The sequence below is a fragment of the Carettochelys insculpta genome, chromosome 6 (assembly GCF_033958435.1).
Source record: "Carettochelys insculpta isolate YL-2023 chromosome 6, ASM3395843v1, whole genome shotgun sequence".
In the NCBI taxonomy this organism is placed as follows: domain Eukaryota; kingdom Metazoa; phylum Chordata; order Testudines; family Carettochelyidae; genus Carettochelys; species Carettochelys insculpta.
The window spans coordinates 119524391-119587706 of NC_134142.1; the positions used below are offsets into that span (position 1 = coordinate 119524391).

General features: G+C 55.6%; 3 protein-coding genes across 4 annotated transcripts; 1 reads left to right on the forward strand and 2 right to left on the reverse strand.

Annotated features, from left to right (window-relative positions):
- Positions 1-14582: 14582 nt before the first annotated feature.
- Positions 14583-33844, reverse strand: TBC1D10C (TBC1 domain family member 10C). The gene is made up of 10 exons (XM_074998065.1): positions 33682-33844; positions 31944-32158; positions 25269-25368; positions 24788-24895; positions 23468-23574; positions 22699-22813; positions 19282-19347; positions 18214-18403; positions 16781-16935; positions 14583-15699 (listed from the first exon to the last, which is right to left on the reverse strand). The coding sequence occupies exons 2-10, from the start codon at positions 32138-32140 to the stop codon at positions 15196-15198; spliced, it is 1542 nt and encodes a 513-aa protein (XP_074854166.1). The 5' UTR covers positions 32141-32158; positions 33682-33844; the 3' UTR covers positions 14583-15195.
- Positions 33845-36162: 2318 nt separating this feature from the next.
- PPP1CA (protein phosphatase 1 catalytic subunit alpha) lies at positions 36163-42072 on the forward strand. Its single transcript, XM_074998068.1, has 7 exons — positions 36163-36402; positions 38516-38647; positions 38868-39098; positions 39499-39603; positions 40927-41150; positions 41387-41521; positions 41936-42072. The coding sequence occupies exons 1-7, from the start codon at positions 36348-36350 to the stop codon at positions 42044-42046; spliced, it is 993 nt and encodes a 330-aa protein (XP_074854169.1). The 5' UTR covers positions 36163-36347; the 3' UTR covers positions 42047-42072.
- Positions 42073-43210: 1138 nt separating this feature from the next.
- RAD9A (RAD9 checkpoint clamp component A) lies at positions 43211-50499 on the reverse strand. Of its 2 annotated transcripts, none has more exons than XM_074998066.1 (12): positions 50424-50499; positions 48224-48427; positions 47845-47915; positions 47437-47571; positions 46041-46155; positions 45540-45639; positions 44936-45045; positions 44339-44445; positions 44199-44263; positions 43880-44002; positions 43485-43704; positions 43211-43348 (listed from the first exon to the last, which is right to left on the reverse strand). In XM_074998066.1, exons 2-12 carry the CDS (start codon positions 48255-48257, stop codon positions 43244-43246), a joined length of 1185 nt encoding a protein of 394 aa, XP_074854167.1. In that variant the 5' UTR covers positions 48258-48427; positions 50424-50499; the 3' UTR covers positions 43211-43243. The 2 variants fall into 2 exon arrangements, with proteins under 2 accessions (XP_074854167.1, XP_074854168.1); XM_074998067.1 differs by lacking the exon at positions 50424-50499 and adding an exon at positions 48514-48830.
- Between the last annotated feature and the right edge of the window lie 12817 nt (positions 50500-63316).

A 63316-nucleotide genomic window follows, 5' to 3' on the forward strand; every position in this document is an offset into this window, starting at 1 on the left:
ATTTTGAGATTTGGTTATTTCTATATTGTCCAACTTTACGTTACCCCTTTGATATGTGCACCACTTTGCTAGCCATGTAGGCTACTAGTGACGATGATGATGAAGTTTGTCGGTCCCATTCTTTTGGCCACATTGGGGCACGTTTACCTTAAACAAGTTATTTTCTTGCCAGTGTACTGATGCCCTTTCTTAGGGCACCAGGCCCTTAGCGGAATTTTCCATGTTAGGTGATACACGGCCAGAAGAGGTACATTAATAAATTCATGGAACACGTTGCTTTCCAGGGGATCTACTGAGTGGCTAGCTGCCACGTGGCTGAATACATCTGTATCTGGGTGGAACCCAGCCAAGGAGATGCCGTCATGCAATTTTAAAGGAGAGTTTTAATTAGGGTGTAGTGTTACAGACCAGACAGGTGACTTCTTTGCTGAGAGCCTTGGCCCCTTTTTCAATAAGAGTTGGAAAAAGTGGCTCCTTCTTGATTTAAAGCAGTGGTGACAATACCATTTTTGCAACTAATTTTTGGCTAAATGGAGCGCTTTTTATTGTGCTGTATGTGCACGGAGGATGCAGCAACTGATAAATGGCACAGATTATTTCTTATTCTTTCGTGCAAGTGCAGCCACCTTTTGCCCTGAAGGTACTGAAGTGAGGATAGGTCATTTTTCAGGTTATGGAGGGAGGCCTTCCTGGTTCCAGGTATTAGCTTAGAGCCAAGGGTTGCACTTTTACCTGGTATGCCCTTTACCGTATGTTCACTTTAGGTGCAGACCATGTTTTAATACATACAGACATGACCTGTACATTGAGACCACTAGTTTAACCCGGGATGGCCAACCTGCATGTGGCTCTTTGACCAATGAAACGCAGCTTCTGCTTGGAGCCATGCCCCTGGACTGCTCACCACCGCTCTGTGCACACACCCCAGTGCCTGGAGGGCAAAGCGTGTGGCTGTGGCAGTGGTTCCAGCAAGACCCAGGCATTGGGTTAGAGCAGAGGGGGGCTGGCAGTGCCTGGCTGTGGGGGAGTGGGGGGGCATTGAGTTAGAGCAGAGGGGTATGGGGGTGCCTGGCTGTGGGGGAGGGGGAGGGGGAGGGCATCAAGCCACATATTATGTATTTATTTTTATTTATCTATCCATATATCGATCAATCAATAGATAAAAATAAATTTATAGCATGTGCTCTTTGCACTCTATTCACCCCTGTTTTGGCTCTTTCTCTCTAACTGGCTGGCCAGCCCTTGCTTAAGCAATTCAATTTAATACTGTTCATTTTTTGGTTATTAGTTTTCCCCCAAGTCTGGTATGCTGCCTTCTGGGGACAAAATTGTATGGCTTGAAAGAAGGCAACAATGCGCCAAAATTTGGCTACACCAGTGTGCCAACCCGTGTCCATTGCCTTCAAACTACAGTTACTGCAGCATCAGCATTTATTAGTGGACTTTTATCACCATGTTTTTCTTCCATCATGCGGTACAAACTGTGGAGTTGCTGAGTTTGCCTTTCCGAACAAACTGTGAGAACATTAAACCAGGGGCAGAGAAGGAACAATTGGTGTTAACTTCATGCTTCTGTGAGCTGGGTTCACATCCTTTTGTTTTTCTGAGAGCCTTGTTTTATGGCTGAGTATTGTAAAGATCTGTTCCTTTCCTGGTACAACATTAAGTGACTTAATGTTCTCTCATTTACCAACTGTCCATTTGGCATTTTAATTTATGTCTTTATTTTTCACCCAAACACCAGAATGTTACACATTTTGCAAGGGCAAATTTACAAATTAAGACCTCCTTTCACTGTTGACAGATGCACACACACCCTTCTTGGGGTGATAATTATTATTACTTGAATACCATATGACTTGAGCTGGAACTTGATTTTATATTTACATTTATGTTGCTTATAAGAACCAGACAAAACATATTGTAGAAGATAGTCTCAGAGACGTAAGCGTGTTAGTCCGTATCTTTGCAAAACAAAGCAAGCAGTCCTGTAGCATCTTAAAGACCAACAATAGTATTTTGTGGGAAAGACCCACCTGATGAAGTGAGTCTTGCCCATGAAAGCTCATTGCCTAATGGATAAAATTGTTAGTCTTTAAGGTGATCGTGGACTTATATTGTAGAAGATATTGTAGCTATAATACTGTAATGTATAATATATAAGGATGCATCTGACAAAGCGGGTCTTTGCCCATGAAAGCTTATGCTCCAAAATATTGGTTAGTCTATAAGATGACAGGATTTCTGTTGCTTTTATAACGTATAATGTAGCAATAATACTATAATGTAACTGGCAACAATTGCTACGACCGGGCGCACCATCCTTCGGTCGTATATGTACAAGGCAAGCAAAAGAATTTCGCCGTAGAAGGAAAAGCTCTCAGACTCCAGAATTCGGAAATAGACTGACACGTGGTTATTGCAGTCGACTGTGCAAATCCAATATTGGATGGATAAGCCATGAGAGAAGCTGCACACTCAAATACTGCCCACAGATCCTCACCACCGCTGCTAATCACCGTCTCTCGAGACAAAAAGTGGCCATATATCTTTTAATAGAATTCTTAATTCTATATTAATATGATGGCAGGTTGCTCAACAAACTTTTGAATTTCAACCTGGGTTTTGCCAAACAATGGGGCCCAATGAGTGACAAACTTTAAATCACACTTGTGTGTATAAAGTGTTATATATAAAAGATAGTGTACTCCCAGCTGTTTTGCAGTGACACCACCCCCATGGTAGTTAACTCTAATTTTGAGACCAGTATAGTGTGGTACCAGAAAGAAAAATGCTTTACTACAGGTTGAGCCTGTAATCCAGCACGCTCGGAACCTGACCAATGCCAAACCAGAGAATATGCCAGACCATGGGAGGTCAATATTGGCTAGCAGCATTACCAACACTTCCACTGCTTACTGGGCTCTTAAATGTCCTCTAAGGGTAAATTACAGCTAAATAACAGACAGCACACCGTGAGCCAAGACCAGTGGCTGTAAACAAACTTTAAGGGACCATGGGAAACTTGGCCTCACCCATAAGTGGCTGTTTGGCTAACCAAAATCATGCTGGATTGCAGATGTTGCTGGACAAGAGTGTGCCAGACTAGAGGGGTTCAACCTGTATTAATAAGTTTAATAGTTACACTTTTGTGTGCAGAAAAAGATCATTGGATTGCTGTTGCAAGAAAACGTCTCCAAAACTATGAAAAATTTTAACCTAGTTACATGGCACACAAATATAAAAATAAATGTAAACTATTTCAACATACCACAGATCATGCCAGCAATGGATTAACCATTATAATTTAGAGCAAGTTAAGGAATTCTAAGGGTTGAAGTCATTAATTGTTCTGGGTTTAGAACCTTGATTGGCCTAGAAAACAAGTGCATTTCTTTCATTAGAATTTTGCTTTTTTTTTGAATTTTCAGATTTTATATTGAAACAGAAATGAGTGACAGACACAAATATTAACTTGCTTCATTAATTTAGGAAGTATGAAGCCAAAATTGCAATAAGATACATTTAGTTTATGTTGATAAATTAGGACCTGTAATAATAAGCGCAACTTATACTGTGGGCAGCAAAGTTTGTTACGTGTTGCTTGAGAGAGCCTTTGTTACTTCCTTAAAAGAATTATTTTTATATAAAGCAGAAAGATTCTATGCTGCCAGCTTTTATACAGTGTTAGAGGAATCTGGAAGTGTACAGCTAACTTAATATCTATTTGAAATATAAGGAATGTGCCAGCAGGTGTTCAATACTGCTGAAGAATTTTGGGAATGTGTCCTTTAGAGATTATTTGCATGAAAATGCAAAGGTGTGCATATGTAATGCCTTGTAAACAAAGCCTGATGGGAGCAGGTGAAACAATGAGTTTTTGTCTATTGAAAACAACATGTTGCTGTAAAGTCACAATTTACGCCATCCCCCGGTGTAAGAACTGTGGAGTCTCACCAACGCTTGAAGCTGTTGTGGGGCTACAGGGCAGCCATCACTGCTGCGTCAGATATGGATTGCACAGGGCTCCTTCCAGCTAGGCAATGTGAGGTGAAGAGGGGAGGGATTGTGGTTGAACCAGCTGGATGGAAGCCTTTTGGTGATACAGCTGTAAGACTGGTTTGACTAGTTCTTCCCCTGACCCCTGTTTAAAGGTAGATCTAAGGAAGGGCCTATAGTTATGCTGTGAGAATACACCTTGGTGACTGATGGGCAGCTGACTGGTGGGTGGCTCGTAGAAGAAGTAGCAGGTGGCCAGTGGGAGAAGCAGTGGGTGGCTGGCAGGAACACCTAGTGGGTGGCCAGTGGGGCAGCTGGCAGGGGCAAGTGGAATGCTGGACCAGTACAAAGGTGGCTCTTTGAACAGTTTCAATGAAGAGCAACAAGGCAGTGTGTGCGTGTGTGTGTAATCTATCATATGCATATGATAAATATTGGTTGCTACATGTGTATTACCAATAAATGTAGCATGTTGCCTTTTCCCCCAAAAAGATCCCACGTGCTACTCTGAAGAAATGAGTCTGCACCATGAAAACCTATCACCTAATAAATAATTTTTTATTCTTTAAAGTGCTACAGGACTGCTTTTTTCCTTGGGGAAAACCAGTGCTCACTCAAAGCCTTTCTCACAGAGTCCAAATTTGTGCTGACCATCTCATTGTCAACATGTCAAGAAGGGAAACAGGCCAATGCTGCCTCAGAATGTCCCACTTTTAAGGACTGCTGCTGGTAAGGTTGTATAATTGCTGGGTTATTCCAAAGTAAGTGATTGCACTGAACCATGGAAGGAAACAATCAACACCAACAAGATTTATCTGGACATATACCTATGTCATAGAGCAGGAAGGGACCTTGAGAGGTCATCAGGTCCAGTCCCCTGCAGTCACAGCAGGAGCTATCAGCATCCCTGACAGATTTTGTTAATTTATATGCCCCAGATCCCTAAATAGCCTCCTCGAGGACTGGGCTCACAAACCCGGATTTAGCGGGCCGATTCTCAAACCACTGAGCGAGCCCTCCCCTTTTCCACTCTCTTGTGATTCATGAGAATGCTTAATATGGCCTGATAAAAGTGGGTCATAATTGCTAAGAAGCTCAAGTATACTGTGATGAGATGGAGCAAGCCCACAGGAGGCCAGAGGCCTTGCGGCACCCCGTCTCAGTGGGAAGAGCAGAAAAGAGCTCTTCCAGGCAGGATAGAGGGTCTGTCTCAGTAGGAGCCAATCAGGACCGAGCAGGCCTGTATAAAAGAAGCTGCTGGGTTAGGGCCTGCCAGTTCTTCACGGGAGCTTAATCCAGGTAACTTGACATACTGACTGGGAGACCAGCAGTAATATAGAAAGCTCTGAATGTGAACAGAACTTAGACTTGGGTATGGCCCAGGCCCAGGGGCCAAAGGCTGGCTACAAACCTAATACAAGAACCTATAGCACGGTGGACAGAGCTAGTCAGATCCTAGACTCAGAACTCTGAAGATAATCAGACAAGCCAGCATCCAAGGGCAGTGACCCAAGGACACATCAGACAACCAGGCTTTCATGGTACCACTTTCCCACAGAGGGGTACTCACAAGCGGGTGGACCTCATTACATATACCAAGAAAGTTTCATTTGTAGGGTCACTGGTATGTTGATTGGGACCAAACGAAGCCAGTCCGTGTTCAGGTTCAATATACACTCAGGGAGTTTTTTTCTAGTTATCAGTTTATATTTATTTCACTCAGGAGTAAGTTTTCAGTTGAACTGTCGGCTAGTGCTGCTCTACTAGCTGATTTCCACGTACCTGTAGTGGTCAAATGCGGAAGAACTTTGTATGTGAAAGCCTAGGGGTGATGTGGCACACACAGCCCCCACCCCATGTCTAATGAGCCAGGAACAAGCCTCATGGAAAAACTACCAAACAAGATAAGCAGTGGCATGATAGCAGAGCAATTGATAGGTAGAGATAAGAGAACGGGCACAAACATGCAACAATCTTGTATGACGAGATGTGGTAAACATGTCCTCAGGGTTAAAGAAGAAGAAGTAATAGAACCAGTAACAGATCAATAACTGACAGCTAAGGAAATACCATAAATGGTAATGAGTGACCTAATGGAACCATATAATGAGGCAGAAACGCTGTAGCACTCAGGATCTTTTTAGAGGGACAAGGCAAGAACACCGCGTTTACTGAGAATACAACACCATTATATTATATGCAAATAATATATATATATATAGTTTACTCATAGGCACGTGCATGCACACACACACACACACACACACACACACAGATGGATCAGACCGTACGGTTGCATTTGAAGTGTTACCGTTAAAAAAGAGACAGGGTACACAGTGCAGAGCCTATTTTTCCATGCTCCAGCTGAACCCGTTTTCTTCTCTCTCTCTCCATGTGGAAGGGTTTTGTCAGCAGATGAGTGGGAAAAGCCTGATTTCCAGCAGCTTTAGGTATATTACTTGAAATCTGAAAAACAACTAACTTTGAAAAATGACTGCATTTCAACAACATTGTTCTTATCAGCATGTGCCGGGGTCACTCAATGGACATACTAGGTAACAGAGTTAAACACAAACTAGAAGATGTACTGCTTCACACGGTGCAGTCAGCCTGCGGAACTCATTGCCACCAGATGTTGTGATGGCCTTAAGTATAACAGGGCTCAAAAGGGATTTGGAGGAGTTCGGGAAGGATAGGTCCACCAGCAGTGGTGCTGACAGCCGGTGTGGGCCTGGGGGCAAGTTGGGAGGGGAGCCTGGCTCCCCACCCCGAGAAAGGCCAGGGGCAGAAGGGGCGGGGCATAGGCATTTGTCTCTGCTCCTCACCCACACCACCATGCGCAGAGCACTGGCACAGAGCTCCACAGTATTTCAAAGAGGCTCAGAGCTTTGTTTGCTGCCACTGCTACAGCTGGAGCACGGGGCCTCTGAAATTCTGGGCCTGGGGCAACTTCCCCCTTTGCCTGTCCATGGTTTTATCACTCCCCCGCATGCTTCCGGCCACCCCATCCTTCTCCATACACGCTCATCCATCCAGTCCAGTGCCCTTCACCCTGGGATCAGGGTGAGAAACTGGCCGGTGGGATGCTTTAGAGTTTTGCTGATGTTTCTGCCTTTGAGTTGCCCTCGCGCTGTCTGGGCGGCAGGTGGCATAGCTGAGCGTTTCTCTAGCCCAGGGTGAAGTTATGCCATGGGGCTGTGCCCTCACTGTTGCATTTCCTGCCTTCTGAGAATGTGTGTTGCAAAGAGGAAAGCCAAGGTCTGTTTAGAAAGTGACGAGTGGCAGGCCAAGCACAGCCGGGTGTCCGGGAAACAGAGATGAACTGATTGCAGGAGGCCTCGGCAGTGGAGCATCAGAAACACTGCAGGCCCTGTGCTCCTGGGTTGGTGTCCAGCTTGGCTTAGCTAGGTCGGTTACTCCTAATGCAACAGGCCCAAGGGGTGGGAGGGTGGCTTCAAACAGGGGCTAGGGCTGATGGTGAAGTTCAACTGTGGATTGGGCTGTCCCCAAAGCTCAAGAGTGATTGCAAGCAGGGGTCTGGATCTGCAGCTTTTGTGCTGTGTGTCATAGGCCCTATATTCCTGGTGGGGATTCTCTGTCTGCTCAGGCGGCAGGGCCCTGAGTACCTGGAGAGGGCTTAGCTGGGTGCAGCAGGCCCAACAGGAGGGTGGCCACTGAGGCTACGTCTACACGTGAAGCCTACATCGAAATAGCTTATTTCGATGTAGCAACATCGAAATAGGCTATTTCAATGAGTAACGTCTACACGTCCTCCAGGGCTGGCAACGTCGATGTTCAACTTCGACGTTGCGCAGCACCACATCGAAATAGGCGCAGCGTGGGAACGTCTACATGCCAAAGTAGCACACATCGAAATAAGGGTGCCAGACACAGCTGCAGACAGGGTCACAGGGCGGACTCAACAGCAAGCCGCTCCCTTAAAGGGCCCCTCCCAGACACAGTTGCACTAAACAACACAAGATACACAGAGCTGACAACTGGTTGCAGACCCTGTGCCTGCAGCATGGATCCCCAGCTGCCGCAGCAGCAGCCAGAAGCCCTGGGCTAAGGGCTGCTGCCCATGGTGACCATAGAGCCCCGCAGGGGCTGGAGAGAGAGCGTCTCTCAACCCCTCAGCTGATGGCCGCCATGGCGGACCCCACTATTTTGAAGTTGCGGGACGTGCAACGACTACACGGTCCCTACTTCGACGTTGAACGTCGAAGTAGAGCGCTATTCCTATCCCCTCATGGGGTTAGCGACTTCGACGTCTCGCTGCCTAACGTCGAAGTTAACTTCGAAATAGCGCCCGGCGCGTGTAGCCGTGACGGGCACTATTTCGAAGTTAGTGCCGCTACTTCGAAGTAGCGTGCACGTGTAGACACGGCTTGAGACAGAACTATTTTGTTCTGTGCAGATCACCGGTTAGGGGATGGTGTGTGGGTCACTCTGTCTGGATCAGTTTGACTCTAGTAGCCGGGAGCCAGCCCTGCTCTAAGCACTGCTTATTTGTGAATACTCTGTGGCTCTGGGGAGCTGGGTTTATTAAGATAATTAGCACCTTGCTTCTTCCAGGCTCTGCACAAACATTACCTAATAAGTCATCACTAGGTCCAAGGCAACAAGACCTGAATTGCCACTGGGGAAACTAAGGCACCATGAGTGGCTCCAGACTACACAGCAAGGCGACAACAACATGGGGGAATCCTGGTGTCTGTTTGTCGTCTGCCTTTCTCCCCCCAGCTCTAACCACTGGACCCCACTCCCCTGGTGGCGCTAGGCTCGACTCAAGGAGTCCTGGCCCTCCCATCCTATTAGGCCTGGCAGTATTACACAGTACAGGTGGGTCCCCAGAGGAATATGGGGTTGGTTGTTGGGTGACTTTAATGTGGTTTTTTTTTTTTCTACCCCAAAACATTGTCCTGGGGCCGCTGGACAGATGGGTCTGGGGGCGAAGCACAGCCAGACAGAGCGTGGCCCAGTCTCTCAGGAAGAACAAACCACCCCGGGTTTGGCCCCCCCGCTAGGCGCTGCTAGAGCAGGAAGAGGGAAGGGGCTCCAGAGCCTTGGGGGCCTGGATGATGGGCTTGTCCTGCATCCCCCGCTTGGTCCCCACTGCGGGAGTCAGAGTCACTTGGCAGCTCAGGTGACTTGTGGGCAGTGGGCAGACCTGAGCCAGGCCGGGGCTGCCATACATACTTAGGGGCTCATGGCTGCAGGGGTGCCCCCTGGTCAGGGTTCAGGCACACTGGTAGGGACAAGCAGGGGGAGAAACCAGCCAGGCCTGTCCTACCCAGAGAGGCCCTTGAGTTCATCCCTTGGCCCAGGCGGGTGAAGCCCATACATAGTGGGCGGGGCAGGGGCAGGAGCCTGTTGGCGCTGTACAACCAATATGCCCAGAGTACCAGCAGCTGCTCTCTCCCTCTCAGCAGCCAAAGAGGCGTTGCTCTGCTACTGGCTCCTCCACAGCCCCCAGCTAAGGTCCTGATGGGAGCTATTAGCCCAGCCCTGCAACGGGGCTGGCAGTCGGGGCACAGACAAAGGGCCCCTGTTTCATTGGTGTCCAGTCTGTTCCTGCTTCACCACCCACTCCCTGACATCCACTCCTTCCCAGAGCAGAGCCCGGGAGTCCTGGCATCCCGCCTCCCTGCTGCTCTAACCAATAGACCCCACTCCCCTCCCAGAGCTACCATAGACCCCGACTGCCAGCTGCCCCTGCTCGAACCACTAGTCCCAACTCCCACGCTCCTCCCAGAGCCCAGCACAGGACCCAGGAGCACTGGCTCCCACCTATCTGGTCTAATCACTCGACTGCTCCCTAGTACGCCAGTGCCTGGAAGTTTATGAGACGGCACAGGGGACGCTGCAGGGGAGGCTCTCAGGCAGTGAAAATGCTGCCTCTCGGCTGCAGGAAAGGAGCTGGGCTGCCCCCATGCCACATTCCTCCCACCCCCACCCTATTGAAGGATGGAGATCTGGAGAGGGGCGTGAGGATCTGGGTGGCCCGGGTAGGGGAGGGTCAAACCAACTAAGGCGAGGGGCAGAGAAGGGGGCAGGGTAGAGGTGCCCAGGGGCAGGGCCCCATAACTGCTGAAGGGGCTGTGCTGGCAATAGAGCAGGAGCCTCCCCTCCCCCAGGGATAGAAATTCCTTTGGGATGTCATAGGCAGCGTCATGACAACCATGGTCGCCAGGAGCAACAGCATCCAGAGCTGACAGTGTAATGAGCTCCCCTGGTACAGCAGAGGTGGGGGTTGGGGGAGGTCGGGGCGGCCACCCATGGAGCTGCTGCTGCTAGGTAAATGAGCCCTTGGGTGGGTCCCTGTATCTCTCCCCCGCCCCCCGGGGCAGTAGGCCTGGCCTGTCCAGTCCAGGTCCCCAGGGGCATCACCCCACTGACAGTAGGGGTGAGAGTGGCCTGGGCACTAGCAGGGGAGCAGTCCCCACACTCAGACTGCCCTGCAGGACCCCGGGGAGCCATAGGGAGTCATCCGGTCGGCTCAAGGCAGCACTGGGACTTTGCTGAGGCTGCCTGTATGTGGGGCTGACAATACCCGCCCCGGTGCCCCAGTCACATGCTGGGAGGGCCCCCTCTGCCTGAGCCCACCTAGCACCTGTCAAGACCCCCTCTGCCCCTCCCCGCAGACCCTGCACCCCAGGACCTGTCCTGGCTCTGCCGGGGGTCGGTGGGACACGGTCTCTGCGCCTCACTTGATTTTACATTGGCCATCTTCCATCCCATTCCCGGGCAATTGTTCTCTCTGCTTGGGAACCAGCCTCCCAGGGACTGACTTCTGTGTCCCTGTTTGCCCCGTAGGGCAGCTGGGGTCACCTCAGTCCCTTACAGGGAGCCTCCCCCATAGCCTCTCTCAGCTCCATGGGGCCCTGCTCTGCTCCCACCACAGCCAGGTCTGGGCGTGATGGCCAGCCTGAGCGGGGCAGGGCCTGGTGGGGAATAGCCATCCTGCTACCCGCTGGAGGGCCACATGGGACCCACTGGCAGGAACCCCGCCCAAGTGGCAGACCCCCCAAAGGCCATGCGTGCCAGGCAGGGCCATGTGGCAGCTGGGTATGGCCACGGTGGGGGGGACGATGTTACCCTTCTGAGTGATCGCTGCTCTCCCCAACGCCCCCCTGCTCCGCGCTTCTCGGACCTGGCTCCCAGCAAGCAGTGCGGGGTGGGGGCACCTGAGGCCTGGCACACAAAGGCCCCTCTGTCAGCCCGGAGCCCTGTGCTTCCTTTATCCTTTGTTCCTGGGAGACACTCACAGTTTGTTCTGGCAGGTCCTGGGTGCCAGCACCACAGTCGGGCTGAGTGTTTGTAAACAAGGGAGCAGAGAGAAGCCAAACCCCCGGGCACAGAACCCACCCCCCCGGCCCCAGTGATCGCCCCACTGGGCAGCAAGTGAACGGGCCCGCTCTGGCTTGCCTCCCGCCCCCTTGCTCAGAACCCACCCCACAGGTGGGGGCTTTCTGTCCCCCAGGCCCTCAGCTCAGCCCACGCTTCACACGGGCTGGGGGCCAAGCCCCAAACCTTGGGCCACTGCCTTGGCTGGTATGAATCAACATGGCCCCCTGGAGCCAAGGGGCCTGATCCCGGCAGGGGTGGACTGGCCTTTGGTCCACTGGAGTCTCCGAATCCATGTTGGGGAAACAACTGAAGTGGCTGATTCCAGGTAAGTCGAGTCTGGCACGCTGGAGTCCCCCCCCGCCGCAGCCCAGCAGCACAAAGGGGAGCCTGGCCTGGGCTGTACGTCGGGGTGAGCATCGTACCATCATGGCACCAGGCTCCCCACTTTATCCAGCAGCTAACCCCCCGGCACTGTAGCGATGCCAAGGGCATGGGGCTGAGGGTTGCCAGCCCTCCAGGGCTGTCCTGGAGGCTCCAGGAATCTTCAATTAAAGATTAAGTGAAGTCTTTAATTCAAGGTTGAGTCAACCCCAAACCTCCACAGGTTTCGCCCCCTTCAAACTCCGCTAGGGGCGACACAAAGGGTTGTATACCCCGACCCTCACACCTACCGCTGCCCTGGCCTGCCCCGGTGGCTGGCACACACATTACTCCTGCGTCTTCCTTCCCCCAGCCTGGTGTCTCCATGGGGCCTGGCAGTGAGGGGAGGCTAGTTCCACCTCTGGCCCAAGCGAGGTATTATGGGGCGGTAAATAACAGGTTGGCTCCCCATGGTATGTCCATGTCCCTCTGCCCCTGTTGGGCCTCCGGTTCTGTCGCTGGGATGGAGCCATACTCCAGGGCCACAGATGCGGGATGGGGACCCCTCCCTTTCCGCTGAGCCAGGGCAAACGAAGCTGCAACTGGCCAGAGGAGGTGCTGCCCTGCCACAGTCAGAGCAGGGCTGGAAATGAAGCTGAGTTCCCTGAATCAGGCCCCCCAGAGGTGGCTGCTGTTCTAGAAGAGCTAGTCCCTCCCTGGCCCCAGCTGAGGCAAAAGAGAGACAGCCCAGAGCCCGACTCAGCAGACCTCGCGCCCACCCACTCCTCAGGATTTCTGGGCTATAGGACCTTGACACGACAACTGGCTCTGCAGCCCTCAAGGCTAATCAAAGGCAGCGTGTGAGGTCAGGGCTCATCTACACTGTCCACACTGCAGTGATGCGGTTGGGCTGATCCATGATGCTACCGCCACTGCCAGGGGAGCATCTCCTGTTGGCATAGTTCGTCCATCTCTGTGAGAGCCAGAGAAACCCTCCAGCCACGTTTCGCTGCCTCCACCAGAGCTTCCATCCTGGTGACCATCACTTGGGACCTGCTCCTGAGAGACCAGCTGCACTGACCTGCCTTTCAGATGTACCAAGGCTTGCTGTGTGTGTCTCAGCAGTGCTTGGCACAAAGGGACCCTGATCTCAGCCCGGCCAGGCTGTGCCTCTCGCTGTGTGTCTGTGCAGCCGCAGAGCCAACGCAGCCCTGATTTCAGCTCTCGCTGTGTGTCTGGGCAGTGCCTGTGCCCACAGAGCCCTGATCACAGCTGGGGCAGGTCTCTCCATGTACGGCAGTGGACAACAGGGGTCTCAGCCCTGGCTACCATTGTGAGGCTGCCGGCAGGGAGTTCACCTTTAATGGGACTCCCTCCTTTCTCCTAATGAAGCCAGATTGATCAGGGATTTCCGGATCATTCAGGGGAAAATAAGCACAGCCACACTGGGTCAGACCAAAGGTCCATCATACCAGTAGCCTGTCTTCCAACAGAGGGCAGTGCCTGATGTCCCAGAGGGAGTGAACAGAGCAGGTAATCACCCAGGCGATCCCTCTCCTGATGCCCATTTCCAGCCTCTGACAAATGGCGGCCAGGGACACCATTCCCGCCCATCCTGGCTCATATCTACTGGTGGACGCAACCTCCGTCAATTTATCTTTTTCTTTTTTGAACCCTGATAAAGTCTTGCTCTTTGCAACCTCCCCGGCGAGGAGTTCCACAGGCCAACTCTAAGAGAAACTTCCTTTTGCTAGTTTTAGACCTGCTGCCTATTAATTTCATGGGGTGACCCCTAGTTCTTGTGTTATGGGCACAAGTAAATAACATTTCCTTAGCCACTCTGTCCACCCCAGGCATGGTTTTATACACCTCTGCCATATCCCAGCCCCATGGACAGTGCAGAGAGGGGCGACAGCACCCAAAACTCCCACTGCCCCATTGCTGTGGGTTGTGGCCTCTCCCCAGAGCTGGTGTAGCGACCCGTACACCCATTCCCCGTGCCCCATGGGACCCTGGATCACGGGTGACTTGTCTACATGAAGTGGTATGGCCTCACTTCCCAGTGCCTCCACCCTAGATGGGCACAGCAGGGAGGACAAGGTTTGCTCTGGCTGGTGGGGAGGGACGTGGCAAGTTACACACAGGATGTGTGTTGGGGGGGGGAGTGCCAAGGAGCAATCAAAGTTCCCACAGCCTGGGCAAAGCCCTTGGAGAACAGGGCCCATGGGGCAGCCCCTGCAGGCCAGCGGGGGTGGGGAATGGGCCATGAGGCCTCGCTCCTCTAAGATGTGCCAACTCCAATCCAGGCCCAGGCTCGGCAAGGAGGCAGGGACCCCGGCTGGACTCGCCCGGGGCTCTCTCTGCCCCAGCGCAGGACCTAGGTGCGGCAGTGGACAGCTGCTCCCAGGAAGAGCCTCCTGCACCTTGCAGGGTCAGGGCCCAATCCGGGTGGAGCGCTGCTGCCATCTGGGAGCGCAGGCGGTGACGGCTGGCCCACAGGCCCAGATTAGCAAGGGGGAGGGCCCGGCAGGTGTGTGGCTGCCTGTCTATATATGGCAGGGTCATCTGCCCTCAGGGCTAAGCTGGTTACTGGCTGTGCACTGTGGAAAAATTACCAGTCCTGCAGGGATCGCAGAATGCAGCCTTGGGCTACTACCCATGAGAGGCCGCCCCAGGTGGGGGAGATCCATTACCCACCCCCACCTGACCAGCACCTTCAGCTGGGGCACCTTCGCTGCTGGCTGTGGGATCACGGGGGCTACCCGGTGGGATGCCCATTGTCCCCCACACCAGCCATACCTGTCCTTTGCCAGTGAGCTATTTCCCACCGCCCACCACATGTCATCTCCTGAACAAACCAGCTCCTGTTTCAACACCTCCCATTGGCCTTTAATGAACCTTTAATACCATCTACATGGACAAGCTGCCCAGCAGTGGCTTGTGGGCCTGCTCTGTCGGCCTGCTCGTGGCTCGGGAGGCTGGGGGAGGGACCCCAGTGGGCCGTTCCATTTCTCTTTAAGTTTCAGATTTGCTCCCATCACAGGCTGGGGCATTCATGGGGCAGCTGTCGCAGTACCCAGGGGCCTGGCTCTTCAGCAACGAGCTGCAGGTCTCTGGGCACTGGCTGCTCAGTCAGGTCTCCAATGGAGGGGCGGGATGTGTGCAGGGGTGAGGCAGGCCCAGGCTGGGGCCAGACTGTCCATGCCACTGGCACCAGGGGCCAGATCACTGTGGGCAGGTTCTCCAGGTCCCAGTGCTGATGGGGGTGGGGAGAAGAATCAGGCCTCACTGACTGGTGCTGAGATGCAAGCCGGGAGCCCAGGACACCCCCTCCTTCAACATCACACCCTGCACTGTCTCCTTTCTGTCTCTTCAGCAGCTGGGGCGGAGTGTCTCTTGGGGGGACAGGCTCTGCCCCTGCCATTACAATAGGCCTCCAGCTAGGGGCGGAGTCTCTCTTGGTGGCACAGGCTCCGCCCCTGCCATTCAGAAATAGGTATCCAGGTAGGGGGCAGAGTTCCTCTTAGCGGAGCCAGGCTCCGCCTCTTCCCCACCTCCTTGCGCTTGGCTGAGCATGGGGCGCTGAGCCACATGGAAAGTCTTGCCACGTGTGTCTGGCTTCTTCCTGCCTGGTGGCTTCTTTTTCCGTGCTGCCTCCTCCTGCTTCCGCCGTTCCTGCTCCTGCTTCCGCCGCTCCTGCTCCTGCCGGCGCTGCTCCTTAAGCCGTTCCCTCTCCAGCCGGCGCTGCTCCTTGGGGGCTGATGGTGGGGGATCCACCACAATCTCAGGGATGAGGAAGGCGGCAGCTGGGTGCCTGCCCTTCCCAGGCTCCTGTGCTTCCTCCAGCTGCTGGGCATCGAAGATGGCTTTGGCGTTGGGCAGGCGCTGCTCCAGGCTGTAACTGAAGTCGGGCCGGGCCTTGCGCAGCTTGGCTAGCTGCCCCCGGCATTCACGCTCCACATCACGGTCCGAGACAGCCATGTCGTGAACCTGTAGGAGACAGGGATGGGGGAACGTCACAGGATCTGCCTCATGGGGGGAGAACCAAGTGCAAAGGGACCCCACGTGCACAGTTGGGTGTCTGCAGGGAAAAGAAACACCAGCGGGTGCTATAGCACTGCAGAAAGGAGCCTGCAGGTGCCCCACCCTTCCCAGTCAGGAGCACTGTGCGGCGAGGGGGGCATAAGCCCCTCGGGGAGCAGGAGCAGGACGGAGTGAGGTTAGAGCTGGGGAGTCAGAGGTGTGGAAGCAGCAGAGGATGAGAACGGCCATGCTGGGTCAGACCAAAGGTCCCTCTGGCCCAGCATCCTGTGTTCCAGCAGCGGCCAGTGCCACAGGCCCCAGAGGAAATGAACAGAACAGATAATCCTCAAGTGATCCATGCCCCTCACCACTCCCAGCCCTGACAAACAGAGGCGAGGGACACCAATGCTTCCTGGCCTGGCCTAATGGCCATTCATGGACCTAACCTCCAGGAACCGATCTAGCTCTTTTCTGAAGTCCCGGCCTTCACAACACCCTGTGGCAAGGAGTTCCACAGGTCCCCTGTGCAGTGTGAGAAAATACTTCCTTGTAGTTGCTTTAAACCTGGTGCCCGCTGATTTCATTTAGGGCCCCCTAGTTTGTGGGTTACAGGAACAAGTAAACAGTGTTCTCTGATTTACTCTCTCCACATCACTCATGATTTTATACACCTCTATCATAGCCCCCCCTCCCCTCCAGCGAGTTGTCTCTTTCTAAGCTGAAAAGCCCCAGTCTTTTTAATCTCTCCTCTTACAGCAGCCGTTCCAGCCCCTCGTCATTTTACTGCCCTTTGCTCAACTTTTCCTAAAGCCCAGGGGTCTCTTTTGAGACGAGGCGACCACTTCTGCATGCACAATTCCAGAGGCGGGTGTGACCTTGGGTTCATTACGAGGCAATAAGATATACTCTGGCCTATTTGCTATTCCTTTCTTAACCATTCCTACCACTCTGGTTGCAGCCGGCAAGGTCTCGCCTGGCGGGGCTCACTGGAGGCTGCTGAGTGTCCTATCCCTGCAGCAGAAGCCCAGCCCTGTGCGCTGCCGCTCACCTCTGCCATGAACGTGTCCTCCTGCAGCAGGTGGGCTGGGATGCTGCGCAGCTTCTCCAGCGTCTCCACCACTCCGGTGCAGTCCCGCAGCTTCTCCGAGGAGCCCAGCGCAAGGCGAACCAGTACCAGCCCCACCCGGAACAGTACCTTCACACCTGCAGGGAGACAGCAGCTATCAAGCCCCTAGCCAGCAGCAGTGGGCTCTGGCACAGCCCTAAAGCAGCCAGGAGAGTGCGCACGTGCGTGTGCATGTGTGCGTGTGGGGGGGGCCTGAAACAGCCAGGGAGAATCCAAGGGGGAGGCATGAAACAGCCAAAGACATCTGGGGGGGCCATGAAACAGTCAGGGGAGCTCAGGGGTGGAGAGAACACATGAAACAGCCAGGGGACCTATACGGGGAGGCATGAAACAACCAGGCGCACTGAAAGGAGCCTTGAAACAATCAAAGGCCCAGAGGATGGGGAACCAAGAGGCAGCCCAGTGAGTCACGAGAACTGAGCTGTCCTGTCTGTAGGACGGGCCCCACACTTAGGGATCCTCCACAGCAGTCTCCTCAACTGTCCTATAGACAGGACCCCAGGGGCAAGGGAGGCCTGGGGGGCCTGGCACAGGGCAGTGCAGGAGTCAGATCCCCCCACCTCCCTCAGCCCTGTGACAAGAGACAGAGTGCCCCAACCCCAGCCCGCTCTGCTCCCCCAAACAATGCAAATTCACGGTCCCTGCATCGTTCAGGGGAGCAGAGCAGGCTGGGGTTGGGGCACTCTGCCTCTTGTCACAGGGCTGAGGGAGGTGGGGGGATCTGACTCCTGCACTGCCCTGTGCCAGGCCCCCCAGGCCTCCCTGGGCCCTTAGGGTCCTGTCTTCACACCACCGTGTGAAGCAGAGAAGCCCAGTTAGGAGATGGCAGCAGAATGGGGCAAGCTGCTGGGTCGTTCCAACCCCCACCACTGCAGTGACTGAGTGCTGCTGCCCTGCGCTAGGCCTTCTGGTAATCTCCCGGGTCCTGTAGCTTAGGGGAGGAGGTTTTGAGGAAGGGGTGGGAGTGGAGGTGGGGTAAGGGCAGAACAGGGGCAGGGAGAGATGGGCCAAGGCCCGGCCTACAGACAGCCCTGCATGAAACAGCAAGGGGACCTAGGAGGGAAGCCATGAAATAGTCCAAGTGTGTGATGGAGTCATGAAACAGACAGGAGAGCTATGAAGGAACCAAGAAGCAGCCAGGGGACAATGAAGCAGCCGGCAGAGCTGGGGAAGGTGGAGCTATGAAACAGTCACCAGGCTTCTGGGGAGCTGCAAAATGACCAATGACTTCTGGCCCAGGGGAAGCAGGATGTCTTAGCCCTGGGGAAGCCATAAATTGTTCATGCCCCCAGCACAGCTCTGGCTGGGTGGCTGGCAGCCGATGGAGCTCTGGGCTGAGGCAGGGCCTCACACACCCTCGCTGAGGAAGGCATCCCAGATGCGCAGCACTGTGGGGAAGGGCAAGGTGCGGCTGTAGAGGCACAGGAACCACTCGGTGACATAGAGCAGGGGTCCCACGCTGTGGTTCTTCAGGTGCTTGTAGGCCTTGGGGCAGACGCGATGTAGCAGTGCCACAAAGACCTCGCTGTCCAGCAGCACTGCCTCCTGTGGGGGCAACCAAAAGCTGTCAGATCTTCCTGCTGCCAGGGACACCAGCTCTCACCCCACAGCTCTCTCCTACTTCCTGCCTGGGGAGGGCGGGGCTAGGCAGTGCAGGCTCCTCCCCTTCCCTGGTGTTCCAGCGCCCCCTGCTGGGGAGGATGAGGCAGTGCAGTGCTGGCTCCTCCCCCATTCTTTGCTGACTCCATGGTGCATCTAATAAGTGGAGCCCCACCAAAGCCAGAGCCATGAAAAATGCATCATGGACCATGAAATCTGGTCTTTTGTGCGCTTTGACCCTTACTATTCAGATTTCTCAGGGAAAAACCAGCATTTATCAGACTGATGCTCCGGCCCATGAGGGAGTTCCACAGGGATCTATTTTAGGGGTGTTCCGGTACTGCCACCCTTCCATCTGTGCCGCCCTCAGAGCTGGAGGGCTGGTGAGCGGGGGACAGTTGGCTGGGCACCCAGCTCTGAAGGCAAGTCCCTCCCAGCAGCAGTGCAGACTTGCGGGGGGCAATGCCATACCATACCACCCATACGTCTGTGCTGCTGCTGGCCGTGGCTCTGCCTTCAGAGCTGGGCCCTTGGCCAGCAGCCGCTGCTCTCCAGCCACCCAGCTCAGAAGTCAGCACTGCTGCCACCAGCGACACAGAAGTAAGGGTAGCAGTAACACAGCCCCCTCCTATAATCACCTTTGCGACCCCCCCAATCCCTTATGGATCAGGGCCCCTCCAAGGACATCCCCCTGAAATTATGGCAGGTGCTATTGCTAAGAGCCAGTGACTGCAACTGAGCGAAAGGGACCGCGAATTTGGTCGGACCCCACAACCTGGTGGAATTCCCAGCCTGGGGGAAGGGCGGGGTGGGGAGTCTCTCACCATCTCAGGGCTGTAGTAGCCGGGCAGGTAGCGCTCACTGATCTGCACCAGGCACCAGAAGGCTTGCTGCAGAGGAGGGGGAGACGTTAGTCAGAGGAGCTGTGGGGGCCCCAGAGAACATGGAGAGAGCGCAAATGAGAGAGCAGGGCAGTGAGGAGCGATGCCTGGGGGAGTACAGGGCAGGGAGCAGCGGTGCCTGGGGGAGTTCTGGGCAGGGAGAAGCGGTGCCTGGGGGAGTTCTGGGCAGGGAGGGGCGGTGCCTGGGGGAGTTCTGGGCAGGGAGGAGCGGTGCCTGGGGGAGTACCGGGCAGGGAGGAGCGGTGCCTGGGGGAGTTCTGGGCAGGGAGGGGCGGTGCCTGGGGGAGTTCTGGGCAGGGAGGGGCGGTGCCTGGGGGAGTTCTGGGCAGGGAGGAGCGGTGCCTGGGGGGGGCAGGGCAGGGAGGAGCGGTGCCTGGGGGAGTACCGGGCAGGGAGGGGCGGTGCCTGGGGGAGTACCGGGCAGGGAGGAGCGGTGCCTGGGGGAGTACAGGGCAGGGAGGAGCGGTGCCTGGGGGAGTTCTGGGCAGGGAGGGGCGGTGCCTGGGGGAGTACCGGGCAGGGAGGGGCGGTGCCTGGGGGAGTACCGGGCAGGGAGGAGCTGTGCCTGGGGGAGTTCTGGGCAGGGAGGAGCGGTGGCTGGGGGAGTTCTGGGCAGGGAGGGGCGGTGCCTGGGGGAGTACCGGGCAGGGAGGAGCTGTGCCTGGGGGAGTACCGGGCAGGGAGGGGCGGTGGCTGGGGGAGTTCTGGGCAGGGAGGAGCGGTGCCTGGGGGAGTACCGGGCAGGGAGGAGCGGTGCCTGGGGGAGTTCTGGGCAGGGAGGAGCGGTGCCTGGGGGAGTTCTGGGCAGGGAGGGGCGGTGCCTGGGGGAGTTCTGGGCAGGGAGGAGCGGTGCCTGGGGGAGTACCGGGCAGGGAGGAGCTGTGCCTGGGGGAGTACCGGGCAGGGAGGAGCGGTGCCTGGGGGAGTTCTGGGCAGGGAGGGGCGGTGCCTGGGGGAGTTCTGGGCAGGGAGGAGCGGTGCCTGGGGGGGGCAGGGCAGGGAGGAGCGGTGCCTGGGGGAGTACCGGGCAGGGAGGGGCGGTGCCTGGGGGAGTACCGGGCAGGGAGGAGCGGTGCCTGGGGGAGTACAGGGCAGGGAGGAGCGGTGCCTGGGGGAGTTCTGGGCAGGGAGGGGCGGTGCCTGGGGGAGTACCGGGCAGGGAGGGGCGGTGCCTGGGGGAGTACCGGGCAGGGAGGAGCGGTGCCTGGGGGAGTTCTGGGCAGGGAGGAGCGGTGGCTGGGGGAGTTCTGGGCAGGGAGGGGCGGTGCCTGGGGGAGTACCGGGCAGGGAGGAGCTGTGCCTGGGGGAGTACCGGGCAGGGAGGGGCGGTGGCTGGGGGAGTTCTGGGCAGGGAGGAGCGGTGCCTGGGGGAGTACCGGGCAGGGAGGAGCTGTGCCTGGGGGAGTACCGGGCAGGGAGGGGCGGTGGCTGGGGGAGTTCTGGGCAGGGAGGAGCGGTGCCTGGGGGAGTACCGGGCAGGGAGGGGCGGTGCCTGGGGGAGTTCTGGGCAGGGAGGAGCGGTGCCTGGGGGGGCAGGGCAGGGAGGGGCGGTGGCTGGGGGAGTACCGGGCAGGGAGGGGCGGTGCCTGGGGGAGTTCTGGGCAGGGAGGAGCGGTGCCTGGGGGGGGGCAGGGCAGGGAGGGGCGGTGCCTGGGGGAGTTCTGGGCAGGGAGGGGCGGTGCCTGGGGGAGTTCTGGACAGGGAGGAGCGGTGCCTGGGGGGGGCAGGGCAGGGAGGAGCGGTGCCTGGGGGAGTACAGGGCAGGGAGGGGCGGTGCCTGGGGGAGTACACGGCAGGGAGGAGCGGTGCCTGGGGGAGTACAGGGCAGGGAGGAGCGGTGCCTGGGGGAGTACCGGGCAGGGAGGGGCGGTGCCTGGGGGAGTTTTGGGCAGGGAGGAGCGGTGCCTGGGGGGGGCAGGGCAGGGAGGAGCGGTGCCTGGGGGAGTTCTGGGCAGGGAGGAGCGGTGCCTGGGGGGGGCAGGGCAGGGAGGAGCGGTGCCTGGGGGAGTACCGGGCAGGGAGGAGCGGTGCCTGGGGGAGTTCTGGGCAGGGAGGGGCGGTGCCTGGGGGAGTTCTGGGCAGGGAGGAGCGGTGCCTGGGGGAGTACCGGGCAGGGAGGGGCGGTGCCTGGGGGAGTACCGGGCAGGGAGGGGCGGTGCCTGGGGGAGTACCGGGCAGGGAGGAGCGGTGCCTGGGGGAGTTCTGGGCAGGGAGGGGCGGTGCCTGGGGGAGTACAGGGCAGGGAGGAGCGGTGCCTGGGGGAGTACCGGGCAGGGAGGGGCGGTGCCTGGGGGAGTACCGGGCAGGGAGGGGCGGTGCCTGGGGGAGTACCGGGCAGGGAGGGGCGGTGCCTGGGGGAGTTCTGGGCAGGGAGGGGCGGTGCCTGGGGGAGTACAGGGCAGGGAGGAGCGGTGCCTGGGGTGTACCGGGCAGGGAGGGGCGGTGCCTGGGGGGGGCAGGGCAGGGAGGGGCGGTGGCTGGGGGAGTACCGGGCAGGGAGGAGCGGTGCCTGGGGGAGTTCTGGGCAGGGAGGAGCTGTGCCTGGGGGAGTTCTGGGCAGGGAGGGGCGGTGCCTGGGGGAGTTCTGGGCAGGGAGGAGCTGTGCCTGGGGGAGTACCGGGCAGGGAGGAGCGGTGCCTGGGGGAGTACCGGGCAGGGAGGGGCGGTGCCTGGGGGAGTACCGGGCAGGGAGGAGCGGTGCCTGGGGGAGTTCTGGGCAGGGAGGGGCGGTGCCTGGGGGAGTTCTGGGCAGGGAGGGGCGGTGCCTGGGGGAGTTCTGGGCAGGGAGGGGCGGTGCCTGGGGGAGTACCGGGCAGGGAGGAGCGGTGCCTGGGGGAGTACAGGGCAGGGAGGGGCGGTGCCTGGGGGAGTACCGGGCAGGGAGGAGCGGTGCCTGGGGGAGTACTGGGCAGGGAGGGGCGGTGCCTGGGGGAGTACCGGGCAGGGAGGAGCGGTGCCTGGGGGGGGGCAGGGCAGGGAGGGGCGGTGCCTGGGGGAGTTCTGGGCAGGGAGGGGCGGTGGCTTGGGGTGTACCGGGCAGGGAGGGGCGGTGCCTGGGGGAGTTCTGGGCAGGGAGGATCGGTGCCTGGGGGGGGGCAAGGCAGGGAGGGGCGGTGGCTTGGGGTTTACCGGGCAGGGAGGAGCGGTGCCTGGGGGAGTTCTGGGCAGGGAGGAGCGGTGCCTGGGGGAGTTCTGGGCAGGGAGGAGCGGTGCCTGGGGGAGTTCTGGGCAGGGAGGAGCGGTGCCTGGGTAGTACTGGGGAGTGAGGAGCGGTGCCATAGCAGTGCCCTGGAGGAGGTGCCCCACGCAGGCTCCCAGCAGCTGTGGGGCAGGACTCACCTCTGGAGGCATGTGCATGAGCAGCAGCGCAGCCACGGGGCCCTGAGCCTGGCAGTAGCCTTCGCGGGGCCGGTACACGGTGTAGGCCTTCAGGAGCTGCAGGAGACCTCGCTGCCTGCACAGATGGGGCCGGGCGTTAGGGTGGGGCTGGGATACGGGGCATCCAGTGTCCCTCACCTGCTGGGCCTGACCACCAGGCCCACCTAATCCAGGATCACCCCATGCCAGGAAGAGAACCCAGGCGTCCGGGCCGCGTGGGACTGGCTAGCTGGAGACAGAGGGCAGCCTGTGATGGGTGGCTGGGTGGGCGGAGCATCGAGGGAGGGAGGCAGAGGAGCACGAATGGGACTGGTAGATGGACCACCCCCACAACCCCAAGTTTGGGGTTAACTCTGCAGCCCAGCCGGGTGCTCCCCAGGGGTGCGTCAGCTGCAGGCTGCCCCAGTGTGTGTGTGTGTGGGGTGACTGGCACACATGCCCAGTGGTGCCAAGGCCAGCGCGCCCCCCTCCTGTCTCCCCTGCTCCTTGGGCAGCCTCTGCTCTCTAACTGGAGCCGTGGGACGTCTGTCTCAGTGGTGGGACAGCGCCACCCAGTGGTCAGTGCCAGCAGCACGAGCCAGAGCCCCATTAGGGCAGTGCTGCCCAGACCGGGGTGGGTCATCCTGGGCTGGGGGCCAGGACACAGCACGTCCTCCTGCTGCAGGGGCAGACCGGGGCTCCCCCTTTGCCCTTGCAGGACACGGGGGCACCCCGCTACCTCACCCCTTACCCGTGCCCCTCAGGCGACAGGAACATCTCATGGAAGGGGAACTGGCGATGGATGTCCTTCTCAATGGTCTCCAGCCACTGCGGGTCACCAGGTGACTGCTCCAGTTCCTATGGCGACATGGCGACAGGTGACCATGGTGACTGGATGCAGGCCACAGGCCTCCACCTCCAGGGCAGAGGTGAAGGGTTAGCGAGAGGAGATTGGGGTCTTGGGTGGGTGTTAATGTCTCCCTGGATTTGTGTGCAGGGTCGTAGGCCAGGAGGAGGAGTGGCTCAGAGAAGGCCAGACCCAGCTCTACCAGGAGTGAGTCCTTCAGCTCTGGCTGGGACCAACCCAGCACAACGGAAACCCCAATGAGTGAACTGCCACCTATCTGCCAGAGCTCCCGGCCGGCAGAACACAGGAACTTAGCAACAGCTCCTCACCTCTGGCTGAGGGACAAAGGGATGGACAAAGGTTCTCACAGGAGGAGCCTGGCTCCCAGAGCCCTGGTACTAGCCAGGATGGATGATGTCTTACGATTTGTCGCTCTGTTCCTCCCCTCGGGACTCCCCATGCTGTGTGCCTGCAGGTCAATGAACCTGAGGCTACTTGGAAAAGCTGCCCAGTGTCCCTGCAAACACGGGCTGGGGGACCCAGGCCTGCAGAGGGTAAAATCTCTGACCAGGCCTCTGGCTCAGCTGGGCAGCGCTTCCAGCACAAACAGGAGGGCTGGAGATTAGCAGCAATGCCTCGGAGGCGCTGAGGCCATGTGGCTGGCCCTGGAGGAAGAGTTGGACCACTCAGGGATTGGCACACTAAAGGGGTAACCCCTTGGCACTCTTTATAAACTGGGTGTAGCACCAGTCCTGCGGATCTGTGACCCTTCCCCAGCCCCCTATTACCCTGGAGTTCTCTTCTCCTGCCATGGGGGACTCATCCCTGGGCCATATCCTGTTCTCCTGCTAGTCACCCCAGCAGTCAGCAGTAAGGGAGAAAGGGACTGGGCCCTTTCGCCCTGTATATTAACCCCTTCCCCTGGGCCCTGGGGAGCTGAGTGTTCCTCTTCTGCTGCTGCAGTCACGCAGGTGCCTGCTGCAGGAGCTAAAGGAGTGCTCCCCCAGGAGCAGAGGTAGGTGGGCTGCCATCCTCTCTGCAAGCTCGTCATTATGGGGCCCCCTTTGTGCACAGCCAGAGCCTAGGGGCAGGGGTGTGAACGGGCAGGAGGCAGCTGGCTCAGAGCATGGGGCTGCGGGGGGCAGAGTGGGCAGGTGGGGGCAGAGGGGAGAGGACGGGGGGCAGGAGCTGGGAGGGAGGTGGGGAGCTGGAGAAGTGGGTTACCTCGTATTTGCCTTTGTTGCGGTCCATGAGGGCCTGCCCTCCACACAGCAGGGGCCAGCAGCGGGCGCGCATGGATGAAGGGATCCCTTTCCGGCACAGCACCTTCACCTGGAGCCAAAGAAGTGCATCAACCACAGGGCGTCCCCCTGGAGCAGGGCCAGGGAAAGGGGACGTGGTGTGGCCGATGGATGGAGCTGGGGCCCTGGGACCCAGGCTTTGGGGTGGGAGGTCCCAGCTCCAGGAGCTGAGCTGTGCAGCATGATGCTGCCAGGAGAGTTACTGGGGGAAACCCTGGTAGCAGCCAATCCCCAAGGAGAGTGGAGGCATGGTTAGTGGGACACATTGGGGTGCCCCATGTGAGGATTGGTTTCTACATGGGGGGACTAGCGAGATTCTTTGGGGAGCCCCATGGGAGAATGAGTGCCCCACAGGCAACTGGGGCGCCCCACAGAGGGGTTGGGATTTCTCTGTGGCTCCTCACCTTCTTGTACCTCCTGGCCATGGCCTTCTCCCAGTGCGAGGTCATCTCCAGCCATTTGGCCTCCCGGCGCCGGATGAGCTCTACTGGAGGCTGGCCCAGGCTGGATGAAGGGAGAAAAATGGGTGACAACCAAAGACCATTTCCCCCTTGCCCTGAACCCCCATTTCTCCAACCACTTTGTCCCTTGGCGCACTCCTCCTACCTCCTTTTCATTCCCTCTTTTGTCCTCATTTGTGCCCCCCTCTCCACCCGCATTCAGTAGCTGCACTAAGCTCCCTTTTGGGGCACTGCTCCAGGAGGGGAGCACAGCTTCCTCTGTGCCCATCCCTATCCACTGCCTTTTTCCTCTCCAGGTGCTGCTGCCTCAGTTCCCTGTAGCCCTGCCCCACCCTGGGTCTGAGCGGGGGGAGTGGCATCCTAGAATGTGAAAACAAAACACTGGGCAAATCAGATTGTTCCAATATCACCTTAACTCTGACCCTTCTCCTGCCTAACCCCAGCTATAGGCTGGTGACACCATCACCTTGCCAACTCCACCCTCATATCAGCCACAGGACTTCCCTTCTCGGCATCACCCCCCACCAGACATTGTCCTAATCCTCTGTCTTTATCTAGAGACTCAGACTTGCCAAGTGCCCCAGAGACACTCCCCAACCCCAGCTCTCCCACCGGGAGCACAGATCTTTTGTTTATTGCTTTTTTAAAGTCATGGGGCACATTCTGACCTTCCTGATCCAAAGGTATTCCTCTCCCATGGAGATCAGCAGTTTGAGTAACCAGCAAAGAATACTAATTAATAACTAAGCAGTGAGTAGTGACTGAGTAAATACTGAGTAATCATCAAGTAAAGCCTGAGTAACAGTTAAATAAACTGAGAGCACTTTGCAAGTAATCACTGAATAACAGCTGAGTGAATATCAAGTAATGCATGGGTAATGTAAGGTAAGGTAATGCATGTTGGAAAAAATAACCCAAATTACACGTACTACATGATGGGGTCAAATTTAGCTACGACAGATCAGGAAAGGGATCTTGGAGTTATAGTGGATAGTTCTCTGAAGACATCCACGCAGTGTGCAGCGGCAGTTAGTAAGGCAAATAGGATGTTAGGAATTATTAAAAAAGGGATCGATAATAAGACAAAAGATATCATACTTCCCCTATGTAAAACTATGGTACGCCCACATCTTGAGTACTGCGTGCAGATGTGGGCTCCTCACCTCAAAAAAGATATATTGGCATTAGAAAAGGTTCAGAAAAGGGCAACTAAGATGATTAGGGGCTTGGAACGGGTCCCATATGGGGAGAGGCTAGAGAGACTTGGACTTTTCAGTTTGGAAAAGAGGCGATTGAGGGGCGATATGATAGAGGTATATAAAATCATGAATGGTGTGGAGAAAGTGAATATAGAAAAATTATTTACCTTTTCCCATAATACAAGAACTAGGGGACACCAAATGAAATTGATGGGTAGTAGGTTCAAAACTAATAAAAGGAAATTTTTCTTCACACAGCGCACAGTCAACCTGTGGAACTCCTTGCCCGAGGAGGCTGTGAAGGCCAGGACTCTATTAGGGTTTAAAAAAGAGCTTGATAAATTTTTGCAGGTTAGGTCCATAAATGGCTATTAGCCAGGGATAAAGTATGGTGCCCCTAGCCTTCAGAACAGGGGCAAGAGATGGATGGCAGGAGATAAATCACTTGATCATTGTCTTCTGTTCTCCTTCTCTGGGGCACCTGGCATTGGCCACCATCGGCAGATGGGATGCTGGGCTGGATGGACCTTTGGTCTGACCCAGTATGGCCATTCTTATGTTCTTATGTTCTTATGGGTAATGACTACATGAACCCCTGAGTAGTGACCAAGTAACAATTGAGTAAGTCATGAGTAATGACTAGGTAAATACCAAATAATGATTCAATAAACAACAAGTAAACCCTGACTCACTGAGTAATGACCAAACGAACACCCCACAATGCCCTCAAAACCACTGAGTAAACCCTGAGCAATGACTGAGTAAATACTGAGTAATGACTCAGCAAATACCTCAATTCCTTGTTGCCCTAGGGTGCTTTTGCATGAGGGATGATGCATGGGGGCCACCAGGGGTCTCATGCCCCAAATGCGATGGGTAGGAGGGGCAAGGGGCTGGCTAGAAGCCAGCTGGGGACCTAGCAGGGGGAGCTGGTGCTTGCAGCAGGCATCCAGCCCCTGCCCCCACTCACCAGCTGTGAAGGGGCAAGTGGAGCAATATGGCTGCAGCTTGCTCTGCTCCTCCAGCTGCGTTGCTCAGGGGAGAAGGTGGGACCACACCTGCACTCCCCAGCAGGACGCGGAGCAACACAGCCAGGGGAACACATTGCTCTGCTTCCCCCACACAGCCGGTGAGTACAGGGGGCTGGACCCCTGCTGCTGGTACCAGCCCCATGGCCCCACTAGTCCCCAGACAGCCTCAGCTGGGGGAAGAGGCAGGGTGAGGGTGGAGCAAGGGCAGGGAGAGTAAGGTAGGGGCTTGGGGCAGAGGGGCTTGTTCTGGCCCTTCCCTGGGCTGGGGGTGTCAGAGGGCTGGCGGCCCAGTGGGTGTCCCCTCACCAGCTGCCCCTGCTTTGGACAGAGACCCCCTAAGCTCACCTGCAAAGTGAGCTCTGCCAGTTCATATCACCAATTGGAAAGGATGCTGTGACAGCACGGGGTGTGGGGTACACTGTGGGGGGAGGTGCTACACTCTGTTCTGTACAATGCCCCATCAGGCCACCGCAAGAGAGGCACTAGCTGGGAGGGGCTTGTGAGAAAGGTTGAATTGGCGGTTGCCACCGACTGCTCTCCATCTGGGTCTATGTAAAGAGTGAGTAAACACAGAGTAATTAGTGAGTAAACATGGGTAATTAGTGAGTAAATGCTGAGTAATTAGTGAGTAAATGCTGAGGCCAGGTCTGCATCTAAAGCTTAGGTCAACTCAGTTACATCACTCAAGACTTTGACAAAGCAACACCATGTGCAACATAGTTATGTCAACCTAACCCTCACTGTAGACACAGGTTGATAGAAGAATTTTTCTGTTGGCCAAGTTACCTGCCCCAGAGGGAGTTGGGTTTACTATAGCAACAGTAAAACACTTTTCCTCCCCATAGCAAGCGTCTACCCTACTGTGCTGCTGCTGCAACTGTGCTGCTCTAGATCTCCTGGTGTAGATATACCCTGACTAACAAGTGAGTGAACATTGAGGAATGAACAAGAAAACAGAGGAAGGAGGCACCGAAACATTGAGAAACAAGTAAATGCTGAGTAATGAGCATGCAACAGCAATGTAAGCAGTAAACAACATGTAGTAATGAGTAAGTAAACACTAAGAACACAAGGAATGCCATGGGAACACATGTGAGGGGAAGGGAATGGGTGGAGCCGGGGACGAAGAAGCATGGGGAGGGCAGGTGTGGAAAGGGGTGGGGTGTGGTAGGGCAGAGGTGGGACGGGGTACATGGCTGGTGCCCCTCCCGGAATCCCTGCACTGGCTGCTTCTGCCCATGACCCTGAGTGCCACGGTCTGACCACGTGTTGTGTGAATTACTTCCTTTTGTTTGTTTTAAACCTGCTGCCTGCTAATTTCCTTGGGTGACCCCAGGTTCTTTTGTTATGTGAAGAGGTTAATAACACTTCCCTATTCACTTTCTCCCCACCAAGCATAAATGTATACACCTCCATCACATCACATTTTAGTTGTCTCTTTTCAAGGTGAACGGGCCCAGTCTTTTTAATCTCTCCACATGTGAAAGCTGTTCTATACTCCTAAACATTTTTGCCCTTCTGAGTAATGAATGTGTGAACACCGAGTAACACGAGTGTAAACACTGAGTAATGGGTGTGTAAACACTGAGTAACAGATGTGTGAACACCGAGTAACAGGAGTGTAAACACTGAGTAATGTCTGTGTAAACACTGAGTAACAGATGTGTAAACACCAAGTAACAGGAGCGTAAACACAGAGTAATGGGTGTGTGAACACCAAGTAACAGGAGTGTAAACACCAAGTAATGGGTGTGTAAACACTGAGTAACAGATGTGTAAACACCATGTAACAGGAGCGTAAACACTGAGTAATGGGTGTGTAAGCACTGAGTAATGGGTGTGTAAACACCAAGTAACATGAGTGTAAACACCAAGTAATGGGTGTGTAAACACTGAGTAACAGGCATGTAAACACTGAGTAACAGGCATGTAAACACTGAGTAAAGAGTGAACAAATACTGAGTAAATATTGAGCAAGCAGGGGTAAGGCTATCTGTGCTTTCAGCTACAGAGCTTCCCTCTCATATGCTGTTATCAGTAGATGGGAGTGGGCATTGAGGGGCTTGTTGCCCTGGGGAATTGCCTTAGGGGGCAGGTTGGCAGCCCCTTCACGCCCAGCAGGGCAGAGCAGATTTCCAGAGCAAGGTTTTAGAAAAGGATCTTGGGGATCACAGGCGGTTCTTTCTCCTCTCCTGGGCCTGTTTATACCCCGAACTGCTCGGTGGGGTGAGGTGGGGGTGGGGATGGCTGGTGTGCTGATGTCACTGACCACACACCCTTGCAAGCACGGTGTGTTCATCACCATGGAGACCGGGACAGGATGTGGCTGAGCTCTGAGCAACGGAGGAAGTGTTAGTTCATGCAGGTGGAGGGGTGCAGGATACTGTCCCAGCACCCAGCGTGCTCAGAGCCCATCCCAGAGCAGTGAGGGGCTCTGTTTTTTCTCTGGGGCATCCCTCATTAGCACATGCTGCCCCCTTGAACCTCAGTAAAGATTAAGGCCATGGATGGGTCTGAGCAGCCAGGAAGGAAACACAACTTCTGAGCTCATATTCCCTGCAAGAACACAGTGTGGGAACACAGCAGAGTTTCCCAACTACCCCCAGGGCCAGGGCACTCTCCAGGCCTGGGTGTCTAAAGACAGCTCTGGCTCACTTACAAGTTCTGAGCTCAATGCAGGAGTCACCCCTGGGCTATGCAGGAGGCCAGACTAGACCAGTAGTTTTCACCCTTTGGTCCACGAACCCCTGGGAGTTTGCAGATCACGTCTAAGCTTTCCAGGGGGGCCTGCACCCCGTTTGAAATGTGTAGGGGGCTGCAAATGACAAGAGTTTGAAACCCACTGCACTAGACAATCAGAACAGCCCCTTCTGGATCCAGGAGCCTAACCGCACCTCTGCACTTTGAACTGACATGGTTTGCATTTCGTTTTTTCAGTGGTTTCTGTAACGAACAGCAAGGAAGGGGAGAGAAAATTCCGGCCAAAGGCAGAGCTTCAGTCTCTGGCATTCCAAGCTCTGCTCCTTTGAAGACGCGCCTTGCAGCTTTCAGAACTGGGAGCAGGTTGGTTAGATTTTACCTAACTGCTGCCCCGTCCCCACCTAACGGAGGACCTTGGAACCCTGACTGAGCCCACCGCTGTCATCTGCTTCAACACCCTGGCCATTTAAACAAGCACCAAACTGATCTTAGATGCTCCATGGTGGATAAATCAGCACTAAACTCCCTGGCTCCAGCTAAACTTAGCGCTCACATTTGTTATCACCATCAGACTAGCCCAGTATCCAGGGGAACACTCCCCCACCACCCAGATGAGCCAGCTCCTAGGGAAGTGGGAGAGGATGTTATAGTAACATTGCTCCTTTCAGTCTTCTGCAGCAATTTGCAGTCGATGCAGGCTGCGTGAGATGGGACCGGTCACCTCCCTGGTGTGTGCCTCAGTTTCCCCATCTCTACAGCAGGGATCAGGACATGACCACCTCACCTCTCCTCATTGCACTCTCAGCAGGAGATGGGCTGGCAGGTGCTCTGGGACAGCACGGTGTTACAATCAGAGCTGTAACCAGCTATGGGGCTGCAGCTGCCTCTAGGGAGGAAGGCAGACAGGTGGCTGGGCTACATCCTGGCACACTGGCACCAGGATGGTGTGGGCTCTTCTTAACCCCACCTGGAAAGCTCCAGCAACCTCAGCTTAGCTGAGCCATCCTTGCCTGAATCCAGCCTTGGGGATCCGCGCCCACTCGCCATTCCCCAGCCGGGGGGAAGGTACAGAGAGTGAGCCAAGGCACCCCAGGGCTGTTGTGCCTTCCTGACCCATAGTCTGCCCTCACTAGCCCCCAGGGAGGCCACTGACATGTGCCCCAGGCTTGGGGCTCCCTGCCATCAGGCTGTTAGGGAGAAGGGCTGGTGCACAGGCCTCTGACGAAAGAATTCCAAACTGCCCCCTTCCCCAGCGCCTGAGAGACCTTTGTTCTCCAAGCTCTGCCCCTTCCCTGCTTGTACCCCATCCCCGGGGAGCAGCAGGACTAGGGGAGAGGGCCACAACCACAAAGTATTTCTCTTGACTTAGGCTATGGGTGATTCCCCCATCCCCAGGCCAGAGGCTCAGCATGTCCATGTACATCTGTTCTTTGGGCTTGAGCTTCCCATAGCTTCAGCTCACAGAATGGGGAGATGCTGGATTCAGGCACAGAGTCCCAAGGATTACCCAGTGGGGCTGGGAATGTGGGTGTCAGGGAGCAAGAAATGGGAACCAGGCGTCCAGATCTGTGACGCAAGGTGCTCACCCCAGGGGACACAGCAACATTTACAGGATGCCCCGACCCCCGGCATCTGCTCCCTGCAGTGCCCCCTTTGAACACTTCCATGCTCGGGCCTGTCCCACTCACCTCTCCTGGGCACCGCTGCCCCCAAGGAAGCCATAGCGGTCAGTCTGGCGATAGGGGGCAGCCCCGTTCAGCTCAGAGTCGGAGCCCAGCGAGCTGGAGTCATCATGGTGCCCCAGGGCCGAGTCGAAGGCGTCAGACAGCTCCTCCAGGGTGCTCAGGCTGGAGGAGTCAGCGGAGGACATGGGGCCGGACGCCATGCCTGCCGTCCCAGCACCCTGCAGGGGAAGGAGGGGCAAGGGAGGGGCTCACAGTGAGCGCCAAGCATGGCCAGCCCAGAACTGAACACCCTAGGAGAGAACCCCAGGGTTTGACCTGCCCAGGGCCCCCAACCCCATCCCCACCCAGCAGTTCCCCTACCTCCCCAGGGTCTGCACAGCCAGAGCCCTGGATCTCCTCCCCACAGGGTTTGCCCAGCCAGGACCCCTCACCCCATCCCCTCGGGTCTGCCAGGCCAGGGCCCCACACTCTCAGGTCCCTAGGGTCAGCCCTGCCCAGGCTCCTCATCCATCTCCCCCAGGAACTGCCCAGCTCAGGCCCCCTCATTCCAGCCCCACCTGGCATCTTCCCCCTTTCTGCCCAGGGTCTGCTCCCCAAGCCCCCCAGGGTGTGCTTGGCCAGGACTCCTCACCCTCATCACCCCAAGGTCTGCTCAGTTCAGGACCCCTACCCCCATGGTCTGCCTCACCCAGGATCCATCACCCCTTCCTCTCCAGAGTCTGCCCAGCCCAGCATCCCATCCCACCAGGGCCTACCCAGCCCAGGTCCACTCACCCCATCTTCCCTAGGGTCTGTCCCACCCTAATCCCTGCTCCCCCATTCTCCCACCGTCTGCCCCACTTGGGCCCTATACCCATCCCCTAACAGTGTGTCCAACCCAGGATCTCTCACCCTAGCCCCCTCAGGGTCTGCCTCGCACACCCCAGGATCTGCACCACCCAGGGTCCCACGTCCCTATCCCCCCAGATTCTGCCCCACCCAGGCCCTACACCTCCCAACCCTCTCAGGGTTTGCCCAGCTGAAGGCTCCTCACTCCATCCCCTCCAGGGCCCACCCCACCCAGGTCCCACACTCCCACTCCCCCCAGGGTCTGCTCCACAGCCACATTCCCTCCAGGGTCTGTGCAGCCTGGGCCCTGCACTCACCTCTCCCACATGGTCTGCTTCACCTGAAGCCTCATATCCCCATCCTTTCAGGATCTGCATGGTCCATGGTCCCACATGCCCAACCTCCCAGGGTCTGCCACTCCTACAAGATCCTCACCCTTACTCCCATCCTTGGCTACAGCTGAGGGCCCTGCACCCCCATCTCACCCACCCAACGCCCTGTGCGCCCATCACCTCAGGATTTGCACTGTGCAGGACCTCTCACCCACGCCCTGACCTTTGGTTCCAGCCCAGGCCCCTACACGCCCCCATCCACTGTTCCTTAGGTTTCAGCCCTGGGACGCACACCTCCATTCCCTCATCCTGAAGCACAGCTTCTCCAGCCTCGTGCATCGGTGGCTGAAATCCAAACGGGTCTCCGTTCTGGGCAGGGGCATGTGTAATACCCCTCCCTTGCACTCACACAGAGCTCATCTCTCCCTCCCCAATATTTTGTGCCTATCCCTAGGGTGACTCTGTGCAGCCCCTGTCTCCAAGCCTGGTCCCTGGTACAGCTCATGGGGGGTCCTAGGGAATCTCCCCATTTTGCCTCCTCAGGAACCTCCTCCTTGCGCGGTTCTCTCGTCCCCACTCACCTTGCCTGTGCCCAGTCCCCTCAGCTCCTGCCCTGCGCTGGGGCCATTCTCATCGGAACCATGCCCAGGCGGTGTGGCCCTGCCTCGGTCCCTTGCCAACACCTCAGACTGGCGTGCTCCCCGCGGGCTCTGCGAGCTTATTTCCTCCTCACTGTCATTTCCTTTTGCACTTCACAGGGCTGAGGAGGCAGGCAGCATGGGGGGAGGGGGGCAGGGGAGCCTGAGGCCGCAGGAGCACGTGTGGAGGGCAGCGCTGACACCCCGCTGCCTGCAGCACCCCCTGCTGGGAAAGACCAGGACTGGAGTACCAGGGGACGCCCCAGCAGCCAGCACATCTGCTCCCTGCAGCGCCTCTGCTGGGAAAGGCCAGGATGGGAGTACCAGGGAACTCCCCAGCAGCCAGCGCACCTGCTCCCTGCAGCGCCTCTGCTGGGAAAGGCCAGGATGGGAGTTCCAGAGAACTCCCCAGCAGCCACCACACCTGCGCCCTGCAGCTGCTGCTACCTGGACAGGCTGGGACTGGAGCTCTCCCCCGGACATTACCCCACTGCCCCCTGCAGCGCCCCCTGCTGGGAAAGGCCCGGACTGGAGTACCAGGAAGCTCCCCCACAGCCAGGGACTCCCCCCGCCCGCCGCAGATCCCCCTACTGGGACAGGCTGGGACTGAAGTTCTCCCCGCCCCCAGCCGGTGCCCCCACGCTGCTCCCTGCAGCGCCCCCTGCTGGCAGAGGCTGGGACCAGAGTAACAGAGAGCCCCACAGCCACTGCCCCACGCTGCTCCCTGCAGCGCCCCCTGCTGGCAGAGGCCAGGACTTGAGCAGCTGGGCGCTTCCCGGAGTCTAGGAAGGAGTACTGCGGAAAGGGATCCAGCGGTCATAGGGGACCACAAGCTAAATCTGAGTCTACAGGGTGATGCTGTTGCAAAAAAAAAAAAAAAGCAAACATGACTGTGGGCTGCAGTAACAGGAGTGTGGTGAGCAAGACTCAAAAAGTCGTACGTCTGTTCTACTCTGCGCTGATGAGGCCTCTGTTGGAGAGTATAGTGTCCAGTTTGGGCACCACATTTTAAGAGGGATGTGGTGAAACTGGAGAAGGTCCAGAGAAGAGCAACAAGAATGATTAACGGTCTGGAGAACGTGAGCGATGGGGGGGAAGACTGAGGGAACCGGGCTTGTGTAGCTTAGAAAAGAGAAGACTGAGAGGGGACACGGTGGTTTGCAAGTACCTCAAACAGGGTTACAAGGACGTGGGAGAAAAACTATTTTTGTTGGCCTATGAGGGCAGGACAAGAAGCAATGGGCTTAACCTGCAGCAAGGGAGGTTTAGGCTGGACATTAGGAAAAACGTCCTCACTCTCAGGGTGGTTAAACAGGGGAATGAATTGCCTGGGGCCGTGGTGGAATCTCCATCGCTGGAGATATTTAAGAGCAGGCTGGGCAGACACCTGTCAGGGATGGTCTGGACCCATGGTGTCCAGCGTGCTGTCTGTTCACCGCATGTGGCCAACCGGAGAGCGCCCTGTGGCAAAGAGGTTCATTGGAGCCGCACAGGTGGGGTGCCCCTCCAGCCACTTCGCACACACGCCCCACCTCATGGTGGGACAAGCACGTGGCAGGAGTGGCAGAGGTGGCTCCTCCTGCGGCTCAGTTGGGGCCACGGGGCGGCTCAGGGCAGCTTGTGCGGTGCTGCGACTCCGGTGAGTCACTGGGATGGGGTGGGGGGTGCCAGCCTGGGGGAGGACCTGACCCAGCGTGGCTGGCTGGCAGGGAGGGGGGCTGTGGATTGTTACACTTCGTTCTGGACACCACTGGTCTAGACGGTGCCTGGTCCTGCTGTGTGGGCAGGGACCGGACTCGCTGACCTCTCTGGGTCCCCTCCAGTTCTAGCATTCTAGGGTCCCCCCTCCGCCCACAGCCAGCGCCCCCACCCCGTGCCCTGAAGCACCCCCTGTCCCCGCCGAGGTGGGACTGGAGTAGCCAGGAGCTTCCCACCCCCACGCAGCGCCCCCACCCCGCACGCTGTTTCCCCCACCACCACCGAGGTGGGACTGGAGTGGCTGGGACCTTCCCCCCAAGTCACGCCCACGCCACGTGCCCTGCTGCCCACCCCCCCAGCTGAGACTGGGGCCAGAGTAGCCGGGAGCTCCCCCCACGCAGCGCCCCCCCCCGCACCCTGTTCCCCCCCAGCCGAGACTGGGACTGGAGTAGCCAGGAGCTTCCCCCACGCAGCCTGTTCCCCCCCAGCCGAGACTGGGACCGGAACAGCCAGGAGCTCCCCCCACGCAGCGCCCCCCCCACGCAGCCTGTTCCCCCCCAGCCGAGACTGGGACCGGAGTAGCCGGGAGCTCCCCCGACTCAGCGCCTTCCAGCGCCCCCACTGGCCGAGGCCAGTGGGCCGACCCGCGCCCCTCCCCCGGGACTCTGGGCGGGCGGCTGCCGATGATCCCTCCACGCCTCTAGGGGGGGCGGCAGGCCCGGCGCTCCCGACCCGACCCGACCCGACCCGCCCTCGCTGAAAGCGGCGGACCCGGCAGACTCTCGGCCCGAGCAGCTTCCCGGTCCCGGAGCGAGCGGAGCCGGACAGGCGGGCGGGGGACGAGTGCAGCGCGAGGAACCCAGGCGTCCGGGCCGCCTCTTCCCCCCCCCCCCCTCCCCCGCAAAGCCGCCATGTCGGAGGGCGAGAAACTCAACTTGGACTCCATCATTGGGCGGCTGCTGGAAGGTGCGGAGGGGCCGGGACGGAGGGCGTGGGGGGGCCGGGTGGATCCCGGTGGGGCTGGGGCTGGGGCTGGGGCTGGGGCTGGCCGGGGCGCTCCGGGAAGTTCCGTGTTCGCTTCGTGGCTTCCTTTGTTTTCGCTCGGCTCTGCTGCGCGCTGCCGGGCGGGGGCCGGGGCTGGCCCCACGCGCGGGGTTTGGGGGTGCCGAAGGCCCACGCGGGGAGGGGGAGTCAGGGCCGGCCCCACGCGGGGGGAGGGGGGCCCGAAGGTGGCCCGAGGGTGGGGTGGAGGGAAGGCCCTACACGGGTGGGGGGTACTGAGAGTGGCCCCACGGGAGGTATGGGGGAGGTCGGGGTTGGTCCTATGCGGGGTGGGGAGGGCGACCGGAGGTGGCCCCACAGGGTGGGGAGGAGTGCGGAGGCCGAGGCTGGCCCCACGCAGGAATACTTGGGGGCGTGGAAGGCCCACGCGGGGAGAGGGTGTCAGGGCTGGCCCCGCGCGGGAGGGTTTGGGGGCGTGGATGGCCCACGCGGGGCGGGGGAGTCAGGCCCGACCCCATGCGGGGGGAGGGAGGCCCGAAGGTGGCCCAAGGGGTGGGGTGGAGGGAAGACCATACGTGGGTGGGGAGTGCTGGAAGTGGCCCCACGGGGTTGGGGCTGAGTGAACAGGCCGGGGCTGGTCCCACGTGGGGGTGGGTGCAGGGGTCGTTGGGAAGAGGCCAGACCCCTGGTTTGTCCAAGTCGGGCAGTCCCAGGTGGGCCGTGCGCTCCTAGTTCCAGGGAGGAGCTAGGGACTCTCCCATTCCCAGCTCTCAGCTGGTGTGGGGGCCGAGGAGGCTTGTGGAAGAAGGGGAGTCCAGGAAAGTGTCTGCGTGTGTGTGTGGCGGGAGGCGTGTTCTGTGGCTTTCACCTGCCCCAGTAACTTAATGCCAAGCAAGGAACTGGGACTGCTCTCCTGTCCTGTCCCCAGCTCCATTACTTAGGGAGGGTGGGGAGAATCCCTTCCAGCCCCCCACCCCTGGAACCCTGATGTGTATGATGCCGGTGCCCTTCTCTGAAACCCTGCCCAGAGTGTAAAGAGAGTCTGGGGGCTGGGACAGACCTGAAAAGTGCTGGGGCCAGAGTAGGTAGGGTGGGGTGCTGAGCAGTACCCCCTCCCCTGGCCAGACCCCCTTGTGTGTATGGGGAAGGTGGGTAGACAACCAGTCTTCCCTGTGTTCTCTCCGCTCTCCCAGTGCTGCCAAAACCAAGCATGGGGGAGATTAGTGCTTACCTCCCTGCACATGGATAATGCTCGTGATGTTTGGGAGGACCCCAACCACGTTTGCCAGGTTGGCAGCATGTCACCATGGCCGGACCCTGGACCGGAGCAGGTGTTGAGTGGTCACATTATGTGATCTCACATCCTCATCCATCACAAAGGCAAAGTAGAGGTATCAGTGCCAGGTGTCATATGGGGAAACTGAGGCCCGGGAGAAGGTTGCAGTCCAAGGTGAGCTGGGGAAAGAAGCCAGATGCCTGGCCTGGCAGTACAGTACCTGTTGCTAGAACACCCTGCTCTCGAAGCATATGGATTCTGAAGCGTCGAAGAGGACTCTAGTGTGACCAGGAAGTCGGGGATAGGCAATAGGCCCCAGGAACTTCCCCTCTTGTGCGCACCTGATTTTGCCCCCCTCCCTCGGGGGCAGAGGGGGGGCAGTGGCTGGCTTATAGGGTGAGGAAATGAGGGATGGGGCCTCTCCTGACTGGCTGAGTGTGTGAAGTGCCAGTCCAGGTTCTGGCCAAGGGTCCCATGGGCGAGGCCCATGGTGGGTCTGGGCCCGGCGGTCGTTCTGCAGAGTGGGTGAAGACCTAGCCTTGGCTAGGACTGTCTTGGTGCCACCTTCCCCTGTGCTGATCTTGAGTCACTTGTTAACCTGGCCTTTTGGGTGGTAGCAGGGCCATGCCTTGGGCTGGGGAGTGGTATACAGGCCCACCCAGAAGAGCCTTGGGGTTCAGTCCCTTAGCCCCTGGGGTCATTCCAGCAGCTGCAGGACAAGCTGGGCCCTACCCGCAGCTGTGGGCAGTGCGGGAGCTGGGTCCATGGCCCAGTAGAAACACCCCCTGTGCTGTGTTGCAGTGCAAGGCTCACGGCCGGGCAAAAACGTGCAGCTGACAGAGAACGAGATCCGGGGCCTCTGCCTCAAGTCACGGGAGATCTTTCTCAGCCAGCCCATCCTGCTGGAGCTGGAAGCGCCGCTCAAGATCTGTGGTGAGTGAGCGAGGCTGACAGATGGGAGCTGCCATGGGGGAGAGGATGAGGGGGGTGGGATTTCCTGCACCCCTTGTTTGCTCTGGATAGTGGTCCTGGCTCAGCCTGGGCTGGGTGGGGAGGTCAGCGGTGGATCCGTGGTCCCCTTGCTGGCCCTTTCCAGACTGAGGAGTGGTCCCTAGCTGTGGTAGCAGCTGTGCTCACCTGCTGCTCCCTCCAGGTGACATCCATGGGCAGTACTACGACCTGCTGCGGCTCTTTGAGTATGGGGGCTTCCCACCTGAGAGCAACTACCTCTTCCTGGGCGACTATGTGGACCGGGGCAAGCAGTCGCTGGAGACCATCTGCCTCCTACTGGCCTACAAGATCAAGTACCCCGAGAACTTCTTCCTGCTGCGTGGCAACCATGAGTGCGCCAGCATCAACCGCATCTACGGCTTCTACGATGAGTGTGAGTGCCCCTCCACCCTGCTCACCCCTCACAAGTGCACGAGCATCAACTACCTCTACGGCTTCTGCGAGCGTGTGCCTGTAACTCTCGGCTGCTGGGCTTTCCATACCCCTCCTGCCCTATGGCTGTACCCTTGTACCCGTGCTGCCCTGGTCACTGGTACCCCATACCTCCGACCATGAGTGTTCCAGCCTCCACAGTGGAGGCAGCCTCTGCCCTATATCCCAGGTGCCGTCTGGGCTCTGATGGGTGCCCCATGCAGAGGGAGGCCGTGTGCTGTCCCTGCAGGGTTCGTTTTGTTCCTGTGTGGCCTGGGTCTCTCCCAGCAGGCCAGGGCCCAGCCCCTCTCCCTTCTCTCCCTCAGTGGCTGGGCCCCCATCCTCCCCCTTGTGCCCCACAGGTAAGAGGCGCTACAATATCAAGCTGTGGAAGACGTTCACCGATTGCTTCAACTGCTTGCCCATTGCTGCCATTGTGGATGAGAAGATCTTCTGCTGCCACGGAGGTGGGGGAGGGGCTGCATGGGTGGCAGGGGGCAGGCAGTGCCTTGTGACCCTGTCCCCGGGGGGCGGGGGGTGGGGGAGAGCGCACAGTGGGGTGTTACAGGAACTCCACTGGGGCTTGGTCCGGCGGCTGGGGATGTCAGAGGGAGGTAGGCACCGTGGGACTGCCTGCACTTGGGCTGGGTATGGTATGGTAGGGATGGGATGAGGGAGTGCTGAGCAGGTCTAATGGATGCTGGGAAGGCTGTGGGAGGCATATCTGAAATGTGGTGGGGGCTGCAATGCAGATAACTGGGCACGGCCGTTGCCATAGGGATTTGTGAACGGGGGGATAATATGTAAGACCATTTTCAGCTTAAACTGACTTATTGAAAAATTCCCAGGTTTTACAAACTTCTTGGGTTTTTTTCTGATTTTTTTTCACCTTATTTTTGTATCCTTCAAATGTATAAAAATATTTTTAATTAGAAAAAACAAGCAGTCCTGCAGCACCTGAGAGGTTAACAGATTGATTTATTAGGTAACGAGCTTTCGGGCTTGGCTTTTTGTGAAGCTGCCGACTAGCACGGCTACCCCCTGAGACTATTTGCATTGCATGAGATAAACATATTACAATAATGTGGTAGCTTTGCATCTCCGCTGACTGCCATTAAAACCAGCCTCTGTATTAGCCAAGAAAGTACATCAATAAACAGACGGGCACACAAGCTCTGAAGCGTGTGCCCATCTGAATATGGTGATGAATCTCACACCCACCACATGCACATTTCAAGCTTTTTAGCAGGTAACGGTTTAAAGCTGTGACACACTGAAGTGGGAAGAAATGAAGATCTTTGTCAAAATACATTTCAGAACACGAGAGTTCAAAAAATCGAAAACAACCAGGGAAGAGGCTGAAGGTGGCTGTTTCAAAGGGCATGGCCCAGTTATTAAATGTAAATATTGAGAGGCTAGGAGTTCTAAATCAACACCAGTGAGCTGTTCAGTGGAGTGAAATATTTTATTTGGGGAGCAGAGGTGTGAAACTCAGAGGTGACGTTTTGAATTCTGGTTTAGAGCTGGAGCAGACCACACTGATGAGCAGAATTTAAAACATTACCCTACTGAACACTTTTCACCTTCTTTCTATCTGCCAAAATAAACCTTTCTATTGCAAGAGAAGAAACATTTTCCCACTGATCATTCACATTTTCTTTGGTGATAAACTGGGGGAAATAAATAAATGGAGGCTGGGGCAAAAACAAAAGGCCCTATTAACATGCTGCCAGAGTGGGCCAGACCGGGGGAGGAGCAGAGTCTAACAGACCCATCTCTCCTCACTTCAGGGCTGTCCCCAGACCTGCAGTCGATGGAGCAGATCCGCAGGATCATGCGCCCCACGGATGTGCCGGATCAGGGCCTGCTGTGTGACCTCCTCTGGTCCGACCCTGACAAGGACGTGCAGGGCTGGGGCGAGAATGATCGTGGTGTTTCCTTCACCTTTGGCTCCGAGGTGGTCGCCAAGTTCCTGCACAAACATGACCTGGACCTGATCTGTAGGGCACACCAGGTACTGGCTTGGGTGGGGCCCAGGGAACTGGGGGTTGGGCTGGAGAGGCATCAGCAGAGCTGCATGGGGTGCTCTGCGGGGATGGTTCCCCTGGCTGGGGTGCAGGAACCTGCTGCCTTGGGTGGTTTTTTTGGGATAAGTCTGTTCCCCGTCCTGCGTCCCACAGAGGTGAGCCTGTGCAGCAGGCAGAGCGGCGCTCCCAGGCCGGGCATTACACCATGTCTCCTGCCCCCCAGGTGGTGGAGGACGGTTACGAGTTCTTTGCCAAGCGCCAGCTGGTGACACTTTTCTCGGCCCCCAACTACTGCGGCGAGTTTGACAACGCAGGCGCCATGATGAGTGTGGATGAGACGCTCATGTGCTCCTTCCAGGTGAGCTGCTCCACCTGCCAGGGCATGGGGGGCGCAGAGCTAGTCCCGTGAGCCCCAAGCTTGAGCTCCGTGCCAGGGGAGCCAGAGGGAAGGACAGGAAGCTCCACCCCCTGGGGGGCAGGAGGTGGGTGGGGTATCAGGCCTCACCGGAGGTTAGTGGTGGAGGAAACTTCCTGCAGAAGAGCTGCCTTGTATCTAGTAACAGCTCAGAGGGGGAAGGGTCTGGGCCTCTGAGGAACCCCATTCCTGGGCAGTAGGAAAGTGTCCCAGGGCTGCCACTTTTGCCAGGACCCCTACTGTGAGAGCAGTTTATCTCCAGGGACTGTGGGGACTGGCACAGGCCATGGCCCACCAGCTGTGCCAGCTCTTGTGGGGGTCCCCTGCCCTACATCCAACCTGCCTTTTCTCCTGCAGATCCTGAAGCCAGCTGACAAGAACAAGGGCAAGTACGGGCAGTTCAGTGGCCTAACCCCTGGTGGGCGCCCTGTCACGCCTCCACGTAACTCAGCCAAGGCCAAGAAGTAACTGGTTGCTCCCCTATGGACTGGGGGACACCCTTGCTGTCAGCCCTGGGGCTCTGCTGACCAGTGCCCACCCTGCCTGCCTGGGGCAGGGCTGAATTATTTTCAAACTCCTGGAGTTTGCTACCAAAAATCTTACTCTGAGGAGTGGGGGGCTGGGGCCAGCTCTTGATTTGGGGGGGAGTGGGGTGAATTTTTCTGATCAAGTCTATTTTGCCAGTAAGCCCCCTGCTCCTCCTCCCCCGCTGCTGAGATCTTTTTGAATAAATATTTACCAGAAATTCTTACCCTTTCGCTTCCCCTCTCCATTCTCAGCCTGGGGCGGGGGGCCCTTTGGGGAGTACCCCCTCCTGTCCTGGCTTCTGAGGAGGGGCTTAACCCCCCCCCACAGGTACCTTCTGTCCCATGTCCCCTCTGGGGGAGGGGATGCTCAGCTGCAGCCACTTCTGGAGACAGCTGTGCTATCTCTGTGTGGGGTCATGCTGTAGGCTGGGATCTACCTTCCTGTAGGGTGGAAAGCAGGGGCCAGTGGGCCTTTGGGCTGCAGAGGGGTCAGAGGCAGCTTAACCCCAGGCCACCCCCTCACTAAGGTGGGCAGAGGAGCTCTGTTGAACTCAGCTGCTGGGGTGTGGGCAAAGCTGCCCCCTGCCCGTTTGCTCCCAACCGTGTGTGTGGGAAAGCATTAGTCCACTCTGCCACCAACCAGGTGCCCAGGAGTAGGACCTAGCCTGGGGTGTGTCCTCCTACTGGAGAACCCTGGGCTTAGGCAGGATTACCAGGCCCAGGGGCTGAGTAGGATCATGCTGGTGGGGCAGTAAGATACTGGGGGCTCAGCCTTGTAGCCAGCTCCCTCATGCCTGGCAGCATCAAGCATTTGTTCTGAGTCTGGTAAAAGCAGGAGAGACAGCATTTGGCGGCGGGGGGGGATACACACTGCTCCAGCCTCACTAGGGCCTAGGCAAACAGCAGGGAGGAAGAGCCAGGAAAGGCCCCACGTGCTGTCCCCGCAGCTCGCTCTGGGGAGGGGCCGAGCAGCCTGCTTATTACAAAAGGTTTATTTACAGGGCAGCGTCTATTCATAGTGGCTTGGAAATAACACCCCAGCCCAGTCTTCCTGCCTCTCTCCAGCAGAGGTGGTGGGACTGCCAAGTCCTGCTTCTTCACCCAGGCTCCAGCCTGCTCGGGGGTCCGGAAGGAGACCTCAGGCTTCTCCCTCGCTGTCCTCGGCCAGCACATCCTGGCTGGGCCCTGGGTAAGCCCCAGCCTGAGACTGGCTCAGCACCGACCCGAAGAACAAGGAGCGGAACTGCAAGAGATACAGCAGCAGGATGTGTAAGGAGGGGCCCCCACCTCCAACAAGGCCCTACTCCCAGGGGTGAGTCCACACCACTCCCTTCCAAGATGGCTCTGCCCACCATTTAGCCCTCCCCTTCCCCACCTACCTTTTTCTGTGGGGGGGTCCCTGGCACAGCTGCCTCCACATCACTTTCTGTGGTGCTGCTCTCTGCCTCCAGGGCTGTGCCTGGATGGGGCCGTCTCTGCGGAAAGGTGGGGCTGGAGGGTGGCCCGGGGCCCTCTTCGCATGTGGTCTCCATGGCAATCATGTAGGAATCGATGTCATCGCCACTGAAGTCATCAGCAGGAACAGCCGGGAGGAAAGTGCTGTGGGGAGAGGGGAATAGGGTTAGGCTCATATTCCAGCCCTCACCCCCTTTGACCCCTGGCAACCTGCAACAGCAGCCGTAAGAGTGAGGTGCCAGGCTGATAGGGCTGTTCACTCTGAACCCTACTGACAACTGCTTAAGTGCCACCGTTGAACCCTCAGGGCTGTGCTTACCCATTGGCTGGCCGGGCCTGCAAGGCTGGAGAGGGGAGCTGGGAGCTGTTGTTAGGGTCTGAGAGGGTGGCCAGGACCAGGTGCACTTCCAGCAGGGGGTCTGACAGGGTGAAGATGGCTGGCCTACAGAGACAGCACCATGGAATGAGAGGCAGGGCAAGGGGCAGCACCGAGATCTGCAGCAGGCAGGTAGAGAGGCTCCCAACCCAGCAAGAGGTGCGTAGACAGAGTGACTGGTGATGAGCAGGTGACCCCCGCTGGAGAGTGTCAGCCACAGGGCTTCTCTCTCTCCAGCCCCCCAAGGGCAGCCTGGACGTACCTGCCCGGAGAGTCGAAGTGGATGTTGAGGGGCAGGTTGGAGGACTCAGCAAAGCTCAGGAGACCCTGGGGGCAGAGAGACAGGGTCAGGGAGGTGGCCCCAGCCTCTGGGGCTAGAGCCGGCAGGCCCTGCTCACTCACCCGGAACTCCTTGAGGCAGAAGGTGACGTGTGACTGCTGCTGCACTCGGACGTCCTGGAACTCATCCTCGGAGAGGCACAGCTCTGTCACCATTGTCTTGCTGGGCTCTAGGGACAGGGAGAGGGCTCAGCAGCAGCCCCTGGGTGCCCAGCAGCAGCGTTCTCTGTAAGCTGTGTGGCCACCCAGGAGGGATTCAGGTGTGGCCCAGCCAATTAGCCACGCACCCACAGCCACCAGTGGGCAGCATGTGTTCTGGTGGTGCACGTCTGCCCGCACCTCTGCGCATAAAATTTATTCTGCACCCAGATGGAAAAGATCAGAGGAAACATTGCCCAGGAGCCACTGGCGACTTGGCCATCTGCTGCCAAAACCTCCTGCCCTCGAGACAGCAGCCAGCCAGCTACTGGGGCTTGAGGAGGGCGATGGGGAGCCCTTCCCGTCCAGGGCATGCCAGCTCCACTCCTGCCCCAGGCTGAGATCTGTCTGGCTTGGGGTGGACAGTGGCGTCTTTCCATGCTGGGGGTTCAGGGTACAGGCCTGTGTCTCTGGGATAGGGCCCCTCGGAGCAGCTGAACACCCAGGGCAGCGCTGGCTCACCTGTCTCCTCATCCAGGTAGTTGCGGAAGCTCACCTTCCCGGCAGGGCTGACGCCCAGCGTCACCTCAGCCAGCGTCACTGGGAAATGGACCACAGCATCCACCAGCACCCTGCCGCCAGAGAGCACGAGTCCTGCCCTAGGCTCAGCGGCCTGGTGCCCCAGAGCCAGGAGCGTCCTCCCATTCTCCTACCCTTTTCCCCGTCAGCCTCTGCCCCCGGTTCTCCCGTGCCCTGCTGCAACCCAAGGCAGCCAGTACGTGCCTTTGAATCCCTCTGCTCTCCCCTCCTCAAGCCAACAGTTCTGATCCTGGAGTCCTCAGGCAGGTCTGAGGGTCAGAGTGGCCCCATAACCAAAGTCTGGAGCACCAAGGCCTGGCACCCTGGGGAGCAGGAGCATCCAGTCCTACAGGGGTAGAGCTTCCAGGTTCCCCCAGCTCTGCAGCTGACGCCCCTGAGCCCACCCCCATAGGGCTAATGGCCCTGCCCACAGAGGGAGCTCCTGCTCTGGCAGCCAAAGTCCAGAGGTTCCCCATTGGCTCCGCTGGGGGAGGCCTCAGAGCGCCACTGCTGCCCCCCTGCTTTGTGGCGCAGGCTCTCCACTCACCGGGCGGAGGCACGCAGCCTGTTGGTGCACAGGTCCTTGTCGAAAACAGCCTGCAGCAGCTCGCACTCTTGGAACGACAGGTTGTGGGTCTTGGTGACACCTGCCAAGGGCACCAGGGCTGCGGCTCAGGGCCGGGGCTCCCTTAGCCCTGCATCCTGGCCGGCTGCAGCCCTGAACCTGCTCTGTTGGATCTCCCCAGTATGCCTCCCTGCGCTCAACAGGGATGCAGGCCAGGTCCCCACAAGCTTCACTCGCCACTCAGCCCCATCCCCCTGCACGCCCCAGGCCTCCAACCCCTCCCAGCTCTGCAGGCTCCAGGCCTGCATCCCCACCCAGTCAATCCAGGCCCCTGCTACCTTTGCTGGACGGCTGAGCTGCTCCTCTCATGGAAGGGCTCCTAGTCTCCCTCCTCAGATGCCCCTTCTTCCCCCCCCTCCCAAACAGGGCCACCACGATCCCCACCTCCATTCCCCAGGCCCCCCTCCACAGTGGGGTGCTCACCGTACTTGCAGTGCAGCTGCACAACCAGTCGGCTGGCTCGGGGGTTCAAGGAGATCAGACATTTCTCCACCATCTTCTCCAGCGAGGGCAGTGAGCGGAACACGCCCAGGAAGGACTGAGGAACGGGCGCAGATGCCACCCTGTCACCGCCTGCCACACAGCTTGGGAAATGGCCCCATGGAGCAGCTCCACGCAGCCCAGCTGTGGGGAGAACCCAGGAGTCCGGGCTCCCAGCTCCCTTGCTGTAAGCACCGGCCACCAATTCCCCTCCCAGCTTCAGGAAATCCTGCCCTCCCCCCCAGCCCTCGCTCTGGAACACACACTAGGAAAAGGACCCAGGCAGCCAGCACACTCCCCCCAGGCTTCGTTTCCATGGAACAGAGTGGTCACCAGCCCCGCTCCCTATTGCTTCTCCTCTACCACCCCTGCCCCGCATACCAGCTACACTCACTGCCCAGGGCAAAGAAACTCAACTCCTGCCACCCCCGCAGGGAAGCCCTGGGATACAGAAACTGGGCACACAAGCGCTGAGGAAAGAGCACAGGCTGGGGTCTAGTGAGGGACCCAGCCCCGAGCCCAACTCTCCCTAGGCCAGGGGTTGGCAACCTGCAGCTCTGGAGCGGCATGCGGCTCTTTAAGGAGTCAGTTGCGGCTCTGGACACTGCTGCTGTTGAAGCAGTAAACTAAATGCAATTGGTTTAACGGGCGGCTGGGTGGCGGGAAGGCTCCAGCCGTCAAACCAACTGCATCTAGTTCCGTTATGTCAGCGGCTGCAGGGCAAGGAGCCCCTCGCTCACCCTACTACCCAACGGCTATACCCGTCTGCAGGGTATGGCTCGGCTCACCCCCACCAGCAGAACAACTCCATGTCAGCCTTCCTGCTGCATGTGGCCACCCAGTATAGGCTCCCTAGCCAGTGCCATAGATTGGTTAGTCCCTGGGGCCGGTTTGGGGCTGAGAAGCGTTAAGCCTGGGTATGAGAGGGGGCGTGGAGGGTTGATGTGAACATTGCTCCTTCCTGCTTAAGAGCCTCTCCCCAGGTGCGGCATTTCCTTGTCCTCATTTGCTCTCCCAGCGGGGGTGAAAGTAACAAACTTTCTAACGGGTTCACATCAATGTGTGCACTGTTCTTAGAAGCAGGCGGACACAAAGCACCGCCTGACGTTACTTATTAAGGACCGGCTCCTATTCGCATGGATTGCGGCTCTAAGGATTGATTTTGTACCTGAATTTGAAAAAGTGGCTCTTCTCGCGATTTTGGTTGCAGAGCCCTGTCCTAGGCTACTGAATCCAGCCACACGCACAAACCAGGGCTCTCTGCTGGGCTCTGCATAGCCCGCTTATCCCTGTGCCATCCCTCCAACCTGCCCTGGATGCTCCCACGTGGCAGCCTCACCTTCATGAGGACCTTGCAGCGGAAGGTTTCCCCATCAGGGGCCGGGCTCCCCTCTTCGTACAGCTGGAAGAAGAGTGGGGCAAACAGGAAGCAGGCGTAGGCCGAGCGGGAAGAGTTCACAGCACGCAGCGACAGCTATGGAGGAGAATGCCAGGTCCATCCATCGCCACCCTTGTCACCGATCAGCCCGCTGGGAGCACCAGCCTAATCACTGAGCAGTCCCCGGCTCCAGGGACAGCCAGCTCTATCACCAACCTGGGGGTGACCCAACTCCCTCCAGAGCCCAGTGGTGACCCTCAAGCCTTGACCGGACCCCCTCCTCCGCTAACGACCCCCTTCAGTTCTCCCCTCACCCTCAGATCAGAAGGGTGCCCCCTGCCCGCCCTGGCCAGAACAACTCCCCCTTACCCCATCCTCTGTAGGCTCCAAGTAGAGTTCATCTCCGATGCGGGACAGAGAGTGCACGGCCTTCCCGAGGACTGGGGGAAGGAGAGAGACAGTGACCTGGGCCCTGCCTCCCCCTAGGATCCCCACAGCCACACCCCCTTAACTCCTGCTCTCTGAGGCAGAAAGAAATGCCCATTTGCAGCCAGTATCTGCTAGAGGGGAAAGACCCCACATCCCCCTTCCCCAGCCGGCTAAGCCAGCCCATCCCTTGCCCTGGGGCCAGGCGGGAGCCTGTACCCCTAGAGGGGAAAGGTCCCACATCCCCCTTCTCCACCCAGCTGAGCCAGCCCATCCCTTGCCCTGGGACCTCCCCATTCCTCACTGGTAGCCCAGCACTCACCTTTGACATTGCCCCCAGTAACAAGGCACCTCATGGCAACAGAGTGATGCAGCTCGGCTCTCCCCACCCTGGGAGGTGGGTGTCAGGCCCCCATCCCAACTACAGTGCCATGAACCCTGAGATAATCCAGCCCTGTGACAGAGAGTCTCTGTACTTCCGGTGCTGTGCTGGGGACCTCTTCCAGGGGCTAAGCAGAAGAACAGGCTGGGAAGAGATCACACCCTAAATTAGTGGGGAAAGAACCTACCACCCACAGGCTGCATCTAGCCCCTTGGTTACTTCCTGCTTACCTGTGACAAGCCTCAGCACCCCACCTCCTCCACAGGGCTGGAGCTTCTCACTCATGTGCCCTCCAGTGTGAAAAAAAGCTTCCCCCCAGCCCTAAATAATCAACTCAACACGTCTGGCTCCTTTCCCTGGAAGGCTTCCAAAGCATTTCCCCTGTATGTACAGGGACCCGTCCTCAGCGAGCACCAACATGCAGCCACCTCTGCAGTGGGGCAGGCAGCTGCTCGGTAGCTACCCTGAACACCCAGCAGGAAGCAAAGGAGAAACCCTGCCAGACTGAAGCTCCAGGAGGCATCAAGAGAGGTAGTCACCTTCCTAGTCCCCCGCTGGAGCTCTTAATCTTCCCCCTGCATGTCACCCCGCTGCTTTACAGGGGCCGACTACCCCTTCCTTCAACCCCCCTCCCTGCAGTCTCCTCCCGCAACTTCCTGTACAGTTTTGGGGCTATTCTCACACCTCGGGGTTTGCCCAACAATAACACAGCCCCCCAGCCACCTCTGCACAGAACAAGGCTTGTACCTCTGAGGGAGAGGCACACTCAGCCCTGCAGAACACACCATCCACAGCCTCAGAAACAACTCTGACATTGTCATCCAGGAGGCCGACAAGGGAGGCGCTGTTGTCATCATGAATAGGACAGACTACCAAAAGGAGGCTGCCAGGCAACTCTCCAATACCACATTCTACTGACCTCTGTCCAAGGAGCCCACTGAAGAATACACAAAGAAACTACAGCATCTGGCCCTCTCTCTTACTGAGGTCTCACTCTTTAAATACCCCTCTGAAACCACTCCCCCACTCATGCATCTGATGAAGCAGGTCTTTGCCCATGAAAGCTGATGCTCCAAAATATGTTAGTTTATAAGGTGCCACAAGACTTCTTGTTCTTGAAGCTACAGACTAACGCAGCTACCTCTCTGATACGAGACTCCAAAGAGAAACTGCAGAGCTGAAATTCATTTGCAAATCTGACACCATCAACCAAGGTTAGAACAGAGACTGGGAGTGGTTGGCCCATTACAAAAGCAGTTTCTGCACTCTTGATGTTCACACCTCCACATTAGGTGTTGATAATGGGCCACATCCTCCATGACTGAACAGACCTTAACTCTGCCCTTCCCCTTTACTGGGATGCCCTCCTTTCGATAAGCCTATATATTTAGGCCCTCCTCTGGAGCCACCATTCACGCATCTACAAAAGCAGGTCTTTGCCCACGAAAGCTTAAGCTCCAAAATATCTGTTAGCCTATAAGGTGCCACAGGACTTCTCTTTGTTTTTTTAACCATTCTCCTTCCTCTCCCCCGTCCCATTTCCGTGTCCCGTCCTGATGGCATTTCCCTGCCATTTTCACAACAGCTGCAGGTCCCCTTCCTCCAGCGTATCAGCCACACTGGGCTGCGAAGATGCATGAGACACTGTTGTTTAGTTGCCTAACACCCAGCCAAAAGCAGACAAAGTGCACTTTGGATGCTGGGCACGTGCTGAGCCAACCATGCTAACGCCTGGGTGAGTGAGCCTGAGCCAAGCAAATGCTGTTTTGCCTGTCTCTCCCCTAAAGCCTAGGCAGGACACAGCCCAGAGCACTGCTCCCTCTAAGCTTTTCCATCCATGTGCAGGTTTTTTCCATCCAGAATAATTCCCTTCTGTACACCGCAGCATGTGCGGCTGTGCATCACCAGTCCAAACAAAACCCGGCCCCGGCCCCGGCCCCTGCCCTGTGCCACCCCGACCCCACGCTGCTCCTCCGGCCCCGGCCCCGGCCCCTGCCCCTGCCCCTGCCCCGTGCCCTCACCACGTGCTGCGCCCCTCCCCCACCACATCGCGCCCTTCCCCGCCAGCACAGTCCCGCCCATTGCACCTGTCCCCGGGGATGCTGCCCGTCCCAGAGCCAGGATTGCAGCAGGGACATACCTCTGCCAAATGGTCTCGCCCAACACCCCCACCTCTCCGCCCCAATTACAGCACCCAGCTCTAGTCCTTACGCGACTTCTGGGTAACCCGCCTCCCTTCTCCCGACTGCTTTCGATTGGCCGAGCCCGGCCTCGGCCCCGCCCCTTACCCATCCATTGGCTCATGAGTCACCTGGAGTAGGAACGCTCTTCTCCGCACGTCACAACGTCCTCAGGGAGGCGTCGCGACGTTTGGCTAGCGCGTGATCTCCCGGGGTGGGGCCTCGTTCTGGCTGTCCCCGCGTCATCCCAGCCGCTTCGCCCCCTGGACCCGTCCCCTCCTGCCATTGGAGGAACCGAACGCTGTTGATTGGCTGCCCTGACAAAGGGACACAACTTGCAGCCAATGGAGCTTCGAACATAGGAGGTAGACTGCTGATTTCTGCTTTGCGCCTTACCCAGGCCTAGGCTCCGCCTTCCGCCCCCAGGGTTCCCCTCAGAGAACCCCCCAGCCCAGGGTTTGCCTCGCCCTCCTCCTGAGCGCCCTCCCCTTTGCCTGGGGCTCACCTCCACCCTCTTAGGCCCATCCCCCAGTTCTCCTCCTGTGCCTCCCCACCCTGAGGCCTGCCTTCCTCTTGCCCCCCCCCCATGCCAGGGTCCACCCTTGCTCACCTGCCCCCCTCGCCTCCCCCCACTCCCCTCCTTCCTGGGTCCTCTTTCTCCTCAGCCCAGGGCCTTCCTTCTGCTTTCTGAACCCCCCATTTCAGTGACACCCCATATCTTGGGGCCTGGGCTATCCCCACCCCAGATTCTCCCTCACCTCTTCAGAGTCTCTTCCCTTGGGCCCAGACTCCTTCCCTCCTCCTGGACTCTTACCCCTGCCCTTGGAGATACTGGCTCCAGTTCCCTTCCCAGGTCCTCCAATCTTCCTATCCCAGGTTGGCTGGAAGCTGTGATCTCTATGAGTGACCACACTCTAGTGGCAGTTCTTAGCTATGCCTTGCCACTGGCTCTTCCTCGTGGCACAAGCTGCTTGTACAGCAAAAGAGACCAAGAAGCATTATGGAAGAGAGAAACCTTTGCAAAGGCTTTCCTAACCTCTTATGAGCTCTGGATGCTCTGAGTGGGGTGGAGCTCCCTTCCTTGGCTCCAGCTGAGCAGGACCTTGCAGTTTCCCCATCACAGGGTAGGTGAACAATGACTCCTTGCACAGCTCTTTTCTGGTGAGTGACTATGAAACCCACCTTATGGGGCTCTGTACATGTCTTAGGGCAGAAAAAGCTCATACCCGCCCAAGAGTTGGGAGTCATGTTAACATCTTCCCACTCTTGCAGCATCACCAGCAAGAATAATTTGACCACCCATAGCCTGACTCCTGTGCAGTCCTCACCCATCTGTCCTGTGACCTCCCCCCCTCCATCACCTTTGGATCCTGCTCCTAGGTGAGCACCACAGTCCTAACCCCATTACTTTCATTAGATTGTCCAAGTGTAACCTAGAGCACTTGGGCTCAGCTAACCAGCTTACTGGTGATGTGTGAGCTAGATTAGTATCTGGTTCCCTGTTCTGTCACTGGGCTGAGTCGATAGGCTTTTAGAAAGTTTTGTTTCCCTGAGAAATGGGAGCTCTGTTTCCTCCAAGGGACATTCCGTGCAATGCAAAGTTGCTCTTATGATGGAGGTACTTCTTGCTGCTAATTGCAACTCTGTCCCCTCCTTTCTGATGCCAGGCATTAGGAGCACATGATCCTGGTAGCCTCATGTCCTCTCTCAGCAGCTGTACTTGAATTTTCTGTTTAGTATGAACAGTTTCTTGGGTTTCAGCATTTCCACACCCTGGAAGTCCTTTTGTAGGGTTGTGAGATTGACTCTGGGTGGGGGAGATGTCTAGCTTGCTATCTTAGGGTTTTGTTCTGTGGTCCATCATGGTATCTGAGCATCTTCCACACCAGATCAACAGCTACCAGGAAGATTCTAGTGACAGGCAGCCTAAGCAGGAAGTTAGGTAACAGCCAGACCCCATTGGCATCCTCACCTGTGAGAGTGCCAATGGGGCCAAGCTATCAATGCAGGCATTTCATACCTGAAAGTAGACTCCCTATTCTTCATGAAACCATCCTGGCTCCCTGCATAGCAGCAAAGCGTGGGGGGAAGTATATACCCGAAAAGAACGGCCCACAGTTTTTGGGCAGGGATAAAGAGATAGGTACTAATGGCAGTGGGTAAAGTACCCTGGTGTAGAGAGCCTATACAGGAGGGGGAAATAAATAAAACAGCCTTAAAGATAATAACCAGCAAGGCCAAGGTCACTTGTTCCCTGTGTGGGCCCTTGATGGAGCCCGGGGAATCTGGTTTGATAGGGAACTCTAACCAAAACAAAGAAACAAACTTGATACCAGCCTGTTGTCAGGCTCAGTAACTGAACAAAACAGCAGTCATGTAGCACTTTAAAGACTAACAAAATGATTTATTAGGTGATGAGCTCTCATAGGACAGACCCACTTCCTCAGATCTGTAGCATTTCTAGTACAGACTTACATCTATATAGTACAGAGGTCTAAAAAAATTGCAATAAAAACTGACAAATCAGGTACATAGGACTGAAGGAGAGGGTAGGGATGTTAAGTGTTTTGTCTAAGATCATTATGAACTTCAAAGGAAAGAAGTAGTCCTTGTAATGCATGAGGTAATTGCTGTTTTTGTTCATACCATGTGTTAATGTGTCAAATTCAAATATGAACCCCAGTTCACCATTCTCCTTATGCAATCTGTTTTTAGGCTCAGTAACGTCAAGAATCCATCTTGTTTACCTGCTGTTAGCTTTTAATAAAGATTGGTGCTCTCTGGAGTAGGGACTATCCTTCATTCTGTATTTCATGTCTGTGCATTCTCATGAAATGGAGCCCTGATTCTGATTTAAGCAAGGGGCCCACAGGGTTAACCCCATCCAGAGCCAGAGGGGAGATGCTGAGTTTGTTGTTAACTGAAGACAGTCCAATGTACTCAGGCTTATTGTTACCACTCTTTTCTTGCAGTAAGTTCCACAGTCCCTTGAGCCATAAACCTGTGTCTGAGAAGCATTTCCCTCCTTTCTGTTCCTTTCCTTTTCATTCTCTGGTTGCTATATTTAGTGTGTGTTGCTTAGTATGCAGGGCATGGGTGGGGTCGAAGGCGGGAGAGGATGATAGGTAGCTGTGAGAACCCTGATACTGAGAGCCCTCCAGAGAAGCTGGAGGACCATGTTCCCACTATCACTGAATTACCCTAGTAACTCTCTGGCACAGTAACTTTTTGGCTTCTCTACTGAGGCTGCTGTGAACCCATTAGGATTATGGATGTTGGGGACTGGACTCAGATGCACCAAACTTGTTATGTGTGAGATGTCCGTGTCCACCGTGGATTGGGCTCTGGGTGCAGTCCTGCACATAGGAGAAGAACCAGCATTGCATCCCTGTGCTCCTGCAGTGGGCCCTTGATTTAGCCTTAAGAAGGGGAAGAATTGAACATCAGTGGCCCCTGGAAGGGGCTCTTGGCACAGCTCCTCTTCCTTCCAGAAGAACTAGAGTTGGTGTTTAGAGTGTCCGTTCCAGCTCTTGAAAAGCAGCCGGGCTCCTATGGAGTGAGCATCCCCATGAGGATCTCTGGCCTCGGGGCTCAGAGTTTTATGGGGCTGTGGATAGGACACAGCTGGCTGGGATCGTGATGCACACACCTCGGCAGTGTCCAAAGCTATGTGCAACCCTCCCCTCCTCTCTCCTGACCTCCCAGATCCTGTGCTGGGGTAGACACAGGGGAAGCTAACTCTAGGCAAGGAGTAGGGGGGGCATGAGTTTGTGGAGCCCATAAGTTAGGTCAGAGAGAGTCTATAACCTCTCTGGTGAAGACTTCCACACCCACACAGGATCAGTCTCATTGTAGTGCAGCACTCCCAACCAACCCACCTGTTCACACAGGATCAGGTCTCCCAAGTGCCACCATCCCTGTTCCCCCCACTCCTCAATCACGTAGGCGCAGCCCTGCCTATGCCCCAGTACTTCCCTGTCCCTGCAATCATACAAGTGCAGCACCTACTGCTCTCCTTTCTCATTCATGCATGATCAGCTCCTGCTTCTCCACAGCAATGATCTGCCACCCCACACTCACACAAGGTCAGCTCCTCCAAGAGCCATCAACAACACTCTCAGAAGGCCAGTCCCTGTACTGCTACTTCCCAGTACTGTGTCTCCATGCTCAAACAATGTCATGTATTCCCCGCTCTACAGGACTGCTCCCCCATCTCTCCCTTTCACAGGCTCCACCATCACTGCCCAGCATGTTCCCCACACATGTTGTCAGGGTCATGTCATGTACACTTCAGAACCACTGGCTTGCTGCAGCAACTGTCTTGATCAACAGCCAGTCCATATAGCTCTTTATTTTCTGTAGGCGTTGGTTTGAGAGAGAGAGAAAGAGAAGTGCAGCTGGGCTTTGGTTTCTATCAAACTGTTGCATTTAATGTTCTGCCCAGCAGGGGGTGACAGGTGCTTATCACTGCACTGTGCAATGAGGAAGCCAAGTATCTGCTCTGTGTGTGGAGAAATCCCCTGGCTGGCTCCCAGTGGAGTCACACGGAATCCCCTTGGAAGTGGGAGGAGACAGAGCTGCAGGCTGGGCCCCTGAGATCCCAGCAGCAGGCTCTCACTTGGAGGAGGAGGGGGCATTGTAGGAGCCTGGGGAGGATTTAAAGGAGGAAATAAAATGGTCACCAAAGTGCCAGATTTCCCTTTTCAGGGGCTCCAGTGTCAGGCTCTCTGGTCTCAGGGCCAAGGGTCTGCAGACTGCTGTTCTATATGTCTCCCTCTGTGTATCTCACTATGAGGCACTCTTTATTCCTTTTCTGATTTCCCTCTCCAAAGGGACCTATAGACTCAACTTCCTCTCCTCCAGGAGTGGGATAATGCCCCGGAAAAATCTGTGAGGTATTCAGCTGCCTCCCAGAGCAAAGAGGAGAGAGTGACTGATGGGCAGGCAGGAGAGGTGGGTAGGCACTGGGAGAGAAAGATTGATGAGAAAGAAGGAGAGATGGGCGGAAGAGAGGGACAGGCTAGACAGGAGTCCAGGGGGGCGGGGGAGCATTAATGGGAAGGGGAGGGAAAGTGGAGTGAGTGGGAATGGGAGTGAGTCCAAAAGAAAGGTCAGCAGTGGGAGGCTTGGCTGGTGATGGCGCCGCTGGAGGGCGAATGTGCGACTCACGATCTGCAGAAGGTGAGGTCAGCCGCCCACAATGCTTCCTGTGACGTCGCCCAGGAGCGGGGCGCCTTTGGGGCAGGCAAGAGGAGCTTAGCTTGCCTGCCAAGGGGATAGGAGAGCTCGGCAGCCTGCCAGGGCATGCGTTACCCACTGAGCCAAGCTGGCCAGGTGGAGCCCTTCGCTTTGTGACTATCCCCTCCCACGCAAAGGACGTCCCAGCCCAGTGCCATGGAGACAGCCAGTGTCCTAAACATCGTGGCCGCCAAGCAGAGGAGGCAGGCTAGACTGGGAGCAGGCTTCTCAAATGCATATCCTCTGAGGATTGCCTCCTGTCACAGTCCTGTCTCTCCCTGGATTCTGAGCATCCCTTCCATTCTTTAGAGGACCCCTGGATGTCCAATCTACATTTAAGAGCAGCCACTGATGGCTTGGAAGCAACAGGCAGGGACTGGTATGGCTATGGCACTCCTGTTTCTTGCGAAAATGGGAAGTCTTGTGGCACCTTATAGACTAACAGATTTTTTGGAGCATAAGCTTTCATGGGCAAAGACCCACTTCGTCAGATGCATGTTTCTTGTGCTGTCTCTTTCATGCTCTAAAACAACCATCAGCATTGTGCATAAGCTCTATTTTCAGAACTAGTTTGGAACTCATGAAAGAAGAGGCCATCTCTGACCCACTGAAATTTACTACAACTTTCCTGTGTTATGTGCAGTGTGTTTGGTATAAGTTATTTCTGAAAATGCTTCATAATTAAAGACAAGATATGATGTTCCTAAGTGAGGAAAGAGGCAGCGTAATGGTCTGGAGACAGTGTGAGAAGGTTAGATGTTAATCGGGCTGCATCAGGACATTTGGAGCCACCCATTCATAGAAACAAGAAGTCCTGTGGCATGTTATAGACTAACAGATTTTTGGAGTGTAAGCTTTCATGGGCGCAAAGTGGGTCTTTGCTCACAAAAGCTTATGCTCCAAAAAATCTGTTTGACTATAAGGTGCCACAGGACTTCTCATTGTTTTTGTGGATAAAGACTAACACAGCTACCCCTATCAAAACAAAAAGCAGTCAAGTAGCACTTTAAAGACTAGCAAAATGCTTTATTAGGTGAGCTTTCGTGGGACAGACCCACTTCTTCAGACCATAGCCAGACCAGACCAGAACCAGAAGTGGGTCTGTCCCACAAAAGCTCACCTAATAAACCATTTTACTAGTCTTTAAATTGCTACTTGACTGCTTTTTGTTTTGATAGTGTATAGACTAGCACAGCTTCCTCTTCGTTACGGCTACCCCTGTGATACTTGTCACCCATTCATAGGGCTGCTATGTATCTATCAGTGTCTTCTGCCATCCCTCAGCCTGCTGGATCAGTTGCTCTCTGGCCATTGCTGTGTCTCAGTGCCTTAGGGAGCCAGCCTTATTGGCATGGGGCATTTTTTCCTTCTGTCCTAAAGATATCCTTCTCTAGATGTGAGTTGCTCCATGGGCTAATCACTAGATTTGACAGAAAAGATCAGCGGTCAGGAAATGTCTCAGCCTGTTTTCAAGGAGCAGACAGAATAGGGAAGCCTTCCATAAACACTGGCCTCTTCTACTGGCACCCCAAGAGATGGGACTGGTATGGTGGCTGTGAACCCAGGATAGTGCCTGACGAACAAGAATGGAATGGTTGCCAGATCCATGGGCTGGTGTCCCTGTCAGGCTGAATTGAAACAGTGGCCATGGCTTCAGGCTCATTCTCCAATGAATGGGATGGAATGGCAGCTCTCACCCTGGGCTGGCACTCCAGTGGTAGGTTGGCATCCCAATGTGCAGGGCTGGAATAGCAGCCCTGGCTTACACTACATGAGCTCTGTAATGGCCCCAATGAGAGGAAGAATTGAAATGATTCAGTTGAGATGGGAAGTTCCTTTCTAGTGTCTCCTGAGAGGGAATTGTAACGAGCCTGGGGAATAAGGTTGCCAGTTTTCCTGACCAGATGTTATTTGCAGCAATGATGTCAGGTTCATCTGATCAGGAAAACTGGTAACCCTACAACGGAAGTGGGGCATCCCTGCCACTGCACAAGTATGAGGGGAGTGCTGTCTGTTAGCTGGGAGAAAACAACAGAGAATGAGTTTTACAGGCTTTGAGGGCTTCTCTATCGTTACTGGTAGATCGATACTCCAGAGATCAATCTCCCAGAGGTTGATTTAGTGTGTCTCTACTAGACTTGCTGAATCAACCACTGCTCATGCTCCAACAACCCTCCATGGGGTCACAAGTAGTAAGGGAAGTTGACCAGAGATTTTCTCCTTTTGACCTCCCACAGTGGGGACGCTGCAGTAAGTTGAACTCAATTATGTTGACTCCAGCTATGCTATTCATGTAGCTGGAGTTGCATAACTTAGCTCAGCTTCTTCCCCTTATGTAGATCTGACCTGACCTAGCTGTCCAGCTCCAAGGGCTCTTTCTCTGTGAAGGAAGCACAATGAGAAGTGACACCAAGTGTCCAAAGTCAGCTTCCTGCCTCTGAGCTGGTGGACAGGAGGGCACAGCCTTGAAACCTTCCGAGAGCAGTGCTTCTCAACAGCCTGTCCCAGAAATAGTCTGAGCCAGCCAGGGCCATGGGGCATCCAAGTGTCACCCACATGGGCCACATACCAGGGACGTTGTAACCTATTCTTAGATATTATCTGCCCAAGAGCTTTTTGGGATACACACAGAGCCCAGAATGTGGGCGGTGCTTTGGAGGGTGATCCTCCCACAAGCTCTTGTCTGCAGGGCAGCTACAGCCCTACTAGCTCTAAGGCTGCTGAGAGGCCTAGCATGACAGATGGGGCCAGCTGGCTCCATCTCAAACCTGTTGCTCATCCTGGAACCAGCCAAGCAAAGCCTCAGTGCCAATAGCCGTGTCAGTGTCCAGTCTGGAAACTGCCCAGACCCAGCTTTCCTCGTTACCATCCCCAAAATGGGCAGGATTCAGACAACTTGGGAGCCAGCTTGCTTGGGGATCGGGGAGTGGGAAGTTCTTGCCTTATGTGAGAAAAGACTCTTCTTTCCCTTCCTCTCTAACACCCCCAGCACTGCACCAGGCAGTGCCACATACAAAGGTCAGGATGGCACCTGACTGAGCTTCAGGGGCCTGACCCACCCCATGACTGCCTCATCAGACACCACTTCTCTCCGAGACAAGAGGAGAAAGTTTACTGTGCACCCCAGCTTCTTCAGCCCAAAACCCTTTCCCTGCAGATCGCAGCAGGGTTAGTCTTATGCAGTACCAAAGGAGGCTGAGGAAGAGGAGGATCCCTTCTAGGTAGCTCTACAGTGTGACTGGGGGCGTACTTCCCAGCAGGGGTAGACAATCATGCTGTTACACTATAGTCACGTGGCCGTGGAGTCATGGGTATAGCTCAGGCTGGCCATTTGGGTCCAAGCCACCCAACCCCTGGGTACATAGTCAGTGGCTAGCTTGAGCTGTCAGCCATGTTGCTATGACCTCACTAGTATTTTCAGCAGACAAGCTTGAGCTGCAAGCTGCACGAGAACATCTGTCTGCCCATGCTGGAAGGCCTGCTCCCAGCTGCAGTATAGCAATACCGTTAGTCTCCAGCCTAGCTCTGATGCCTAAACCAGCACCACTGCAAACAGCTTCCTGACCCGTGGCTCAGATGTTTCATCTTCTAGAGATTACAGCTGTACCGTGGTGACCTCAGGATACAAGAGACTTAAATGTTTCTTTTCTCAGCTATTAAGGGTGTCCCTACCAGCCTGCAGATAGGGGAGGTCAAATGCTGAGCAGCACCACCAAGAAGGCCAGATATCAATATACTGTTGGTGTGACTGGCCCCATATTGACATGCACATGGAACTACACAGGATTGGTTAAACATCCATGGTTCTTACACAGGGGGATGGGGAGCATTCAAGGGAGGTGGTCCCCAAACTGGGGGAAAATATCTGGGGTGGGTGGGAAGGAAGGGGTCTCTGCTGCACTAAAGGTTGGAGTATGAAGGAAGTAGATGGCAGGGTGGGGATTGAGAGAACCTCTCTCACAGTACTATTCAACTCCCAGAGCTTGGGGAGTGAGCCTCTTTCTCTCTCCCACCAAGTCCCATATATGCTGGGAATCTTTCAAGCAGATTATACTAGCCAGTGCAAAGTGAGTGGGGCTAAAGGTGACCTCACTTTCCAAGTTCTGGTATTGTGATACCTTATATCCCAAGGAGGGATTTTTCCCTGTGCTGGGTGAAGGAAAGGCAGAGTTTCCAGAAATTACAATGTAACTCACATAGCTTTACTGGGATGAGAAGATACTTTATGAAGCTAACACAGCGAGTCCTTCTTGCTCTGTCTCAGGGCTGTAACTGCTGCAGCATCTGTTTGATTGGAACTGGGAAGCAGCTCCTATTGGTACAAGCTAAAAGACCCTAGTTCAGTCAGTGTATGCCTGAGGAAGGGGTTGCTCTGAGCTTTCAAAGTTTGTTCTTCTTACCCTTCATATGATTGACAGAAAATGAAGCAGAAGTCAGCCATAAATGGAGAAATGAGAAATAAAGGGATTCTCCCCCACAACCTCTGCCCCATTCAAAGAACTTGTCCTAGGTCTTGGAGATTACCTCTACTCTTCCCCTCCCCCACCAGATATTATGGGGGTATGGCGCATGAGTTAGTGTTAGGAGAAGAGTAGAATTGGAGAAATTTACAAATAGGCACCTAAACTACTTTTCTTCCCACTCTCCTCCCTTTGTTTCTTGTTACCTGTGGCTAGCAGGCATATATGCTGAAAGCTAGTGTTGATCAGTGTCCGTTTGTGGAAGGGTAAACCAAAACTTTCTTGGTGGCATATTCCTGCCTGCCTGCTCTGAGCAGTTTCTTTTAAAAAGACATTCCTTTAGATGGTGAATGAAATACACAATTTGAGACACATTCTGGGCTCATGTTTTGCCTGTTAATGTTGCAAAGGAAAATCCCCTGTTTTAACCAGGCTGTAACCTATGTTTCCCTACAGTCAGGTATAACATATCTAATAAAAACATGGGATAGGATAAGGATATTGAGGTTGTAAGTGTACATGTATATGTTACACACTTAGAATTGCATTTATCTAAACAGAAATAGAGAAGCATATATAAATACATTAATATGGCATAGTAGATATTAGGATCATTATGTATTGCATTATAGGCTTACTTAAATCTGTTTGTATTTGTTGCATGCAATATATAGAAATTAAATAAGCAAGTAGTAAATATAATATAGTTGTTTAGGAAATGGCAGAAAACTTGAGTTATTCACTCTCTTATGGTGGGTACAAATAAAGACAGTAGTTGAACTTTCAAACAAAATATTGTGATATTTAAACCCTGACTATATTTGAAATGAATTTTGAGTTTTACCTTTTGGGAGCACCAGGCACTGGTAGAAATCTAAGAAAAGTTGTGTCTATAAATGCCTTTGTTTTAAACAAAGCATTAAAAGAAAACTTGCAAAAATGAATGCATTTCCCAGCCCCACAAGTTATAAGGACTATAATGGATTTTCCCTTTTGCACAAAGTATAAATGCTAGTAAAGTTTTAACAGCAGCAACAAATATGCTTCACAAACGAAAATAATTTTGAATCCATTGATTGTATTTTGTTCAACAGAATAACAACAACAAAAAAGCCATCCCAGCTTAGAAGTATGGAAAAAAATGAACATTTACTAATATGAATACACAGGGTTTGGGATTTTTTATCTTTGTTTTTTATTTTTGATTTTTTTTTACTTTTGCTATATCGCCAACATACCAAGTTTAATATTTGATAGTTCATTTCAAAGGTACGCTTTATATTTCCAAAGTTCTCATCTAGTTCAAAGAGACACCAAGCGCAAAGTTTGTCCCATAAATGAGGTTAATTGAAAACAAACTCTTTTTAGCTTTTGCACTGTGCTGTTTTCAGACCTTTTAGGCAAAATGTTCTTGTTTGTGGACCTTTCACAGGGGGAAAAAGTCATGCATCTATATTAGACCAGACTGCAAAAACCAAACTGACTGACTTTTTATACACATATTGAAACCTTTATCAGTCATTCACAGGAGCAGTATTTTGGAGAGGGAAGTCTCAATGAGCTTGGATATCAGTGCTGTATCAGTGCTATACAATACTGCAATGAGTTCTGTATGTATTTTGCAAGTTGGTGAATAGAAATTTTGCCAGAGTAAGGACTGAAGGATCGGGCCCATATCATTATGAGTTCTTGTGTGAGTGACCAAATGTATGTGTAGATGCAAAACCAGGGAGACTGTATAAATGTTGTCTGAACCTATTAGGTTTTTAAATGCTTTTAAATTTACATTGTGTATGTGTGCATGTAATGTATGTGTTACATAAGTATTTATTGTACTTAAAATATTCTTGGAGGAAGAGATGATGTCTTTTTTAGAATTGGTCACCTGTTTTAGAGAGGAAATACTTACGTTGCTGCATTCAGATTTAGCAAAATATTTTTATTAAAGATTTCACATTTTGAATGCAGAGACCATTATTTTGAAAAATACCACCAAGTTTTATAAAGTTAGGTGCAGAGACAACTTTCCCATCTGGGGGCAGATAGGAAAACGGCCTCTGCGTCTAACTTAGTAAAAAGTTGGAGCCTAGTGCTGAGTCACAATATGCAGTTGAAAGGTCTTGTGTGGAAATGGCGCTGTGATGCCTTTTGCTGATTAATGAATCACAAATCTAACATACACACCCCACACACAAAGGGAGAAAGAAAGAATGAATGAAAAATAATAAAATGTGTGAACTTTAGTTGGGGGGGTGGGGAGGGGAGGCTGGGAACTCAGAATTCAACCCTCCAGAAAGCCCACAGCTCTCCTTTCATCAAAATATTTGCACTCACCCCCATCCATCCCTTATTGGTGTCTGTCGCTTGGTGAAATGCTTAGCAGGGTTAGTCACCTGCCGATGACTAAACACCCGCATGCAACTTTCTTTCTCTCTTATTTAGCGACAACAATTTTTAAAAAAATATCCAAACAATCAACTGTACTTTGTTTCCCATGAAAGGTCAGCAGAAAAGGGAGGAAGAAAATGAATAAACCAGCATTATGTTTTTAAGTCCATCATCTGGCATTTGGGCTGAGGCGTGGACAGAGGGCTGCCTTTGGGGTTGTAGGGTTTTTCCTTATGGGCAAAACTTTTTTTAAAAAAAATCTGGAATGGAAGGGAGAGGGGGCTGTACATTATAGACAGGAAAGAAGAGATTGAGATAGCTAGAATCTATCTATCTATCTGTCTATGTATCTGTCTATGTATCTGTCTATCGATCGATCTTTTTCCTTCTTTCTGTTGTCTGTGTGTATTGCTCTGTCTCTTTACTTCTTTCTGTTTATATCTTTCTTTCTCTCCATCTTCCTCTGACTGTACCCTTTCTCTCACTCACCCCCCCATCTCTCTGACACTCCGACATTTCTAACACAGGGTGGCACCGCGTGCTTACCTCACCCCCTCCTACTAAAACTTTCTTTTGTGGAAAAGAGAATAACCAATCTGCCTCTACCTCTCCTCCTCTCCCCTCCTTTATACCCCCCCTCAGGGACTGGTGTTTCAGCTTGTGGTTAAAGCTTTACACGTCAAGAAAGGGAAAAAAAAAGAGGGCTAAAGAATATCCAAAGAAAAAAGAAAACCACACACCAACCCAAACCAAACCCTAAATGAGTG

Bases quoted from the DNA above. Each gene is read 5' to 3' on its own strand.
- TBC1D10C (XM_074998065.1), bottom strand. From the start codon at position 32,140: ATGGCGTCCGGCCCCATGTCCTCCGCTGACTCCTCCAGCCTGAGCACC. The intron at 25,369-31,943 runs GTGAGTGGGACA...CCCTTCATCCAG, and splicing joins GGCAGCGGTGCCCAGGAGAG to CCTGGGCCAGCCTCCAGTAG. The intron at 24,896-25,268 runs GTGAGGAGCCAC...CTTTGGCTCCAG, and splicing joins TGGCCAGGAGGTACAAGAAG to GTGAAGGTGCTGTGCCGGAA.
- PPP1CA (XM_074998068.1), top strand. From the start codon at position 36,348: ATGTCGGAGGGCGAGAAACTCAACTTGGACTCCATCATTGGGCGGCTG. The intron at 36,403-38,515 runs GTGCGGAGGGGC...GCTGTGTTGCAG, and splicing joins CATTGGGCGGCTGCTGGAAG to TGCAAGGCTCACGGCCGGGC. The intron at 38,648-38,867 runs GTGAGTGAGCGA...TGCTCCCTCCAG, and splicing joins AGCGCCGCTCAAGATCTGTG to GTGACATCCATGGGCAGTAC.
- RAD9A (XM_074998066.1), bottom strand. From the start codon at position 48,257: ATGAGGTGCCTTGTTACTGGGGGCAATGTCAAAG. The intron at 45,046-45,539 runs GTGAGTGGAGAG...CTCTGGCGGCAG, and splicing joins AGGCTGCGTGCCTCCGCCCG to GGTGCTGGTGGATGCTGTGG. The intron at 43,349-43,484 runs GTAGGTGGGGAA...TATCTCTTGCAG, and splicing joins GGACCCCCCCACAGAAAAAG to TTCCGCTCCTTGTTCTTCGG.